The 71,465-nt window shown below is 41.0% G+C and overlaps 3 protein-coding genes across 6 annotated transcripts in view; 2 read left to right on the top strand and 1 right to left on the bottom strand.

Moving 5' to 3' along the window:
- Positions 1-14,882, bottom strand: part of LOC107397307 (alpha-(1,3)-fucosyltransferase 7) — an 18,477-nt gene extending 3,595 nt beyond the window's left edge. Inside the window, exon 1 of the mRNA XM_015977261.3 lies at positions 14,747-14,882. The gene's annotated coding sequence lies outside the window, so the exon portion shown is untranslated. The remainder of the gene's footprint in view (positions 1-14,746) is intronic.
- A 13,734-nt stretch (positions 14,883-28,616) lies between these two features.
- Positions 28,617-34,107, top strand: clic3 (chloride intracellular channel 3). Of its 2 annotated transcripts, XM_015977249.3 has the most exons (7): positions 28,617-28,730; positions 28,851-28,944; positions 29,470-29,579; positions 32,431-32,556; positions 32,638-32,744; positions 32,840-33,015; positions 33,129-34,107. In XM_015977249.3, exons 2-7 carry the CDS (start codon positions 28,909-28,911, stop codon positions 33,291-33,293), a joined length of 720 nt encoding a protein of 239 aa, XP_015832735.1. In that variant the 5' UTR covers positions 28,617-28,730; positions 28,851-28,908; the 3' UTR covers positions 33,294-34,107. The 2 variants fall into 2 exon arrangements, with proteins under 2 accessions (XP_015832735.1, XP_054600219.1); XM_054744244.2 differs by lacking the exon at positions 28,617-28,730 and having other exon boundaries at positions 28,737-28,944.
- A 974-nt stretch (positions 34,108-35,081) lies between these two features.
- On the top strand, positions 35,082-58,694 carry pnpla7a (patatin-like phospholipase domain containing 7a). Of its 3 annotated transcripts, none has more exons than XM_015977237.3 (37): positions 35,082-35,218; positions 35,448-35,522; positions 35,610-35,752; positions 35,838-35,912; positions 36,221-36,308; positions 36,431-36,513; positions 36,792-36,889; positions 36,991-37,131; positions 37,218-37,377; positions 37,760-37,840; positions 38,898-39,026; positions 39,184-39,264; positions 40,130-40,259; positions 40,343-40,414; positions 40,611-40,687; positions 40,813-40,968; positions 41,120-41,197; positions 41,611-41,816; positions 41,953-42,084; positions 42,203-42,326; positions 44,358-44,471; positions 44,603-44,669; positions 44,794-44,943; positions 45,570-45,633; positions 45,814-45,982; positions 48,602-48,784; positions 48,962-49,080; positions 49,169-49,325; positions 49,981-50,097; positions 50,182-50,251; positions 50,369-50,485; positions 50,621-50,769; positions 50,895-51,047; positions 51,140-51,259; positions 53,244-53,328; positions 53,635-53,750; positions 58,378-58,694. In XM_015977237.3, the coding sequence occupies exons 3-37, from the start codon at positions 35,648-35,650 to the stop codon at positions 58,504-58,506; spliced, it is 4,095 nt and encodes a 1,364-aa protein (XP_015832723.3). In that variant the 5' UTR covers positions 35,082-35,218; positions 35,448-35,522; positions 35,610-35,647; the 3' UTR covers positions 58,507-58,694. The 3 variants fall into 3 exon arrangements, with proteins under 3 accessions (XP_015832723.3, XP_015832714.3, XP_070408857.1); XM_015977228.3 differs by having other exon boundaries at positions 35,607-35,752; XM_070552756.1 differs by lacking the exon at positions 53,635-53,750 and having other exon boundaries at positions 35,607-35,752; positions 58,378-58,492.
- Positions 58,695-71,465: the final 12,771 nt, after the last annotated feature.

The following is a 71,465-nucleotide window of genomic DNA, read 5'->3' as shown; positions in this document are numbered from 1 at the left end:
GAAGATGATCAGCAAATACTCATATTTTTTATACAGTGAAACAGACAATGAGGTGTCATCACACAATGGATTGGTGTGAATCGTTTGTTACCAGACTGCTCAGAAAGAATCACAGCACTTTGAATGGGTCTGCAGGTTATTTTATCTCTGAAAAATTACTATAAATGGCGCAAACGCAAAAACAACATGTAAACAATATGTAGTTGTATTGCTTTAATCATTAAAGCAATTTATTATGTTGCTTCAAGTGCTTGACTACAACCACCAACAACTTCACTGTGGAAACATCTTGCCCAAAACATGGTCAGTCTTGAAAAAAAACCCCGACATTCCAAATATTTGGCAGCCACCAATTGTGTAAGTTGCCCCACTTAAAACGATGAGAAAAGCCTGTAATTTTCATCAAAAAATCTAGGAAATCACATAGTATGATGTTTAAAGACTTTATTTTTTATAACAGAGCAGAAAATAAGTATTTGCTCAACAACAAAAGTTCACATATTGATTCTATGAGAACTGGTGCACAGATACTATCATTTAGCCAAGTTTCAGATAAAAACATGAAATCACTCTGACTGTCTTTTCCCGATGTCATTTGCACCAACATGAATGATGAGTTTATTAGCCGCTGGGTGTTGAGCAAGGATTGTTGGCAGTCCGTCTCTCATATCAGCAACTGTCTCCTTGGTAAAGCATTGCGTTCTGGTGTTTCTGCCATTTAAATTCACATTCTTCACATGAAAATCACCCACTATCAGAAGCTCAGCATCAAAGCTTTCATTGTTTTTGTTATGCCCATTCCTGACCCTGTTTTGGGGGGAAGAGGGCTGGCTTTCCAGTTCATCCGGTTCTGGGTTATTCAGCAGTGGCATGGATCTGTTGTGGAGCTGATTGCTTGATTGATGAGACATTCCTCTGGTTTTCATCTTAATCCTCATTTTGCCAGCTCCTTGCTGTTGTGAGCTGTTATGATGTTGAGAAGGTAGCACTGGCCAGTCATTGGCTTCGATGATCTCTTGATGTGAGGCTGTGGTTGAAGCAGGTTGTCCTCTTGCTCCCCAAGGATCTGATTTAGCTTGGCACCAAGAGTATTCCAAGGAGGACTGCTCACAGATTTATCGAGAGGCAGAGAGCCCTCTGATCTCTTTGTTGGAACGTTGTTGCTGTTTATTGGCTGTGTGCCACCATCTGCTTGTCCAGCAGTCTGAGTAGATGAGAGGGTGTCATTGTTTCCAAACAATCCATTTACTTCCAAGTTGACCTCTAGAACTTTTTGTTTCAAGAACTGTGATCTTCTGGAGAAGTATTTTTTGAAAGTAATTTGAGGAATAGAGAGGCATCATGCTGCTGTAAATCTGCTAGGAGGTTTCAGCTGGTCACAGCCACTGTAGATCAAGGTGGAAGCAAGAAATACTGTTGTAGATTTCTCTGTCAATTAAAGAAGATCACAGCGAAGGGGCAACATTGCATTATCATTACCTTTAAATGATACCAATGAACATTTCATCACTAATATTAATTTACATTAAACTAAAGCCTTTATTGACCCAAATCAAAAAATGCAAGAGGAGGATTTTAAAAGGAGGGGCGTAAAAATGTTTAACTTAGAAGTGGTATAGGGACGAGACAGAGTAGTTAAAGTTAGAATATGGAACATTTTAATAAAAATCTATATCACACCTCTAAACCACCACAGGGCATTTAGAGCTGTGCAGAATGAATGTACAGTTTATTCTTTAAAATCTCTATTTAAAAATAAATAAATAAATAATCAATATTTTATTTTGTCGGGTACAACACTGAGTTTATGTTTACATATACCAGCCACTAAATGGCATCGTTGCACTAAAACGTCCGCTCAGCAAGCCGAGGTTGGGACTGTGTAAAATGACGGACTTGACAAGTCAAGCAGCTAATTCTGAGCCCAGAAGATGTTCCAATGGTAAATACTGTTGTAAAATATACTAATTAGTAGAAATTAGTCCTTATCCTGCACAGTTTGTCTCTGAACTTGGCGCTGGAACGCATCAGAACAGTAAACCAACATCCCAACAGCTGGAAAATTAGTCAATGTTTGTTGCAATACCCCATGTGAACACCAGAGTTCACCAGAGTGTCCGTGTTCCATATTCAAACTTTAAATGACTACCCTCTAACTGGAGGGTTGCAGGTTTGGGCTTCACTCCGTCTGTCAGTTCCCTTACCAAAAAGAAGTACACTGAAGTATACTTGAAGTATACTAAAAATGAATATAGTATACTTCCAAGTTTACTTTCAATGTACTTATTAGAAGTATAGTTATCCGAGTACATTTTTTAAATACTACTAAGTATACTTTAATACATACTTACATTAAAGTTTACTTACATTTAGACTATACTTGTACTTGACTCTATCAGAAGTATATTTCACCAAGTAATGTATAAGTATACTTAATATATATATATATATATATATATATATATACTTATATATAATATATAAGTATAAATATATATATATATATACTTATATATATATATTATATATAAGTATATATATAATATATATATATATATAAGTATATATATATATATATACTTATATATATAATATATAAGTATATATGTATATATATATAAGTATATATATATATATATATATATATATATATATATATATATATATATATATATATATATATATATATATATATACATACAGTTGTGGTCAGAAGTTTACATACACTTGTAAAAAATATAATATAATGGCTCTACTGAGTGTCCCGTTATTTCTAAAACTCTGATTTTTCTCTGATAGAGTGATTGGAACAGATACTTCTTTGTCACAAAAAACATTCATGAAGTTCGGTTCTTTAATGTCTTTATTATATATATATATATATATATATATATATATATATATATATATATATATATATATAGAGAGAGAGAGAGAGAGAGAGAGAGAGAGAGAGATATATATAGATATATATATAGATAGATAGATGTATATAGAGATATATATAGATATATATATTTGGAACTTTTTATTTTTGAATTATAACAACAACATTTACATGGAGATGCATTTGAGTTTCTTCTTCCCTTCTCCAGGGCAGTGTTTCCCTGAACAAAGTTCGAATTTCCTTGTGGCCATGAGATCTATCCAACTTAACCAAGTCACCAATCAGTACATATAGTTCTGACAAGCTTTCTCTGTATTCATCGTATCTGCTCTCTTCTACATTCTACATTTTACTTTGATCTAGCTAAATAACTCACCCAAAAGACAAAAAAACATAAATAAAAAAAATAAAAATTAATAATAATAATTTTCACATGAGAGTACTATCTTTCTAACATTTGTTTTATTGGTTCCCAAATTTTTTAAATTTCCCTAGTCCCAGTCATAGTCTTGCATTAATTTGTTCCATTTTGTAGACCTGTCTAACTGTCTCTCCACTGTGCCACCCTTGGGGGTTCTGTGTCCAGCCATAAAACTGTAATACACTTCTTGGCAGTCATAAACAGAATTCTGATTACGTATGTCTCCATTGTGTGTGTATGATTTTTGGTACAGCATTCCCAGTACAAACCATTTTAGCTTAAATTGTAATTTCACCTTCAAGGTTCTTTCAATTTCTCCCTAACACCTTCCCAGAATGGTATGAATTTAGGGCAGTCCAAAAGTATATGTGAAAAGTCTCCCACTAGCCCGCATTTTCTCCAACATAAATTTGAAACATTACTATTTAGACATGATAAGTGGAGTTTTAAAGTGTGCATCTTCACCTTCCATTCAAATTCCCTCCAAGACGGACTATTAGTTAGTTTATGGCCTGCTTCAAGTGTTTCCTCCCATTCCTCATCTGTTATCATTATGTTCACTTCCAGTTCCCATTTTTCTTTAATATCTATATTCTTAACAATCAAATCCTGTTGTAAAGCTTTATATATTTTGAAATCAGTCCTTTTTGACATGTCCTTTCTGTTTAACATAATCACTTCCTCCATATTAAGTTTATCCTTGCTTGAAACTTTGCCTTATTTTGAAATAACTACTCTGTCTGTCTGTCCTAAATAACATATTAAGCATGAAATTACGAATTATTGTGAAATTACACGCACAGGAAGTGCTTTTATTTTGTAGCATTTGCTCAGTCAGCTCTCGAAGCTTCTCAGCAGACCGAGAAGAAGAGCGAGGGTCAGAGGAGCATTAACCGTTGGAGGTCGCGCTTTTGTTCTGCATCTGCACTTGACAGTCACTGGTTCTGCACCATTGAGCTAAACGTAAGTAGCCACCATAAAAGTTGCTTAAATGTTTTAAATGTTTTTAAGACGGACATGGTGAGTAATGTTGGCCACGTAGCAAGCTAATATGCTAAGTCATAGCATGAGTTAGCTGTGTTATTAACTTTGAGTGTGACTAAAGTCCGTTTATTTAATGAAATGAGCAGCGCTATCTCATTATTAAAGGTTAGCATTACTTTAGATACTTTTTTATTAGACTTCTAGAGACTTATTCCCTCCATTTTTGTCCCCTCCATCATAATTTTTTAAACGTGATGTTCTGAGAAAAAAATAAAAGCGGGAGCTCAGCGCCACCAAGTCAAACTTAAACGTCCACTTATTAAAAGTAAATGAGCAGTGGTCTCTTGTACAGCGATGACAAAATCAGTCTGTGTTGTAAACTATTTCCCCGTAGCACCCGTGCGATAGCTTTGCAAGCAGCCTGCTTTTTTTAACCGTATAAGAGGATTGTGACCGCAAAAGATGAAGCGGTGCTGTATCTTGATGCTATGTTCCCTCCTTCCCTCCATTTTTGTCCCCTCCATAGTTTTTTTAAATAGTGCTCAGTTGCACATATCTTGAACCGCAGAACGCTGTTACTATTAATTTCACAGTATTTTAGTGTTGTAATTTTGTTCTTACTGTACACTGTTACTCCAGATTCTTAAATGTTATGTTTTTAGCTTTGTGTGGATAAGTCAAATTACACTTGAATCTCCTCACACACACACACACACACACACACACACAATTTAGATGATTAATGATTTAGCTTCATATATATAGTGGAGGACTGCCTAAATTTTGCAGACTAACCCCGGGTTTCCACGGGAGCCGTCAGCAGCACGTTACTGCAGCAGCACGTCTTGCTCGCGTAAGCTGCTGCTTGGCCCTTCCCACGAGACGCGAATCAGCAGGGGAGCAGCTGTCACCGACAGAGCACGAAGTCACACGAGTGACTTCGTCAGTAAACACAACAACAAGCAGGAGAAAACTACAACATGGCTCCAAAATGTTTGTGTTTTTATGTTCTGTCCGTTTTATAATCGCCAATACGGACCTGAAAAACAAAGGAGACCGCTAGCTAGGTGATAACTTCTCACGGGGCCGCACAGTTAGTAACCTTTTTAAAGTAAAGCGACCGGAAGGCAATACGTTCTTTATTCTGAAAATCTCGGGAGCTTCTCTCCATTTCCGCGTCCGATTTCCTGTCTTTCCTTCCCCAAAAATGTCGAACTTGACCCGTTTCAGAGGCGTCGCGCGTAGGAAATAGAACCGGCGCGTAAAGGCCGCGACATGCTGCTCCTGAGACGCGGCCGACTCGCGCTGCTGACGGCTGCCGACGGCTCCAGTGGAAAAGGTTCTGTTGACCACAGCCGTTCCTATCAGCAGCTATGACGTGCTGCTGCAGTAACGTGCTGCTGACGGCTCCCGTGGAAAGCCGGGGTAACGCCGGGGACACACCGGCCGCGGAAGCGCCGCGAAAATGGGGCCGCCTTCATTCGGCGCCCTTGTTAAGCTATTCTATAGACCACATGGGCCGCCGAAGCGCTGCGAATCGCCTCGCGCCGGCGCTCCAGCCCGCGCCGTGCAGCGATCATTTCGGCGTCGGCTCTATTTTTTTCGCGAGCCGCGGGTGAATCGCGTCAATTCTGGCAGGAAGTCAAACCTAGACATAAGAGGCAGGCCGGTAAAGTTAACAAAATAAAGCATTTCAAAATAAAATTCCGCAATAGTCAAATGTGTTCGTAATCAGACACTGCAGAAAAACCACACGAACACACACACACATCGAACTTGTGTGCATGTGTGACCACGTGAAGGGGGGTGTGGTTTTGGGTGTCTTTTCACTGGAGCAAACAGGACAGAGAGGCAGAAAGTCTGAGGCAAGCAGTTAAGATGGATGACTTTAAATTAATTATGGAAGTTGAGAAACACAAGGAGCTGTACGACCCTCGAAAAACATGTTTATTTACGTACCCATTTCGGAAGAAACTGCTAGGATACAGCTGCAGAATTGGAGCGGGTTCCAAGAGATTCAACTGGCAGAAACAACTCATACCATAGGTTCACACACACACACACACACACACACACACACACATGCGCGCGCGCACACACACGTAGAGGAAAATAGCTGAGAAAAGGCAGAGAGGAAATGGAGGACACCAAGTGTTTTAAAAGAAAAACTACAGCTGAGCCGAGGCGCGCCTCGACTGGGGCGCGTCTGATCTGAACTGAGGAGCGGCGAGCAGCGGCCGAATTTCGTGAGCGATTCGCTTCTTGGCGCTTCGCGGCGCTTCCGCGGCCGGTGTGTCCCCGGCCTAACACAGATCTACCTTGTGATTCACAATGTTTTCTCTACTGATTATGCTTCCTGGTGTAGATGTGTAAATGTAGAGCGTCTGCGTTCCTATGAGCTGTCAGCCACACCGGGAAGCCTGTCTATGAATCTGCGGTCAGACTTCAATGATCCAACCCCACTCTCTGCACACAAGATTGATGGCATGCTGCTGTTGACCCCCAAGAGGTTCATACAAGTGAGACCACTTGTGAGTAATTCTCACAATCTGCATTTTTGATGACACATCCTAAATAACATGACTATATATGTATGTATGTATATATGTATACAGATTTGTCTTTTAAAACTGGTGAATATACAATTTACAGGTAATGCCTTTATGCTATGAGTATTAGAGCCACTGATGGAAAAAAAAATATAGAATTCTGAGAAAATAAGTCATAAATCTGAGTTTAATCTCAGAGTTCTGACTGGTACCTAAAACAAAAAAAAAGGGGGAAATTGGGGAAGATTATGAGGGGGGATCAGAATTCTGACTTAAATCTTAAAATTCAGGCTTTTTTTGTTTGTTTTGATTTTTTTAACAAAAACAATTCCTAAATAGTTTTTTGTTTGTTTGGTTTTAGGTTCATGAAAAAAGTCAGAATTCTGACTTTAATCCCAGAATTTTGAAATTATCTGACTTTTTTTTTCTCATTTCTTTTCTTTTTCTTCAGTGACTCTAATACTCTTAGGCAATAAGGCAGTATTAGGGCCACTGAAGGAAACAATTGAATACTGAGATAAATGTCAGAATTCTGACTTTATTTATTTTCAGAATTTTTTCTTCTTCAGTGGCCCTAATACCCCTCCGTATAATGTAATGTTAAACACTTCAAATTAACTTTTGAATTCAGCAGTTTATCATTGGATTTAGATGCAGATATCACTGTCTTGGAAAATTGGTCAGAGCAATTTGGCATTGAGTTTGATTAGTAAACTTGACAGTATTTACACTCTTAATCTTCTTAGGAATTACATGATGTCCACACAAGGCGTACCACTGTTCTCCATGCCCTTCCTGTCTATCTACGTGAGGAAACCTCTGGATTTTTGAGGACATGTGTGGTAAGTCCCAGTATTGTAAATTTGAACAAATCATTCTATTTATTTATGCATAAAGACAACACAAGGACATTTTGGAAAAAGTGCCATTGTTTCAACTACAAACCTTTGGCAAGATGTTTAAGCCTGCCACACACGAGAGCAATCAGCTGAGCAAATGGCCTCGAAGGACTGTTTGCTCAGCAGATACCTCGCCATGTGCGCCTGATTTTCACCGAGTTTTCTGCCTCACGAGACGCTGAGGTGAATATCTGACCAGTTAGATATTTTCTGCCTCACAGGGGTAAAAACTCGCTGTGTGTGCACTACTGAGCTGCTGGCTAAGCTGAAATATTCTAGTGGCCAATCAAAGCACTTTCTCCGCTCACATGACCCCAAGATGTATTCAGATACAGCCCCTTACCTTGTCTGCGTGTCTGAAAAATAAACAAAACGGTACCTTGTGGATCGATGGGCCCACTGTTTCCATTACCCTTTCGGAAGGATTCTGGGTCTTCCAGGTGCATCTCTTGGAGTAAACTGGCATAAACTCCTTGCCTGGTCCATCTTTCCAGCTACTGTACCCATATTTTCCTAACCTTCAAATGCCGGTGGCGGCGACGTTTCAACAAAAAAGGATAGGCATTTCCTCCGTTTCCAGCTCTGTCTCTGTGTTGTTTCTTTTCTGACATGCAGACAGGGGGCTGCCATCTTGGGGTCATGTGAGCGGAGAACATGCTTTGGTTGGCCACTAGAATATTTCAGCTCAACCAGCAGCTCGGTAATGCGCACACGGCGAGTTTTTACCCCTGTGAGGCGGAAAGTATCTTAACTGGTCAGATATTCACCTCAGTGTCTCGTGAGGCGGAAAACTGTGAAAATCAGGCGCCTATGGCGAGGTATCTGCTGAGCAAGCGGTCATTCGAGACCGTTTGCTCAGCAGATGGCACTCAGGCAGGCTTTAAGGCACTGAGAAAAATCAACAGTCACTGCAAAGAATTCAAGTAGCTTTCATTAGCATAACGCTGGCACACACGGAAGCCATCTCACTTTATTCGTAAATGAGAGCACAAAGCAACAGAATGAACGGCGGTAGGGCTGGGCGATATGGCCTAAAATCAATATCACCATATATTGAAGATCTCACCTGGATAACGATAAGTAGACGATAACTACAGGAATGCGTAGCAACAATATTTGTCCACTAGATGGGGCTGTCTCGTGTATTACAATGACTAAAATTTTACATGACTCAAGGTGCTACAGCTTCTTAAAGGGACATAAATGTGGCCAACTTACACATCTTTTCATTTTTTTATTATCAAATTTATTGACATGGGAAAAATTATCTGGATGAGAGACAAGAACTTGGATAACGATAAATCTTTGATATGTTGCCCAGCCCTAAACAGGAGTCTATCAGACTGCATTTATTGTTATTTACATGACAATCTACTGAAATAAAAATGTCCACAGTCAGAGTTTCAGTTCAGATGTGATTAGTGTATGATCTCCCTTTCATTTTTGTAAGGATGATACCAATGAGCCGGACCTCAGGGATGCAGCAGTTGTCCTCCTGACAACCATCACAGATGATGCCGAGAGTCCGGTTACGTACGACCCAGTGAGAATCTGTTATCCTCGAGGGTGATGTGATTGTCAACCTCTCCAGCCTTCCTGATGCCTTCCTGGTAATGTTCGGCCTCATCTATGCCTTACATCTAGATTATCCGAAGGGACTGACCAACACATTTGAGTTCACGCAGAAAATCTTACTTGGTCTTGATGAGTCTAAACTGTCACCCAAGCTGCAGAGTCAAAAATGACCTGATGTTACATGTGTAACTCAAAATCTGAAAGAGTGGTGGATTCAGATGGCTCACTCTGTTAGAGCATTGTCCACATCCACAATGTAATTTACTATTTGTCTGCTCTTTAATTGTTGATGTTAAAGTAACACACCACCATTTGGGCAAATATGTTCATTTTCCACTTCTCCTTGAGTTAACCCCCCCACTGTCCTAATGGGTGTGACCCCCGCGAGGAAAGTTGACCATTGAGCAGGGTTGATGGTTCATCCCTTGGGTCCACGTGGCAGGGGTGAGGAGTGAACACCACCTCACTCCTGCCACGTGGACCTCAAGGGATAAACCATCAACCCTGCTCAATGGTCAACTTTCCTCGCGGGGTCACCCATAAAGACAATGGGAGGAACAGTTGAGTTTTACCTTTTCTCTGTTCGTCCAGCCGTTCTGAGTCTGGCAACTCCATTTGTGGCTTTAGTTTAGCGTGAATAATTGAATCGGATTAGCCCATAGGCTAATCCGATTCAATACTCAACTAGTTTTATGCCAAATGGCATAAAGTACTCACTGACTTACTTGATAGTGGTTAGTGTAATTCATATTTTGTCAATGTTGAATCGATGTGCATCCTGATGTTGCTTTAAACCACCTACTCAAAGAAAGACTACACACTGCTGTTGTCCAGTTTTCAAAAGTGTGCGTTTGTAATTGTTTCTTTCAAATTTTGTTTTATTTTCTGTTTGAGTTGGCTTAATCAGTAACTTTAATTTGATCATAATTTGAAAATATATTTAATATAAACTCCAAATATTTAAGTTTATTTATGGTCTGATATACTCAAATATCTGAGTTTATAAACTCAGAAAATATGAGGCAACTGATTGCCTTACATTTTTTGAGTTCTGCCTACTTATTCGGGTTTACAGTGTACGAACTGTAAAGATTTTGTGGTGTCAGAGTTCACCGAACAGTTCAAGTGTTCATTTATTTGCTTTGTGTGTTCACAGGGCATGCTCAGTTGAAGTTTCCATCTCTGCGCGTTCAAGATGTAAGAAAAATAACACGAAAGAAATGCAACAATGAAAACTTCAAAAAGGCATCAACAACCAAGCAAGTGGATCCATAAAATGGACTGATTTTTTAAAGGCATTTTTAAAAAGTCTTTCAAAATGGACAGAATTAACGCGTCATGTTCAGAACAGTTTGCGTTCTCATCTTTGATTAATCCTGGTAAACAGGTCTGTTTTTGTTCTGTTCTAATTCTCTGTTTAATAAATTTAAACAAAATGACTTAGCTATTTTATTTAAAAAAAATTTCTCTGCATAAAGACGAAGTATCAGTAAATAGTGGAAATTAAGTGTATTGGTAGTAAGCAAATAGCAGATGTTAAATGTTACTTGCAGTATGTGTTTATAGAAAAAATAGAGATACTTAAATGTACTAAAAGAATATTACGTCAAGTTTACTGTAAAGTGTACTTTCAAAACTGTAAGTATACTCAATTATATAAGAAGTACACTACAAGTAAACATACATTATTACTTTAAGTATAATTTTAAGTATACTTTCAAAGAGAAAAGTATACTCAATTATTTCAGAAGTGCACTACAAGTAAACTTATAATGTTACTTAAAGTTTATTTTTAAGTATACTTTCAAGGGCAAAAGTTTACTCAATTTTATTAGAAGTAAACTTATACTGTTACTTTTAAGTATACTTTCAATGAGAAAAGTATACTCAACTATATCAGGAGTACACTACAAGTAAACTTATATTGTTACTTTTAAGTATACTTCCAAGGAGAAAAGTATACTCAATTATATCAGAAGTACACTACAAGTAAACTTATAAGTATACTTTCAAGGAGAAAAGTATACTCAACTATATCAGGAGTACACTACAAGTAAACTTATATTGTTACTTTTAAGTATACTTCCAAGGAGAAAAGTATACTCAATTATATCAGAAGTACACTACAAGTAAACTTATATTATTACTTTAAGTATAATTTTAAGTATACATTCAAAGAGAAAAGTATACTCAATTATTTCAGAAGTACACTACAAGTAAACTTATAATGTTACTTAAAGTTTATTTTTAAGTATACTTTCAAGGGCAAAAGTTTACTCAATTTTATTAGAAGTAAACTTATACTGTTACTTTTAAGTATACTTTCAATGAGAAAAGTATACTCAACTATATCAGGAGTACACTACAAGTAAACTTATATTGTTACTTTTAAGTATACTTCCAAGGAAAAAAGTATACTCAATTATATCAGAAGTACACTACAAGTAAACTTATAAGTATACTTTCAAGGAGAAAAGTATACTCAACTATATCAGGAGTACACTACAAGTAAACTTATATTGTTACTTTTAAGTATACTTCCAAGGAGAAAAGTATACTCATTTATATCAGAAGTACACTCCAAGTAAACTTATAAGTATACTTTCAAGGAGAAAAGTATACTCAATTATATCTGAAGTACACTCCAAGTACACTTGTGAGGTTACTTTAAGTATACTTTCAAAGAGAAAAGTATACTCAATTATATCAGAAGTACACTACAAATAAACTTAAATTATTACTTTGAAGTATACTTGTAGTATACTTCAAGTATACTTTTAGCGGCCCAATTTAGTCCCAAGGAGTATACTTCTAAGTAAACTTTAAGAACAAGTATGCAAATAAACTTCTGTACACTTAAGTATACTTGAAATTAAATACTTAAAGTATACTTCTTTTTCGTAAGGGTTGGGTCCTTGGGCAAGACACTTCACCCTCCTTGTCTGGTGGTGGTCGAAGGGGCTGGTGGTGTCTCGCCTCTGTCAGTGTGCAGCTTTGGCAACAATGTAACTCATCACCACCAGCGTGCGTATGTGTGTGTGAATGGGTGAATAACTGGTGCCTTGGGAGTGTCTCTTGAAGGCACTACATGAATGAAAGCCATTTGCCTTTTTAGTAGGTTATGATCTTCAATTCACAAGCAAATAACCGTACATATGTGCTTTGGTCTGCAAAAGGAAACAGGAGAACCCCACAAATACATGTGGAGAACCATGCACCTCTGACCTTGCTGCAAAGCAACGGTGTAACCACCTGTGCCACCATACAGCCTGGTGCAATTGAAACAGGAGGAGCAAGCTGCAAGGTTTCACTTTGTGTAAAAGGAGGAGAAGAAGCCTTTGCTCTACCAGGACCGATAAGGAACTCACACAGGATGTGAGACATAAATCAACTGAGCAAAACCAAGATTTAACATTAAACCTTTAGTGGCGGTTTTAACGGAAAAATAACACCCTAAAAGTAGTGTGAAAATAGAGACAGTATGGTGTGCAGAGGCCAACCACAGCTATGGTGTAGATTCTGGCACCAATGCATCTCTTAACTTTGTTACATGCAGGGATCTGTGCAGAACTGCAGGAAGTCAATGAACCACCTTGACATGCTTTGCTGTCCAGGATTTGTTTTTGCAGCTCTGCCTCCTTTCACCTACTTCTACTGTACAGCAACCAAACAAAATCAAACGCACTGAGGTTTGAGCAGCAGATTCTCAATTGTAAAGGAGTTGCTTCTCTCGCTGGCAGCATTAACTTGATATCAACACTGAAGTATAATGTTTTGATGGAAAATAGTTTAACTGAGTATTTGGGTTGTACATAAAACGCACTCCAGTGCAGCAAGATCTTCTCTAACGCCTGCTAATTTCACCGCAATGCACTGAGAGGAAACACACACACAGAATACAGTTATCAGTTATTTATGAGTGCAACAAACAAGAAACACATAAGTGCTAGTAAAGCTTTAATAATGAGAACTGTTGTTTTCCATGAATTCATTAGCTGTTGCACCAATTTGTCTCAGAGTTGTGAAAATATGCATTTCCTGGTAGATTGAAAGTGAAAATGCTGAGTGTGTGAAAAATGTGCTTAAACACAGTCATGAAAGAGCTTACAACTGAACTGTAAAACAGACCACTCCATTTTAAACCCAATTCTGATTGTTTCAGCTGGTTTTAGGCATCTTTGGTACTGAAAACATGTCTTTCTTATTGATGTGGTTCTGCTGCAGATGACCCATGCACCTACTACAAAAATCTATTTAATTATACAAGTTACTCATGTTTACAACATTCTTAGTCAAGAGAGACACGTGGGAAGGTCTGGGTGAAGTCACATGTTGCTCCTGAGCCAAAGGTTGCATACCCATGCTCTGTCCCACATCTGTGTGTCATGTACATGTGTGCGTTTTTTGCAGTCCTAGCAGACGTGTCATGCTGTCATCATGCGGCCCCCCAAAGTGAAAGACATATCTAATGGATGACAGATTTTGAGTCTAATTTTACTTTAGCTTACTTTATTGACAATAAACCAGTTACAAGAGTCTGGATGCAAAAGGGTCACTCCAGGTAAGCTCGTTAAAGCTTTTTATCGGGAACCCAGTTGCTCATGGGTATGCGTCTATATTGGCCAGACGTCTAGACCTATTTGGAACAATAGCAAACACATGCATTTCATACATTAAACATTGTTGATGTAAAAAAGTATACTCTGTTTCCCTTCTTTGTCTTTCTAAACTGAAGTTTATTTATTTTGAATGATATATTTATTCAGCTGATTTGTGGAAGTTTTCCCAGTAATAAACTAATTTATTTTTCTGATCTTAACCTTTTGTATCTGCATAATTTTTTGGTGATCCAGCCACTGAATCAGGTGTGTTGGAGCAGGGAAACACATAAAACATGTAGGAAAGCAGGCCTGGAGGACCAGGAATGGACTCCACTGGTTTAAACTATAGAAGATCTAAAATGCACTTAAAGACATAATTATTTTCCTTTCATGTGTTAATTACTTTGATTTAGATAGTTTAGAAAAATAACCAAAAACCATCAGATGCATGAACTTTAAGCAGAGATCCTGCATGGGAATCATTTTGTTTGGAAAATCAGAAGACATTTGTGTCGTTCCAACCTCTCATTTCAGCCTGTTTCTGGGTTCTGCAAACTTTGAGCAAGTTTCTAGAAGTTTTTTACCGTACCCTAAAAAAGCATTCTTACAACATCATGACAAATACTGAACAGGATGTGGTGAAAGATTTTTCCTAATGTGCTAAGTCTTGCAGACAAAATTGCTCGAGTAACAAATCAACCGGCTCCACGCTTGAAAAGACTTTTACTTTCTCACTAGAAATGGATTTCCAAAAAGTGCAAACATAACTGCTGAGAAGTCGAACCACAGTAACCAGGAACACACAAAAACCAGAAACTTCCTCCACTAACCTGCACATGAGGAGACTCGTCAATGTTCTGTCGTCAGCAGACTCCAAAACCACCTAATGGTTCATTCTTATAAAAGAGACAATGGTCTTCAAGGGGAAAAGTCTCCAACCCCCGAAAAGAATCGGAGGTGTGGTTCTCTCATAGAAGGCTGGATATCAGAGCTCATCTTAACATTTAAGTACTCCCAGCTGGTAAACATCCTCATCGGATTCCTGCTTCTCATGGGGATCAAGATAATTGAATTTGTCGACTTGCTCCAACTCAACAGCATTCTTTACTAAAACCTCAGAGCACAAAGTGTTTTCTGCATGTGAGGAGAAAGAGGAAGTGTTGAATATAATCTTAGCAAAACTGGCTTCACATTTGAGTGTGTCAGAGCAAAAGCTACACAAAGTTCCTTTTTTATATCAAAAGTAATGAAAGGTTCTAATGGATTTGCAAAAATGGAGAATGAAAATAGAAAAATAAAATGGATAAATTGGAGCCAGGCCTGGGGTTGGGGCCCGTGAGCGAGCGCCTGGTGGCCGGGCTTTCGCCCATGGGGCCCGGCCGGGCCCAGCCCGAACCGGATACATTGGCTCGTCCAACTGTGGACCCACCACCCGCAGGAGGAACATGAAGGGTCCGGTGCAATGCGAATCGGGTGGCAGACCAAGGCGGGAGCCTTGGCGGTCCAATCCCCGGACAAGAAAACTAGTCTTTGGGACATGGAACGTCACCTCGCTGGCGGGGAAGGAGCCGGAGCTTGTGGCAGAGGTTGAGCGGTACCGGCTAGATATAGTCGGACTCACCTCGACACATTGCATTGGCTCTGGAACCCGAGACCTGGAGAGGGGTTGGACACTCTACTTTGCTGGAGTTGCTCCGGGTGAGAGGCGGAGGGCTGGGGTTGGCTTTTTGTTAGCCCCAAGACTCTCTGCCTGTGTGTTGGGGTTTACCCCGGGGGACGAGAGGGTAGCTTCCCTGCGCCTTCGGGTCGGGGAATGGGTCCTGACTGTTGTTTGTGCTTATGGGCCAAATATCACTTCAGAGTACCCACCCTTTTTGGAGTCCCTGGGACGAGTGCTAGATAGTGCTCCATCAGGGGACTCCATTGTCCTGCTGGGGGACTTCAATGCTCACATGGGCAATGACAGCTTGACCTGGAGGGGTGTGATTGGGAGGAACGGCCCGCCTGATCTGAACTCAAGTGGTGTTTCGTTATTGGACTTGTGTGCAAGCTACAGTTTGGCCATAACGAACACCATGTTCGAACATAAGGATGCCCATCGGTACACTTGGTACCAGGGCAGCCTAGGTCGCAGGTCGATGATAGACTTTGTAGTCTTATCATCCGACCTGCGGCCGTATGTTTTGGACACCCGAGTGAAGAGAGGAGCAGTGCTGTCAACTGATCACCACCTGGTGGTGAGTTGGATCAGATGGCAGCGGAAGATGCCGCGTAGACCTGGCAGACCCAAACGCATAGTGAGGGTCTGCTGGGAACGCCTGGCAGAAGAACCTGTCAAGACGGTCTTCAACTCCCACCTCCGGCAGAGCTTTGACCACGTCCCGAGAGCAGTGGGGGACATTGAGTCCGAGTGGGCCTTGTTCCACTCTGCGATTGTCGAGGCGGCTGTTGCTAGCTGTGGTCGTAAGGTGGCCGGTGCCAGTCGTGGTGGCAACCCCGTACCCGCTGGTGGACACCAGAGGTTCGGGGAGCCGTCAGGCTGAAGAAGGAGGCCTACAGGGCGTGGCTGGTCTGTGGGTCTCCGGAGGCAGCAGACAGGTACCGGATAGCCAAGCGGGGTGCAGCAGTGGCAGTTGCCGAGGCAAAATCTCGGGCGTGGGAGGAGTTTGGTGAGGCCATGGAGAAAGACTATCGATCGGCTCCAAAGAGGTTCTGGCAAACTGTCCGGCGCCTCAGGAGAGGAAGGCAGCAACTCGCTCACACTGTTTACAGTGGGGATGGGGAGCTGCTGACGTCAACTGAGGCTATAGTCGGACGGTGGAAGGAATACTTTGAGGAGCTCCTCAATCCCACCAATGCGCATTCCGAGGAGGAACCAGAGCTGGGAGGCCTGGGGATGGACTGTCCAATCTCGGGGGCAGAAGTTGCTGAGGTAGTCAAACAACTACACAGCGGCGGAGCCCCGGGGGCGGATGAGGTTCGTCCTGGGTATCTCAAGGCTATGGATGTTGTAGGGCTGTCATGGTTGACATGTCTCTACAACATTGCGTGGTCATCGGGGGCAGTTCCTAGGGAGTGGCAGACCGGGGTGGTGGTCCCCATCTTTAAGAAGGGTGACCTGAGGGTGTGTTCCAACTATAGGGGGATCACACTCCTCAGCCTCCCTGGAAAGGTCTACTCCAAGGTACTGGAGAGGAGGGTCCGATCGATAGTTGAATCTCAGATAGAGGAGGAGCAATGTGGTTTTCGTCCTGGCCGTGGAACTGTGGACCAGCTCTATACCCTTGCAAGGGTGATGGAGGGGGCATGGGAGTTTGCCCAACCAATCCACATGTGCTTTGTGGATTTGGAGAAGGCTTATGACCGTGTCCCCAGGGGCACCCTGTGGGGGATGCTCCAGGAGTATGGGGTGGGTGGCTTTCTGTTAAGGGCCATTCAGTCCCTTTACCAGAGGAGCATGAGTTTGGTCCGCATAGCCGGTAGTAAGTCGGACCTGTTCCCAGTGAGGGTTGGACTCCGACAGGGCTGCCCTTTGTCACCGGTTCTGTTCATCACTTTTATGGACAGAATTTCTAGACGCAGCCGTGGTGTTGAGTGTGTCGAGTTTGGTGGCAGGAGAATCTCGTCTCTGCTTTTTGCGGATGATGTGGTCCTCCTAGCTTCATCCAGCTCTGACCTTCAGCTCTTGCTGGGTAGGTTCGCGGCCGAGTGTGAAGCGGCTGGGATGAGGATCAGCACCTCCAAATCTCCAAATCTGAGACCATGGTTCTCGACCGGAAAAGGGTGGCTTGCCACCTCCGGGTCGGGGGAGAGGTCCTACCTCAAGTGGAGGAGTTTAAGTATCTCGGGGTCTTGTTCACGAGTGAGGGTAGGAGGGATCGGGAGATCGACAGGCGGATTGGTTCGGCGTCTGCAGTGATGCGGACGCTGAGCCGATCTGTTGTGGGGAAGAGGGAGCTGAGCCAGAAAGCCAGGCTCTCGATTTACCGGTCGATCTACGTCCCAATCCTCACCTATGGTCATGAGCTTTGGGTAATGACCGAAAGAACGAGATCGCGGATACAAGCGGCCGAAATGAGTTTCCTCCGTAGGGTGGCCGGGCTCAGCCTTAGAGATAGGGTGAGGAGCTCGGACATTCAGGAGGGACTCAGAGTAGAACCGCTGCTCCTCCGGATCGAAAGGAGCCAGTTGAGGTGGTTTGGGCATCTGGTCAGGATGCCTCCTGGACGCCTCCCCGGGGAGGTGTTTCGGGCATGTCCTGCCGGCAGAAGGCCCCCGGGTCGACCCAGGACACGTTGGAGAGGTTACATCTCCAATCTGTTCCGGGAACGCCTTGGGGTCCTGCCGGAGGAGCTGGTGGACAAGGCCGGGGAGAGGACGGCCTGGAGCTCCCTAGTTGGGATGCTGCCCCCGCGACCCGGACCCGGATAAGCAGAGGAAGACGAGAGACGAGGGATAAATTGTGTCATGTTTTGGGGACATTGACCAAAGACAGAATCAGCAACACAAAGTGAAATAAAAACAAAATGCTTATTTTAAACTGAGGGAGCAACATCAAAGGAGGTGATGCTGGAAATGGACCGCTGATCCAGGAGGGTCTGCAAGCAGACACAAATTAGTGTTTGGCTGATGCAGAGAGAGGACAGGTGAGAGCTGGTCTGGCTTACGGTTAGGCAGAGCATAGTGAGTTCGGGAGGGGGGTGGGACAGGTCAGGTCTGGAGGTGGTGGACAAGCCAGCGAGGTAATCCTGGGGTTCCTTGGGGAGAACAGACTCGAGTGTGGAACTCGGGAGGTTGGGTCTGGATGGGAGCAGGTGAGTGGTGGAGAGTGGGTCAGTCAGGAGGAGAGAGCAAGGTCAAGGGGTGAGGTCTGTGGTTATTGCTGGGGAGGCAAAGTGTGAAGCAGGGATCCTGAAGGTAAAATGAGAGACAAACAAATGGTTTTAATTGTTTACCTGCTCCAACACACCTGATTCCTTGATGAATCACCTGTTCAGCAGCTCATCAGGCTCTGCAGCAGCCTGGTAGATTCAAACCAAGTGTGTTTAAGGAGATAAAACAATTAAAGCCTGCTGGATAGTGGCCCTCAAGGACCAGGATTGCCCATGTGATGCCCCCACGGTCCCGCTTTGCCGCCCCCGTCATAACCGACTGAAAAGCCTTACTTGCTCCCCTCCGCCCCATCCTCCACCACAACTGAGGTCGAAGCAAAGCTGGACCGCCGTCTTACCGGGCACGTACAGGCCATCGGCCGACGACCCGAACTTCCCCCGAGCCTAAACTGAACTGACAGCCACAACCAAACACACCTGTCCAAAACAAGACTCAGGCCTAGTCCACACGTAGCAGTTTTTTTTAAATGAATATCCGCCCCTCCAAAAACTTGCATCCACACCACCTCGTTAAAAAAAAAACTCTGTCCACACGCACCCAGATAAATACGTTGGTAAGGACATGCCAGACCTGTAGGCGGCAGTACTTCCCCCAAATTGTATCCTGTCAGCGTCGTCTGTAGTCTTCCACAAGGAGCAGTAATTCCGCTTGCAAAAACAAACAAGCAAAAAGCGCTTGGACAATTGATAAAGTGAGCGCAGCTCTGAGTGCATCCATGCTGTCGGCTAGTGTAAACACAGGTCGCACACGTGATGTCAGCATTTTTTGTCGTGGAAAGTGACGTTGCGGACCTTAAAACTCCGGTTTTGTCTGTCCACACGCAGACACCCAAAGCGGAGAGAACACAGATCTTCACTTTGGCCGGAGTTTTTAAAAAGATCCGTTTTCGTGTGAAAAAACTCCGTTTTCGTGTGGATGACAGGCCAAAACGTAGAAAAATATCTACGTTTTGGCAGATCCCCGGCTACGTGTGGACAGGGCCTCACAAAAACTGCCCTGAAGAGGTGCTGGTGTCTCACTCCTCGTTTACCCTGGCTGGTTGACGGGAAGATTAGCCACAGCTGCCCGCTCCACAGCACCGCCCACCCACAATTAAGCACTCTCACAGCAGTTAGGAGAAGGCCACTCACCTCAGATCGTGACAAATTGAGGCAAAGGTTTTGTGAGAGATTAGATGCATGTGATTGACTTTATATATGCTGAATAAAATGAGACTAAGATGAATTTTGTCCTTTTTACCTAAGATTATTTTAATTACTGACAGTTAATTCTTGTTAGCACCATGGAACAGCTGTCCATCTACATCTTTCAAAACTGAAAATGCATTTTCTGAAATAAAATAAAATCAGATGTTCTCTCTCAGTTTTAACCAAAGATTTTTTATTCTACTTTCAGCAAGTGTGTCATAAATAAACTCAATCCAGATTATTCAAACCTGATCAATGAGGAGAGAAAGAAACATGCTGCTGTGGAAAATATTTTAGATTAAAATAGCATTTTATCTTCATTCTTGGAAGAAACATAACAAACTACATCCATTTGATCAGAAAAGTTTTATTTTTAGTTAGCTGAATTATTTTAACATTGGTCTTTTCAGCGGTTTGAACTTTTTTGGACTGTAAATAAACTCAATTAAATTGTTGCTGCAATTAAGACAGAAAATGTCCAGAACAGTTTTAATCTCGAGTTTACTCCTGAACAACTTTCATCATAACATCAACTTACACCATTGCTCTCTCACCACCAGGGGGGGACATTTTTCTTCAGAGGTCAGAAGGTCTGATGTTTATTTCCTACTTCTTATTCTTATAAACCAGCCAAATTTGACAAAACTGAAGAGATGATGTTGTGATGGGCCTGAAACACCTTCTGCCTTAAATTTGAATCTAATTACATTTTACAGACACAGTGCAGTTCTTACAGTTAATCTCTGGAAATTTCCATGGAAATCTGTTGAAAATGAATTAAATGATACCCAGTTGTTGACAAATATAGGTGGCTTTGTAACATATAACAACAAAAGTTGGGTCTGAAATAGATGGGAATGGGTCTAAGGCCCAATCCCAATACTCACACTGCCCCCTGCGGTCTTCAGTTGCACGTGCCAGAGGTGCAAGTGCGTAGGGTGCCCCGATTCTCAAGTGCAGAAGTTGACCACTCCCCAATTGCACCCTTAATTTGGACTTCACTCAAGTCTGCAGCAGTGCGGACCTCGGGCAAGGGTATTACCCACAAGTAGGGCTTGGCGATTTATCGACATTTTTAAAATATCAATATAATTTTCAAACAAGATACAGGGTGACTTTAAATCTTTATATCGATATAACTGTTCAAACTGCTATGATAGCAATTAGGCGCTATGTTCGCGATTAGCCACTGTGCTAGCGACATGTTGCTTCGTCTCCAAGTGGCTATTACATGTATTCTCACAAGTTTGCTCAATCTGAGAGCCTCTGGGTAAATGTGCTGCTCTAAACTTTGCATTTGGCGTCCTGGTTTTTAATTATTTGGGGACGTTTAATTCCAACCGAGTTCTGTTTATCCATCCTGCTTGTGCGGAGCCGGAGAGACGAGCCAAACCCCTCCCTCCCTTGTGTAATCAGGAAACATCTACTGATAGCCAGAGTGGCCAAATGACCTCAAACGTATTGTAAGGGTTTGAATAGTAAACTATAGAGTTAACGTTTTATTTTGAACTCTAGCTCAATGGGTGAGAAATGTTGTTCCGGTTCCGTTTTTTTAACTCTCTGGTTTGCTATGCTAGTAAATACTCCGTTACGAGCGATTCTGTTGAAAAAGTGAAGAGTTTGTAAGGCGTGGGTTACGGCGACAGTAGCCTGAAAATAATAATCATGAAAGAGCAACCAGAGACTCTGAGTCATTACAGTATAATCGTCGCTGATTTGAGTCAATACTGTTAGACTCCAGCCATGTTTGCCCTAATAACTAGTAACTCCACGGTGCATGACCCATGTGGTCTTCAGTAGATGCAATTACATTATCATAAATTTAGCTTAACATGATAGATTTTATTTCTCTGGACAAGAAACAAACAATATGTATAATTAAAAAGTGCCTGGGACATTTGATACGCCTCTAGCTCTCAACTGTGTGTGTGTGTGTTTGTGTGTGTTTGTGTGTGTGTGTGTGTGTGTGTGTGTGTGTGTGTGTGTGTGTGTGTGTGTGTGTGTGTGTGTGTGTGTGTGTTAGCAGACAGCTGTACCAGTGTTTCTAAAGCTCAGACTGGTAGAGAATAGGCACTAAGGTTAAAGTTTAACAAGAATTAATACATTTTTATGCATTTAATCTACAGATTTATTTTTATAGTTTCTCAAGACAGCTTGAAGTGAGTTAACTTGTAAATATTTTACAGGAGCAAAAGTATTGAGATATAAGTTTTGGTCTATATCGTCCAGTCCTGCCCACAAGTCATTGCTGCAGGAGAAAAGGCTCAAATTCCTTTTCTGAAAATATGCACTTTCTAATGAAATTAGTTTATTTTAGGACGATTAGTTGATGCTCTAAAACCTATAGGCAAAGCAGCAATACATGTAAATTTATTTCAAATAACTGCTTGACTGACTGTTTATAAAGTTGTTAATAATGTCATGTTCTGTGTTCCTCTGTCCCCAGCCTCCCTCAGGTTCTCTTCTTATGTCCCATGATTATTCCCTCCTGCCTTGTTCTTTCCCCATTTAGTTTACTGAATGCACCTGCCTTCCCTCCAGATCTCACTCACACCTGTCACCTGTTCCCCTGATCACCTTCCTGTGTGTTTAAAAGCCCTGTCTTGTCCCTCACCGTTTGTCGGTCCATCGTTGTTCTTTTCCCTCCCGAGTTTTGCCCGAGTCAGTGCTCAGTTCTGAGCTTCTGTTTTTGTTTTTGGATCGCTCGATCAAGTCTCCTCCTTTTAATAAAGGATTTACTTATTTACATCTGCTCCTGTCTACTGTGTTCTGCGTTTTGGGGTCCTAACCTCCTGCTCAGCTTGACAAATAAAGGTTTTTGAAAAAGGTATCACAGCGACCAGCATCCCGGGCTGCGTTACGATCGATGACGCCATGCTCCCTGTCTCAATTCTGCAATTATTTACACACTTGTGTAACACACTCGAAGCCTTACAGGTGCTGGCCAGTAAATTAGAATATCATCAAAAGGTTGAAAATATTTCAGTAATTCCATTCAAAACGTGAAACTTGTACATTATATTCATGCAATGCACACAGACCAATGTATTTCCGATGTTTATTACGTTTAATTTTGATATTTATAGGTGACAACCAATGAAAACATCAAATCTGGTATCTCAGAAAATTAGAATATTCTAAAGGCCAATGAAAAAATGTTTGTTTCTCTAATGTTGGCCAACTGAAAAGAATGAACATGAAAAGAATGTGCATGTATAGCACTCAATACTTAGTCGGGGCTCCTTTTGCCTCAATAACTGCAGTAATGCGGCGTGGCATGGACTCGATCAGTCTGTGGCACTGCTCAGGTGTTATGAGAGCCCAGGTTGCTCTGATAGTCGTCTTCAGCTCCTCTGCATTGTTGGGTCTAGCGTATTGCATCCTCCGCTTCACAATACCCCATAGATTTTCTATGGGGTTAAGGTCAGGCGAGTTTGCTGGCCAATCAAGGACAGGGATACCATGGTCCTTGAACCAGGTGCTGGTGGTTTTGGCACTGTGTGCAGGTGCCAAGTCCTGTTGAAAGGTGAAGTCTGCATCCCCATAAAGTTGGTCAGCAGCAGGAAGCATGAAGTGCTCTAAAACTTCCTGGTAGACGGCTGCATTGACCCTGGACCTCAGGAAACAGAGTGGGCCAACACCGGCAGATGACATGGCACCCCACACCATCACTGACGGTGGAAACTTTACACTGGACCTCATGCAACGTGGATTCTGTGCTTCTCCGCTCTTCCTCCAGACTCTGGGTCCTTGATTTCCAAAGGAAATGCAGATCTTGCTTTCATCAGAAAACATAACTTTGGACCACTCAGCATCAGTCCAGTCCTTTTTGTCCTTGGCCCAGGCGAGACGCTTCTTGCGCTGTTTCTTGTTCAGGAGTGGCTTGACACACGGAATGCGACACCTGAATCCCATGTCTTTCATGAGTCTCCTCGTGGTGGTTCTTGAAGCGCTGACTCCAGCTGCAGTCCACTCTTTGTGGATCTCCCCCACATTTTTGAATGGGTTTGTCGTCACAATTCTCTGCAGGGTGCGGTTATCCCTAGAGCTTGTACACTTTTTTCTACCACATTTTTTCCGTCCCTTCGCCTGTCTGTTAATGTGCTTGGACACAGAGCTCTGCGAACAGCCAGCTTCTTTAGCAATCACCTTTTGTGTCTTGCCCTCCTTGTGCAAGGTGTCAATGATTGTCTTTTGGACAGCTGTTAAGTCAGAAGTCTTCCCCATGATTGTGGTGCCTTCAAAACAAGACTGAGGGACCTTTTAAAGGCCTTTGCAGGTGTTTTGAGTAAATCAGCTGATTAGAGTGGCAGCAGGTGTCTTCTATATTCAGCCTTTTCAGAATATTCTAATTTTTTGAGATACCAAATTTGGAGTTTTCATTAGTTGTCACTTATGAATATCAAATTTAAATGTAATGAACATTGGAAATACATTGGTCTGTGTGCATTGCATGAATATAATGTACAAGTTTCACGTTTTGAATGGAATTACTGAAATATTTTCAACCTTTTGATGATATTCTAATTTACTGGCCAGCACCTGTATAGCGCACTCTCTCCAAGTGCACTTTGCTGAAGTTTGCAGGGCGCAGTGTGAGTATTGAGATTGGGCCTAAGTCTCTGGGCGACACCATATTAGACGCCATGTTTCCTTCTTGCAATGATTTAGGTATGTACTGCCCCCTATCGCCAGGGAAAATATACATTGTCACTTTAATTGTTAAAAACTAAAACGGAGAAAACGCTAATCTCAATTTATATAAACTTCTAAATAGCTGTTGTTCTTGCTGATGAGCACGTGTCCAGCTGGATGATTCGCAGAGTGCCTTGTTTGTTTGTTTTTTTAGCAATCTCTTTCAGAGAACTTTAGACACCAAATCAGAATTTTGGTGACATTTCAGGAAATAATTATAATTTTTTAAAATAATTCTTGAGTAAACTAAAACAAAATTATGTAATAAAACATTTGTTGTGAATATCTGGTGACTGTGAAATGCAGCGTCTGGGTCAGAGATTAATCTTAGGAATTACAATCAAAACTTTATTACTTTCAAAATAACCCAAGCAATGATGTCATACAACATGCATGCAGGTGACACGGCAGACTTGGTGAGCAATGTGGACATCTTGGAGTTAATGCCTGGAGGATAGCTCCCTCTCATGTCCATTAATATGCAATCAAAGGAAGAAATTGATTAAGTATCTTTCTCTCAATTACTTTAGCAGTTTTCTTTCATCTCAAATGCATCCTCAGTTTGTGCTGATGTCTCAGTCAGATCAACAAGATTAATGCTGAAAAATTACACATTACAACAGAAGAGGAAACATGCTGAAAAAAGATCTCCAGCACGCATAACCAACATGGAAATGTAGAGCATTTAGCTACAAAGCTTACTTTCAAATACCTTGTTTCTAACTCATGCTCTTTCACACCTTATATGTTTTTACTCTTTATAAAATCAGATTTCAATGAAAAAAGTCTTTCATGTAGTGTCCAAATGGACATTTTTAGAAATTTCATAAAACAAACATTTTTTAATAATAATTTTTATTTTTTAGCCTGTTGTTTTTCAAAAATCATTGTTGGTCTTTCATGTAAAAAAAGTAGAAAACCATACTCCTTCAAAAGCTGCTAACAAGTACTGAATACAGAATCTTTCTGTAGCTTTCAAATAGACTTGAGTTTATTTTTTCCTGCTATAGAAAGTCTGGTTTGTTCTCTGAGAATGAAAACAGGAAGTTCTGCTTTGTTCTGCAGGATGCAAAGGTACTTTAGTTCATTCGAAGGGGAACACCTTTGTATAAAATCTTACTAATAAAAATAAAAAAGTTTAACTTTCATCTAGCTGCAGAGTCTGTGGCTGTGACTTGTGGATTCCAGAGCACCAAGTCAGAGATGAGTGATGTAGACACAGTCACACCCTTGTGGAGATTTTTTAGCCTGATGACATCGTCCTGAATCTGTCAACTTTCTGGTTTTGGATCTGCTTCTTGCTCTTTTCACTTTGAAGTCATTTTTTCTGCATGACGCATCTTTTACAGGCTTTTTCCTCCTTCTGCACCCCGTTCTACAAATACCTGCAACACAACTTCATACTTTCTAGCTAGTTATAAATGGCGATCAGTATCCTTTCTAAAAGAATGAGGGGGTAACACAATCTCTACATGACCAAATCAAGCTCAGACGAAGACAGAGAACTGGGACATGAGCCAAAGCAAAGCTGACAAGACAAAGAGAAATGGATGAGTTTTGTTATTTTTGGGGCAAATTCTGTAATGCTTGTTTTGCTAAATTCTGACTAAACATCCCAGCAATACCAAAGCCACATTCTTAAACCAGGACTTTTGTAAAAAACCATTTTTAGATGAGTTTTGAAAGTTATGCACAAATAATATCTTATATTTGTATGTGTCGGAGAAACCTCTTCACCATGTCCTCAAGTTCTGCAGAACCCTCTTAATCATCCACCGACCTAAATCTGGTGTGATTGAGCAGAGAAACATCTAAAACATACTGAACTGTGACCCTGGAGGTCCAGAGTTGGACATTACTGATACAGGTGGCAGAACCTTGAAAACCCTATGAATTTAAAGGTTCACTGAGAAACAAATACTTGTTCTTTCTGAAATACGAGTGGTCACTCTGAATTTCACATGAATGCGGAAGTCTTCAGCCTCTATTTCTTGTATTAGCTGCCAAAGGAAAATAAGTGGGGAAACGCTTGGGTCAGAAAAAGCCAGTCGCAATTTTTATCTTGAGAGGAGCTATATAAAAGATTGTTTTCTTTCTTTCTTTTCTATGTAACAGGGAAGTATTTGCGTTCATGGACTTGCTCATCTTGACTGGCGACTGCGGAAGGATGTGTTGGTTTAACAGCCAAGAGAGGACAGTGAGCATCTCAGCTAGTTTAACCTATCCATTAGCTTTAGCATCTTCACGACATAGCAGAACACATTTAGGCGCAAACTAGCTGTCAAAATATAACACCAAGGCTGCAGTGGAGGAGTTGTATTGCTGTTAACCAGTTAGAGGCAAGATGATAAAACCAGTCAGATTTAAAGCTGCAATAGCAAATCTGCAAACAAGCTAGGTTTTTGAACACTAACGGGGTCACAGAACAGTCACCCCTCCCCTCGGGTGTCTGCCCTGAGATGCTTCTGGTGGAACCGAAAACCCACAATACCAGAGGAAACAAGAGAGCGCTAAACACCAGTCGCTGTTTTCTAGGTCCAAACATCTTTTGATGGTCCAGTAGTTGCTTTTGGTTTGAACTGTGTTATTGGTCAACACATTCTCACTCCCAGCGCGTCAAATACAAACGCTTGGTCAGCCACCCTGCGCATCAGACCCCTGACGCCAAAAGTGCCCTTTTTGTCACTTATTTGCGAAAAGGGGTTTTTCCCTTTTCTGACTGCAGATCCCAATGCAGCGTAAAACTGACGCGATGGGATGTCCGCTGATGCGGCAGCGAACCAGCTCATTTGACCGCACCTAAACCTTAACATTTTACTATTTATAACCTTTCCCTCACCCTCTTCCTAACCTTAACCCTCTTGCTACCTAAAGCGTTACTCTCACTGTAATCAAGCATTTGTTTCCCATGCATTCTGACTGTGAATTTTCGTATTTGCAACCCAAGGGGAACGTTAGAACATACCATCTGGCAAGGGGGAGGTTACAAATACCCTTTACTTTTAACCTCCACCTTGGTAGTTGAAATCTCCCCCTCGTGTTGCCTCGGTCCAAACCCGACCAATGACGAGGCGGCTCCCGCCGTTCACTTCATAGAGCCGGCTTTTAGAGCGACCAACACATCACTAACATGTTCGCTAGCAAGATGGATAAGGTTAGGATAGGGGTGAGGGGAAGGTTAAATAACAAGAGGATAAGGTTAGGGTGAGGTGCAATGAGCTGGTTCGGTGCCGCATCAGCGGACATCCCATCGTGTCAGTTTTACGCTGCATTGGGATCTGCAGTCAGAAAAGGGAAAAACCCCTATTCGCACATAAGTGACGAAAAAGGGCACTTTTGGCATCAGGGGTCTGACGCGGAGGGTGGCTGACCAAGCGTTTGTTTTTGACATGCTGGGAGTGAAAATGTGTTGTATTGGTGGACATTTTTAGACCAATGTGTTAAAATCGTCTCAATATATTTATAACTTTACTATTTTAGAATGTCATTAAGAGGCATAAAAAAGTGTTTTAAGCTAAACTGTTTTCCAGCGCATCATTGAACCAGAATTGTCAGGGATCCGTTCCTTGGGCTTCCTGCTGTGTTCCTTGGCCTGTTTTCAGCAGTTTTCTGTCAAACAACCAGCAAATGTAACCAGATTACATTTCATTTACACAACATGATCAATGTCAAGGTGGAGATTGATGCAAACTGAAACATCCAATATCTGTAGCCTACTCACTAATGCTTCTAGCTTATTTTGATCTTATTTTGATTGAGAAGAACTGTGAAAGAGCAAACCAGAGCCGGCCTGGGACAGATCAAAGTTCTCTCAATGAAAAAGGCAGATGTCTTGCATAGATTGTGCTGGAAGGCTGCAGTCCTAGATCCAGATTTGCAGGTCTGACCAGTAAAACTGGAGGGAGGTGTCGGCTGCTACTTCAGACCTCTGAGGTGTGGTGAGACACAAACAAAACAGACAAACAAGTAGAGACGAGGAGTAAAATGACTCAGTCATAAGGTGGTATTCTTGTTGTCTGGACAGACGATCCCCATCAGTGTGAGTACAGCCTTTAACACCACACCTCATGACCAGTTTTGCCAGTGTGGTGAAAAGTATGTAAGACTTGTGAAGGGGTTATTACAGCTTTATTATCAAAGTGTTTTCAATTTTAAACAGACACAAACACTGGGTGAACGCTGCAAAGACAGGCGCGATCAGACAGAAGGAAAGAAAGATGGCCGAGACTCCAAAAATTGAGCTCTTTGTTAAGGTAAGACTGAAAATGATGATTTTCTAACTGAACTGTAAAATAAAAAGCACTTGTGTACCTGTGTACAAGTAATTGTTAGATTTATTTTGAATTATAGCAGCAAACCCTAATGGTGGTCAGAAATGCTGCAATCTTTTTACTAAAATTGATCTAAATCAGTACTTTTTATTCACAAGATTTAGAGCTTTTGTAAGGCAAATGTCAAAATGAACCAATGTTTCTTCTTTGGGTTTAGTTGCCACTTGTTGTTTTTCTCCAATTTTTTGGATTCAGACGAAGGTAACCATTGCAATTAAATTTATCTAACGATGATTCAGTGCAGCTTGAACTGTCCAAATGAAATAAGCATTTAAAGCTGCTTTAAACAAGCAGAGTGGGGAAGGCTTGGTAGGAAAACCTGTGTGGACATCCTATTTGTTCAGACTCTTAACAGACCTGAACCAGCGTTGCTATGTGCTGTACAACATACCTCAGTGCTTTAAGTGTTTATTTCTGCTCATAATTAGTTTGTTCTTAAATTTTCAGGCCAGTGACGATGCTGAAAGCGTTGGGAACTGTCCCTTCTGTCAGAGGCTCTTCATGATTCTTTGGCTGAAAGGGGCCAGCTTTACCCTCACGACTGTCGACATGCGGAGGTGAGAGCCCAACTTCTCAGGAGCTCATCCTTGATCTTGTCTTGGGGTGTCATCGCTTGCTAGATGTTATGTGTGAGAGATTTCTGGTGATGAGCATGAAAAACAGAATGAAGTTTCTCTTTACAGCCTAGAATCGATGTCTGGGAGATAAATGAGTTCCTTTCCAGGAACTTTACAAGCCCTTTCTTCTTTTGTGATTATCTCCAACAGATTTTCTATTATGAGTTTCCTCTTTCCTCAGATGAACTTTCATAAGAATGCATCTTGCTTTATTTTTAAGGTGGGGTTGTGTAGAGCACTTATGTGTAGTCAGTGTCTTACCTGTACTAGACAGCAGTCAAAGAGATGTGATTTTAAAGCCATACTTTGCAACCTTTTCATATTTTAAAATAATTTTCTTGTGCCAGCATGTGATAAAATAACCCTTCACAGCAGGGGCATTCAATCCTGGGCCTGGTGGGCCTGTATCCAGCACGTTTTAGTTTTAACTCTGCTCCTTTTAGTTTTAACCCTGCTCCAACACACCTGATTTCAGTCAGCAGGCAAGTAACAGGCTTCTGCAGAGCCTGATAAGCTGCTGCACAGGTGATTCGACTACTGAATCAAGTGTGTTGGAGCAGAGAAACCACTAAAATGTACTTGATATCGGCCCTCCTGGACCAGAATTGAATACCCCTGGTTTACAGGGATAATAAAAGGCCATCCAGCCTCTATCGTCCCTATGTAGGAAACAAAAAGAGCTTATACCTGGCACTGCAGTCTGGTTCTAACACGTTTCCTGCATGTTTTAGCGGATTTGTTTAATTTAGTGATGAATCACTCCTGTAGACACTGATGAATGCAGGGGAGACATTTCAGCAGTTTAGATTAAGGTGCTAAAAAGACGAACGCACAGCAAGGAGATACCTTTGGCTTTTGGTTCTACTGCACGGACACTAGGAGGTGCTAAAAGCAAGCCAAAACAGCCTAGTTTAAACACTGAATGTGCTACTACTAGTTTACCTGTTGAATTAATTATAGATTCACTAGGATAAATGCAATAAAGTTGATCTCTTACTAAATGGAATATTTACTAAGAAATCACAATGTAACCATAGAATTACTACTTGGTCTACATGTTGTGTAAGTGTGTGTGGGTGGGTGTTGGTGTGTGAGTGTGTGTGTGTGGGTGGGTGGGGGGAGGGGGGTTGGTTTGTGTGTGTGTGTGTGTCTGCTCCGTCTTCTCGATCCTCTGAGTCGTGGCATATGGCTGCTTATACTGAGCCATCCTCTGGAGGTTTCTTCCTGTTAAAAGGGAGTTTTACTCTCCACTGTCGCTAAATGCTTGCTTAGTATGAGGATTGCTGTAAAGTCACTGACACTACTCAGTGACTTGATGCAATTTGCTGGGTTCCTTATATAGGAAACGTTTGTCTGATCGGCTTCATGAACTGACCTCGATTGGAATGTTTACTGTGTGAAGTGCCTTGAGACGACTTGTCCTGATTTGGCGCTATATAAATAAACTTGAATTGAATTGTGTGCCTTTAAAGAATCAGGGGGGATTTCTAATGGTCCAGTTAAGATGACTCAACAATAGACCAATGCAGAAGCATATTTTCATCTAACCCTAAAATTTCTAAACTGTGTGCAAAACTGGTTTTAGATATTTTTTCACTATTTTACATAAAACAATTATCTTAGCAAATGTGCAAAATTACAGCAGATTTGTGCCAAATACAAGCACATTTTACCACTGATTAGTTAAATCTGCATGCAGGTGTTTAATCTCTATAATCCACTCTTTTTAATCTGGTTTATGCAGATGTGATCTGATGTATGGCATCGTCACATTCTCATTTCTGTAAATTTGCTAACCTTTCTCTTCACGGAATAAGTAAAGAATCAGAAAATCAACCAAAAACTGTAAATTTATATTCATAATAAGAACGAACCTGAGTGAGGAGGCCTCTTTTAAATCTGTCCTCAAAGGCTGATGTTATCCTTATGTGGGTTAGATTTAGACTTAGATTGAGATTTTTAAAGTCAGCACACACAAACAAATTTCTTTTAATAGACTTCATGAAGAAATAAATAATTAAATAATAAATACTTATAAAAAAATAAATAAATAATAAAATATTTGCCTGAAAATGAAAAAGTGTTAATTCCTTTGAGATTTGAAATGTCCTTAGCAGCTGTTTTCAGCCGTTTGTCACCAGATGTTTGTTTTCAACAAATAATCAAATGGAGACGGGAGATGCTGATTTACTCCCAGAAACGTGGTTTTGCCTCATGTTCTGGCTGGTTGTTGGAACACGTTTTCTAGCACCATCTTGATACTGTTGAGGTATTATCCAAACATACCAAAGAATTAGCTCTAGTCTTGGCACTAGAGCTAATTTGTTCCCACACTACCTCCACCTGTTTTATCAGTGATGCAGTATGCTTCAAATGAGATCTCTTCAGGCATTGTTTGTGCTATTTTAGTTCAGTTTATCAGTTTTTTTCATCTTTTGAAGAATGTTATTTGAGATAGCTTTGTAAGCCCTCTTGTTCTAGAGGCTCAGGAATTCCACCTTTTGGTGTTTTTATTTATTTTTTCCCCTTTTGTCTCTTATAGAAAATGTCTTTATCATAAACCTGGAGTAGATCCACTTATGGCACCAATGTTTATACAAAAACATCCACTGAAACAGTTTTGTGCCACCAGAGGATGCTGTCCTGTGACTTTTTGATTCAGCCTTCAGAGCAAATATGTTTATTGTTTTGTCCACAGTGATATAGTTTTAAAGTAAAAAATGAATCAATATATATTTTTTTAAACTTTTTTACTCTATTGATACATTTTCATTGTTTTTTTTATCTGAAGGGCACCTGAGGTGCTGAAAGAATTGGCTCCTGGATCTCAACCTCCTTTCCTCCTCTACAATGATGAAGTCAAAACAGACACCAACAAGATCGAGGAGTTCCTGGAGGAGACCCTAGCCCCACCAAAGTAAGTAAGGTGCATCTACGTGTTCATTCATGACTCCGAGCGTTCAGTCACATTTTCCATGTGCTTGTTTACCAAACACAGATTCCCCAAATTGTGCTGCAAATACAAGAAATCCAATGAAGCAGGAGAAGACATCTTCAGAAAATTTTCAGCGTATATTAAGAACCCGAATCCCGGGTTGAATGACAGTGAGGCAACGTCCAAAGATTGATGAAACTTCTGCTGTATAAACGTTGATCCCAAAGGCTGTGTGGTATTATTTACACATGTCTGGTGTCTCTAGTGCTCGAGAAGAAATTTCTGACCACTCTGATAAAGCTCAACATGTACCTTGAGACGCCGCTACCTTATGAGCAGCAGAAGGACCCAAACATCACTAAGTCTTCACGCCTCTACCTGGATGGAGATTCCCTCACTCTGGCAGACTGCAACCTGTTGCCCAAACTCAACATTGTGAAGGTGAACAGAGTTCAGAAGTCTCTTGACTTTAAAGGCATGAAGTACAGAAAAGGTGTATATATTGAAGAAATTGCATTTATTCTCCCAGTGTAATAAAACCCCTTTCCTCTCAGGTGGTGTGTAAGGAGTATCGCAACTTTGATATCCCTACACAGCTGAAAGGTCTGACACAATACCTGGAGAATGCCTACAAACGCGACGAGTTTCGTCACACCTGCCCAAAGAATGAAGAGATCCTCATTGCCTACAAAACTGTGGCCAAATACCTGACCAAATAGAGCAGGTGTGGGAGGTGAAGCAGTGTGTGTGTGTGGAAAAATCGAAAAATGCAGTTCAGAAGATCTGAACGGCAGCAAGAACCTCAAACCTCAACATGATATTTTAAATTTACTCTAAATACTCAAGTGTGGTTGCTTATAATGTTTGCAGTTGCATTTTTCTTTATGTGTTTTGTACAGTTCTTATAATTATACTATTTTAGAGTCATTTTTATTAACTTTAAAGTGTAGGAATGCAGTTTTTGTATTTTGTCTCATTGTGTATGTCTGTTTTATGGCCAAACATCATGGTTTACAGTTATGAATAGCTTTAGCAAGGATCAATATTTTATGTTCATTAATATATATATACGGTTAGCTAATTATATAACTATATATAATTATATAATTGTATGTATTAATATTTCAGAGCTAACTCAGTGTGGTTTTCCTTCACTGTAAAAAATACTTAACTGAATGAAAAAGAGTAAAAAAAATGTAACATTCGATACTGAAGGGTCCATTGTGAGAAAAAGTCCATTTTGTTGACATATCTTATTGGACAAATATTGAACAGGGTGTACAATTTAAACATAGAATTTTGTGTTTTTAACAACTGCATGACAAAATGTGTAATTTAATTGCAGGGTAATAAGAAATAATTGCCAGAGAAATGGGTGTATCTTAAAAGGTGTATATGTGTGACACAAGCAGCAAACTTTCTCACAAAGGACAAATTCACACACATACACATGCACACACACACAAAATACACATTTAAGTTCAACCTCTGTAAAATAATAAATAAGATAATAAATACTTTCATGTGAACACACTCAAGTGAATCATTAGATAATGTTGTTAAAGTTCAAGTTGAGTCAATTCCTGTTATTTCATAGTTAAGTTTGTCATCAAGATTATTATAAGTTGTTCAAGTCATGTGAGACTTCTGTCAGCAACGTTAGCCTACACTAACGCAAATCCCTGTCCCTTTTAAATAAGGGGACAATAAGGGGACAATCCCTGTCCCCTTATTGTAATAGGGACAGGGATTGTGTTATCACTGATGTTGCCTCCATGTTGATGGCCTCCGAGTCCTTACTTGTTGCTTGTTACTACAGACAACAGCGCACTCACCATTGATTGATCATGTTATGCAACCATGGTAAATCGTTGCTGTGTTATGATGTTTACACTTGTAAGGCCATGATGTTGTCTAAGCACATCCCAAAGTGAAACGTATAATCACGTGATCCCAAGCTCTGTTCCTAACTTTTGGCAATAATTTTAAAGAATAATTTAAATTATTTCACTGAACCGTATGCCTGTTAAAGTATTGCGTAATTAGAATTTAAATAATTCACGTGTTACCAATCACATTAATTAACATGGCTCACTGACTACCAAATTATTTTTCTCAGTTCAGACCTAATGTCTTTTGGGTAGGTAAGTGGTTTGTCATTAAACTTTCTTTAAAATAGTAAATGATAGCTTCAGTTCAACTTTACATTTACCAGAAAAAAAAGAAAAGAAAATGACTGAAATTTAACAATTAAAACTGTACCGCGGTATGTTTTAGATTATTCTTTATTTTCGAAGCTAAACCACAAATGCCTTCAGGGAATAACGCAGTCAGGACATGAGCCGACAGGCGTAAAATATTGTTGTAGACCAAAACAGTCGGTTTTTCAGGCGGTACTGATATTAACAGGTAAACAGACATTACTTCCTGCCTTCACGTGATCTTAAAGCGAGACCAGCGCTGAGCGAGATGTGTCTATCTCGTTTCTGATTGGGTGCAGCTTCAGTCGACACCATGGCAACGGCAGGGAAGGGCGGAGCTGAGCAAGTAACAGCATAAAGAAAACTTTGTTAGCTAGCTGCTAACTTAATTCTTTATTCAGCGATGTAAACAATAGCATCAGGACCGCGGAAATCCTCAGAAAGTAAGCCTTGATGTTTCCGTTTAAGTAGGAATTTAAAACGCTGGAATGTGAAATAGACTTAGGTTATTTATGCTTATTAGCAAGACGGGTAACCACTGTGACTGTCAGACAGCTGCTAGCCTTGTTTATCAATCAGCTAACGTTGAGAGCTTCGTCCCAGCGCTTCCGTCAGATCGACACCCGAGGTTTGTTGAAGGCTGATTCGTTTGTTTGTTTGTATTTTTGCCAGGAAGCTGTCTTCAAATCTAGAATCCTAGCGAGATCACGGGGGAAGCTTCCAAGTGCTGCTAATGCAAAATTCCAGGTTCCTCTTTTTTCGTGCTCTCTTGTCTCTCTCAAATTGCTCTAGATTTCGTCCTAAGAAATTCGTTCGCGCCTTTTATTGCAGCAGTTTTATTGGAATCTTGTAGCGGGTGTTTTTCCTTGGGCATGATGGAGTGCACTGGAGATGATGGAGACCAGTGTCAGTGGCCCAGTTCAGAAAGCACCTCAACTCCTTTTAATGAGGACGCGACAGAACAAACGTGGGATAAGGTAACAAACCCAATGTGAACAGCAACCAGACTGGTACTTTTAGTATTTGGAGCCATGATCTTGGGCTAACCTAAACTATATTTAGATGTTGAAGGCCAGCAGGAGTGTCCTGAAAGAACGACTTCAACAGTTTGTGGAAGAGAGGATGCAAACCACCATGGTAGGGAATTTATTTTCATTCACAGCTTTTATTTTGTTTCCTTGTGTGTTTATTACTATTATGTGTGTGTGTGTGTGTGTGTGTGTGTGTGTGTGTGTCTGTCTGTCTGTTATAATGTGAACATTATTTCTGACATTATTTAAATCCATGAGAAAACAATAAAGAATGAACTGAATTCACTCTGAGAATCTGATTAGAATGGGTATGCATTATTTAACTGGCAGTTTTATAAGGGTAATGTTAATGAGGCTTAAATGTCAGCTGTGACCTCTCATGTGACCCCACTTTTCCTTTTAACTGTTCTGTAGCTCACAGGTGTCCTGATTGGAGCTGGTTTTGCTGTCCTGCTGATTGGGACTGTGGTATTCTTCCTCTACAGGAAATTCAAACGTGCTTGTGAGTCTTCCATTGTCCTCTAAAGCTTCACATTTTAAATTCCATTTTTTTTCCATGTGTGTCTGCACATGCAAATTTGACATCATATAACCTATAGTTTATGTTTTGAATTTTCTGACAAGATGAGCAGCAGCCTAGTGGGCCTCGGTATCGCTTCAGAAAACGAGATAAAGTGCTCTTCTATGGGAGGAAGATCATGAGAAAGGTTTCTGCTATTTACACTTCCGTAACCATGCATGCAGCGAATATTGACAATCATGTGAATTGATTGTTTTTTTTATTTTAAATGAGTAGTCCAATGTATTTAGGCTCCAAAGTATGCAGTATACATTTCTAGTTTTTCATTTTTACAGTACACGCCTGTTGTAAGATTAGACACTTTCTTATTTCAGTAACAAACTGTGGTCTTTAAACTTTGTACATTTTTACTCTAAGTTTTCAGTAATTTAGTCCACACCTCAAATAATATTTTGCTTTCCTAAGGTCCAGACTCTGTCTTCAACCCCTCCGTCTTCTAACTCGGTGTCAAAGCAATCACAACGCATACGCAAAAGAGCCAAAGTTCTGAGCATAGCTCGCAAGTATGCACCATTCACTTTTAGCTTTTACTTATATTATTTTAGTATTTTTCACAATTTTACTACTCATTTTAATTTGCCTTTCGATCATTTTTTTCCAACAGAATTCTGAGGATCCGTAAAGACCCTCCCACCCTGCAGTATAAGGAACCCCCTCCATCTCTGCTGGAAGCAGACCTAACAGAGTTTGACGTGCAGAGCTCACACCTTCCTTCTGAGGTTCTCTACATGTTGAAAAACGTCAGGTAACCAAACGTACAGCTCCCCGCTCATGTCGAGCTTTAGCCTCCTTGATGTTCCAAAGATTCCTCTGTTTTCTGATCTCTTACAGGGTCTTGGGTCATTTTGAAAAGCCTCTGTTTCTGGAACTGTGTCGCCACATGGTGTTTATTGAGCTGCAGGAGGGGGAAGTGCTGTTCAGGCCGGGGGATGATGATGATAGCATTTACGTGGTCCAGGATGGTAGACTCGAACTCTGCATTCAAGAGAATGTAAGTAACTGACAGCTCTATTTATCCTTTCTTCCCCCCAACATAATTTACATAAAACAATTTGTTTGAGATTCACATTTTGTCACACACATTATTTAAAAAATATATGAAATAAAAAGTAAAGATAAACAATAGCTCCATTGTTTATTAATTAGTTTTAATGTAATCTAGTAGTTGGTAAAGTAATGTGTTTAAGAGGACATGATCGATGTCTGCTGCCTTCTAATACAGGAAACATTTGACCAGCAGAGGGCACTACTGTGACATCTTAATCATTCATATTTAGCAGTTTCTTTGAAATGTGATTTTTTAAATTTTATTTATGCAGACATATAAACTGTTTATGAATTCAGAATAATAAAAAAAATCTTTATTTTTAAAGGATGGCACAGAACCAGTTGTAAAGGATGTACTTCCAGGAGACAGCGTCCACAGCCTGCTCAGTATTCTGGACATCATCACTGTGAGCCGCTATTTATTCCCTCATTGCACATCACACTGGGTTCTGTCCTCATTTCTACTCTGATCTGTTGCAATTAAATTAGTCAATCCATTACTGTTGTATGCCTGTGAATCCAACAGGACATTTATTTATTTGATTTAGTGATGTAATGTTTTATTTCATTTTCTGAAGTTATTCATTTATAGCTGCACTTTTTTTTTTTGCTTGGTTCCTTTAATGGACATTTAGAGAAAAGATAATCCTGATCTGAGGGTTCAGCTGTTTGGAACAGAATGTACTTAAGATGATGAACAGTTCCAATTGAATTTAAATGTAACAGCTTAGAAAATCCACAGCACATTTTGGTTACCAATTGGAGTGTGTGTGACTATTTTAAATGTAAATAAACTCGTAAAAGTTATATCTCACTTAGTTTTACAACCTGTTTTTAATGGGGATTTAAGAAAATATTGATATGGCAATATATCGCAATATTTTTTCCAGCGATATTATATCGATATTCAAAAGACGTGTATCAAAAATATCAAAATCGCAATGTATCGTGATATTTTTCCTGTGATATTACATCGATATTCAAAAGCTGTTTAATTTTTGGAAGGATTTACATGCAAACATTTGTGTATTTTCTTTTCTTTTCTTGCGATTCAAACGCTGACCGCTAGTTGGCAGCAGTGTGCAATGGGTTTCGTTTCCACCATTGAAATGTAAATCCCTCTATTATGGTTCAGATAGCTCTTGTTAAACATGTTAAGTATCAGTTTGAACTGTTTATTGAATTTTCCTATAATAATTTCAGTCTAAAAAAATCACTAACATCATCTGGCTGAATGTATTGCAATATATCGTGATATATTATTGTATCATCTCCCCTGTATCGTGATACATATCATATCCCCATAATTTTACCAATACACATCCCTACTGTTTAAAAGCACCACATCTATAGGAATAATAAATTGAGAGAATGAAGAACTGACATTCTTACGTTAAGTAATTACTGGGTCAGGTTTGTGCTGATGCTCAGGGTGAAAACTGATCTGTCCTGATTTAATTTCAGGGGTATCCGGCTCCATATAAGACCGTATCAACACGGGCTGCAACTCGCTCCACCATCTTACGTTTACCTGCTTCTGCCTTTGAGTCCGTTTTTAAGAAATACCCAGAGACTCTTGTGCGAGTCATTCAGGTAACAGATGGCCCAACAGTAAACATAAAAAATGTAAATGAGTTATACTGATTAGCATCTTATTTAAATGCCATTTGAAAACAAAACAATACAAAATTTCTTCTCTTTTTCCTTACATTTGTGTTTTTGTTTTTACTTTCTTGGGTGGGGATTGCAGATAATCATGGTGCGACTCCAGAGAGTGACCTTTTTGGCGTTACATAACTATCTGGGCCTAACCACCGAGCTCTTCAATCCGGTAGGAGGGAAATTAATTGCTGCACACATATTTGTGTTTACATAGTCTTGCCAAGAGGCTCAGTGAATACCTAAGCTTGGCTTTTGATCAAATTATACACACACACACACACACACACACACACACACACACACACACACACACACACACACACACACACTCTCTCAAGCTAATTTTACACATCATTAAGCACAGCATCATAACTTTCCTACAGCTCAGTGAAATATGTATAGATATGATTGTAACCCTTCCATAAAAAGTGACGGCACAAACCTTTAAATCTGTCCTAGTACTATAGTTAAGGATGCATGGAACCAGTGGTTCCCCCAGATAATTTTCATAGGGGTGGCCAGATGGGGCCAGAGAAAATTTTGGGGGTTGCCCACCAGATTGGTTCATGTGGTAACTCTAGGAGAGTTCAGCCAGTGGCGATGCATTGCACGCTCCTTTTATTCTTTTTCATTAAAAAAAACAATATGCACCAGAGATGCTTACCTCAAATTTGAAGAACATAATTTTTTCAGAAAGACATTTGAAACTGTTATTTGGAATGTGATTTTAAAATTTTTTGTAGAATCTTAAGCACTTGATTTAATTCACCTTTTAAATACTATGAATGTATAGTTTGTGTGAACATTAATATGATTCATAAAAAATGTTGGTCTTCTCTGGTGTGGCCAGCAATTTTCTTGGGGTGCCACTGCATGGGACCTTATTATGCACACGCAAGCCTCTGAGCTCTACAAGAAATATTGTCTGTGCAAACAAATCGTTTACAAGTAGCTCGATCAAGATCAAGTGTCCTTAACATTTGCGACTGAAGACTTGACCTTAACTGAGATGCTTTGTGTCACATTATTCACAGGAGAGTCAGGCAGTGCCTTTGTCCAATATAAATGGTGTGATGGCTGAGGCGAATTCTGGAAAGACAGCACGTCGTCTCCATCTTCAGGATGACGTACCTGCCGGGTTCTCAGAGAACATTTCAGAACCAGGTCTAGAAACTTGGTACTCCAATGAATTTTAAATGCAGCTCTGTTTGGAGACTGATCCACTGACTCAGGTTTATATGCAACAGACTGTGCAAAGGAGAGCCCCTCAAACAGCTGCAGGAGGGTACGATCTATCTCCATGCCACCCGAGTGTACAGGTGGGTCACTGTCCAGCACGAATCTGACTAATGCTTGTATTACAACTTGTAAGTGTGTGTGTGTGTGTGTGTGTGTGTGTGTGTGTGTGTGTGTGTGTGTGTGTGTGTGTGTGTGTGTGTGTGTGTGTGTGTGTGTGTGTGTGTGTGTGTGTGTGTGTGTGTGTGTGTGTGTGTGTGTGTGTGTGTGTGTTTACAGGAAATGATCTTAACATGGCCTGTGAACGAGCTCGAGTGATCATAGATGAGGCTCCTGCAAGTCCTGCCACTCAAAAAGTACTTTTTTTTCCCTTTGTCGGTTCTTCACTGACGTGTAGATTTAAAATAACTCAACACCTTCTGTGCCTTATCCTCATGTGATTTATCTCTAGAACTTTAACTTTTTTCTTCTACTTCTGTAGTCTAGTCTGAAAAAAAATGTGACAATGCAGCCCACGCCTTCTGAAGTGTTACACTATACGGACAGTGGGGGGCAGTCTGACGCCATCAGCTTCGGTAAAAGCAGCACGATCCTCCAGGCTGCCAAGAGAGACCTGCAAGTGATCATCCAGCTGCAAGTATTTATAAATCAATACATCTAAATATATTTACAATATGTACTTTTTTCTTTTATTGAGCAATATGTTTTACTGGCATCTTTAATTATGAATGGGTGAGATCTTGTTTATATTCGAGGAAAACCGTTTTTTGTGTGTCTCTTGTTTGCAGGACCCCGGTCTACTCGATGGCAGAGTGACCCTTCATCATGTCAAAGCTGGTTCTGTTGTAGCTCGTCAGGGAGATCAGGTCAGGGAGTCCTTTCATGACGCGAGTTTCTTCTAAATCCATTTCTTTTATTGTCATTTTTATGAAGATTATTGATGACCTTTAGCCTAGTTAGTCAGGAATGAGCCTCTGCTAATGAATTTGTTATTTAGTATTTGATCAATGAACATTCAGGCAAAGCTCATAAGGTTGGCGTTTGTTGCAAATAATGGGCAAAGAGGCAACAAAACTAGATTATTATCAGACCTTTCAGTAGAAAAAGGAGTAATTTGTTCTTGAATTAAAAAAAAGCTTCATTTGTATCTTAGAATATAAATAAAAGGGTATTATTTCATTTAATTTTTTAAAAACTAAACAGTTAATCTCAGAAATCTTTATTTGATCGTGATGAGATTCAGAAAACTGTTTAAACCTGTCCTGTTTCTGTGTTTTAGGAGGTGAGCATCCACTTTGTGATTTCAGGGCTCCTCCATGTTTATCAGCGGATGATTGATCGTGAAGAAGACACGCGCCTGTTTGTGACGCATCCTGGAGAGCTCGTCGGCCAGCTCGCCGTCTTGACCGGAGAGCCCCTCATATTTACTGTGCGAGCCCAGCGAGACTGCAGCTTCCTCTCCATCTCTAAAACGCACTTCTATGAGTGAGTCACATGATCACATGATCACTTGTACCCCACATTCTTTACAAACATCTTTGTATGCAGCCAGAAGTATCCCAGGATGGTTTCAGCTCCCCTTTCTTCACTTTTATTTTCATGTTTGTGTTTAATCCATCAGGATAATGCGAGTCGAGCCAAAAGTAGTTCTGAACGTTGCTCACACCGTGTCCAGGAGGATGTCGTCTTTCATCAGACAGATCGACTTTGCGCTGGACTGGATGGCCGTGGAGGCCGGCAGGGCCGTTTACAGGTGTTCTGCTCCAAGCGTCAGCTCACGTCTGCAGATGAGATCAGCTTTAACCACAAGAGAGGTCAAAGTCAAAAGGGCCACACTTCTGCTGAGATAACCGTTATCTTTACATTTTCAGGCAAGGAGACAAATCAGACAGTACATTTATTGTGCTGAGTGGCCGACTGCGCTCTGTTATCATGAAGGACAATGGCAAGAAAGAGATGATTGGAGAGTACGGACGTGGCGACCTGATTGGAGTGGTAAGGCCCTCGACCGAGACGGGCAATGAATTATATCGAGTGGAAAACGTTCCTCATGAGTATTCGTGTCCGTGCATCAAGATTAATGCTTCAGCGTTTTCTTCAAAGTATGAAATGTGCAAATTTATTAACATTATTCACTAATAGCCATTTATCAGATTGATAGTTCACTCACTGACAATATGTGTAGTTAATTAAAAATACTGCCAGTGTGCTTCTAAAAGGCTTGGCCGTTTATTATCCACACCAATTAGAAAATGAAACCTATTTCAAAAAGTGGGTAATAAAACAGTCATTTATTTCATTCAGATGATTCAAATCAACATTGTTGGTCTTTTCTGTCTGATTAAAAAAAAGTATTTATGTACAAAATTTGTTTTTAATCTTTTTAAAAATAAGTCCTCACATTATTCAAAAAAGTGTTACTCAGGATTTTGAACCTAATCTCATATAATCTGAGCCTGATTTGAATTTCTCTGTGCGTGACACAGAGCTGGAGATGAAGGTGATGAATAATCTTTGAAATTTCGACCACCATGTGATAAAAATACTAATAGTTCTAATCACAGAGCTTTCAATGTCGACATGAATTTGTGATGTCAAAGTTGGATGTGGTGAAGCAAAAACGCTCACTTAATCTAACTTGTATAAAAAAAAGTAAGCATTGTTGATCATAAAATCTAATAATGACCTCGTTAAAACACGGAAAACACACTTGAGGTTGTATCGGGGATCTGACGATCTTTATGACATCAAAAATTTTACTTGCTGCAACTTTTCACCTGCAGTTATCACATGCTGCCTTAGGGAATCAGACTTAAAAAGAAACTCATGCTCAGGTTTACACGTGTGTAACACTTTTGCAAAGTGCTACCTCCTTGATGGAATAAAATCTGAAATGGACACAGCTGCATGTATTTTGACATTTTGGCAGCCTTTGTGAAACACCTCTGGTTGCTGAGACGTGTCTCTGCCTCAGAGCTTCTAATAATAATACCTGGGCTGACGGATGCTATGGTTACGGTTACTTGGAGGAGGAAAGCTGTCACTGCAGCTGTTGTGATATTGGAAATAAGATTGCCATAAGAGGTGTCCAACACTAAGACATATTTAGTCATGCTGTACTGACGTCAGCTCTGAGGGATGAAATGGAAACCTCTCATTTGGAGCTCTTTTTTTTTCTTTCTCCCACTTCCGATCTGTTTCTAAACCCTGCGCTCTGACACTGATGGAGCGTTACAGGTCTCTTAAACAGATTTAGAAAAATGAAAGGTATAACTCCTCAACCAGACACATCAACTCAGTTGGTCTTCAGTAACGTCTCTTTGGCTTATTTAGTTAAAGTAAAGTAGAGGCAATCCTGGTCAGAGCAGGTGGTTTTAAAAACTACACATTATACCATAAGAAGCATCTAACCTAAAGGTATTTTTGGGTTCAGTTTATCTCATTTACTGGGAGGTTGTGTGTTTTAGGGGGAATTACAAAAAGCAATTAGAAAACTTGCTGTACTCCATTCAGTATAACGGTTAAATAATTTTGTAGTGTGAATGGTGCTGGTGCATGGGAAGGGACAGGTGTGTGTGTGTGTGTGTGTGTGTGCGCGCGTGCGCGCGTGCGTGTGTGTGCGTGCTCGCATGCTCGCTCTGTCTTCTCGATCCCCAGTGAGTCGTGGAGGATGGCTGCTTATACTGAGCCAGCATCCTCTGGAGGTTTCTTCCTGTTAAAAGGGAGTTTTCCTCTCCACTCTCGCTACATGCTTGCTTAGTATGAGGATTGCTGTAAAGAGATGCAATCTGCCGAGTTCCTTATATAGGAAACTTTTTGGCTTAATGAACTGAACTGTATTGGAATGTTTACTTGGCGCTAGATAAATAAACTGGATTGAATTTGAATTGAATTATTCCTCCTTAATTACTTGTAGAAAATTGTTGAGCGTTTCTTCATTTCTTGAGTAGATGAGTTTTCATTATGGTTGGTTCCTGGCTGAGTTTTATTTTTACACTGTAATAATTGTTCTGCGTGCTTCTGCAGGTTGAAACCCTGACCCATCAGAACCGAGCCACCACTGTCCACGCTGTGAGAGATTCTGAGTTAGCCAAACTACCCGAGGGAGCGCTCTCCTCCATCAAGAGGAAGTTCCCTCAGGTATTCAGAAATGATGAGAGAATTCTGATCAGCCAGAGAGTCGAGAGAGAGTTTTAACATGCGTGTTAAAATGTTCAAATTCAGGCTTAAAGTTAAACTCAGAACATGAAATAAATGTTTTTACCTTCCAGGTGGTCACCAGGCTCATCCATTTACTTGGTCAGAAGATCCTCCAGCAAGTCAACGTTCCTCTTTCAGGTGTTCTACAACATTTATTTCTGCTTCTATAATTTATATACATTCTGGTTCTTGTTTATCATTGCTCCGCTGCTTAATATAACTGTCAGCATAGATGTTAACGCTCCTGTAAAAATACTTCCAGCTCGTAGTTTGGCACTCCACACTCCAGGAAGCAAGTGGGACGCAGGAAATCAAGCCTCCAACCTGTCGACTGTGACAGTTCTGCCCGTTTCAGAGGAGGTGCCTTTGACCGCCTTCACTCTGGAGCTGCAGCACGCTCTCCTCGCTATAGGTAAACCATAAGTACACTTTTACATCTCAGTTAAAGTGTTCTGATCGTTTTACTCATTTGAAGCCTGTTTCTAGTAAATGGATGGATTCACATACGAATCATCAGAATAAAATGTTATCATTTATGTTTAATTAATGTGATGTAAACACAGCCTTGTTGGAAAGACAAACATAGATACTCAGATATGTTCTTTTAGATGCATCATGTCACCAAAGTGTTTCTACTTTCAGATTTAGCCCAAAAACCACCTTTACTGCCACTTGCCTGAAACCAGTCTAGTTTATCATGTTTCTAAATTTACAACACAGAAATAGAAACATAATCAGATTGGATTACTGGTAATCTTGTGCTGAAAAATAATCCCTGCTCCAGTGTGACTCTTGTACACTTCCCCGCTGTTGAATTAGAGATTTATTTTGTGCCCGTCCTTGTTTGAAGTGAGAAAGAGCTTTTCACCACAGCTCCACAGCTGAACGTGCCCTTGGCTGTATAACACAGGCTAATTAACATTATAAAAGAGTTTTGCTTTTACTGCAGTGACCTTTTGAGGCTTTAGGGACTGATGGCTATTTCAGAAGCAAAAATGTATCAGATGCTAACAGGAAGTGGGGTCTGATCTCGTGCAGGGCCCACGCTTTTGCTGACGAGTGACATTATCAAACAGAGACTTGGAGCTGCAGCATTAGACAGGTATGGCTGATAAAAGGTTAAATAAAAATGCATCATAGCTCTAATCAAAGCTCAGTTTCACTTGATTTGTTCTTTTTTTGTTTTTTGTTTTGTTTGAAATCTCACTTTAGTTGATGTTTGAGCACAACAAGAAGAACTGATTGCCTGTAAGCTTCATTAATGGACTCTCTTCCTCTTTAGTGTTCATGAGTACCGACTGTCCAGCTGGCTGGGCCAACAAGAAGACCTCCATCGCATAGTTCTTTACCAGACTGACTACTCACTGACCCCGTGGACACAGCGGTGCATCCGTCAGGCTGACTGCATCATTATTGTGGGAGTAGGGGAGCAGGACCCCGCTGTCGGGGAGGTGAGGTGAAACGTGTGGGCTGCCACTAGAGCAGAGAGGGCGCTGAAACTGTCAAAGGTCACACTTGGTCGTCTAATCATTTGGATTTCAGTATTTATGGAATTAGGTGTATTTTTTACTGTTTATGAGCACACTAATATGAAATAGTTATAAATGAATGCAAGATAATGATGATGATGAAGAAAATATAAAAATATTAAAATGAATGTTATAATAATGTAAGGTAACAAGGTTTAACTTATTTACTCAAACACCCCCTTATTTATGTAGAATAGCTTAGTTTGATCCCCCACCCCAGGAAGTTCAGTGCATGCTTCAGTAAACTATACGGGGCTCTAACCCTAACCAGTCAGAGATAATAAAGCATGACTCAGTCTTTAATTTACTCAGATAATTGTGCCTTTGACACCAGGAAACCAAATTTTTGTTTTACTTTCTTCCAAACATGTTTCCTACAAGTCCATAAGTAGTTGAACCAGCTCATGTGGTTATTTATCCATCAGTCAGGTTGTCTCACATGCTGGGATAATTATGTTATGATCAAGGGCTAAAGTATAATTAATGGTGGCCTTTCCTGGCGGTATTTCTCATGCTGCTTCAGTCTTTACGGTGCACCGATGTCGCTAATTTAGAAAAAAGCTCTTGAAAAAGTTGCATTTTTTGTGTTGAGAGAGAGATTTGTTTTAGGCTGCAGCAAAGAGAGAACAGCCCTGCTAACAGCAGAATAGCACCGTCACATGAACAAGTGAAACTTTAAAGTGGACACGCTTCGGCAGCAGAAATCAGCGGCAGGTTCCACATTTGCAGACTCATCACACCTGAAAGGCTGAAGGCACAAAAATGTCACAAGGTTCTTGATTCATATAGATTTAAATCATAACAGGCTTACAGGGAACACAATATTTTCATCTAGATAGGCTCAATAAATAGATGAAATGGTAATGTTTCTAATTAGAGATCAACCGATATTGCTTTTTCTGCTGCCGATATCTAGAGGGCATGGTCAGCTGATGGCCGATATGTGCTGCTGATTTGTTTGGGTCAATTTTTGTGACCGAAATCTAAATATTTTTCACTTTATTTGCATGCTAAAAAGTCACTAATAACATCAGTTGATGAACAAAATTTCTGAACCTGAATCATTTTTTGACCTCTGTTAAATCTTAATTTTGTGCACTGCTCAGTGTCAGACATGTAACTAAAGTTAATCGAACAAATCAATTTATTGAGCAAGTATTAAATGTTCAAAACTGGAGTATAAAAAGAAATTAGATAGAAAATATTTGTTAGAGCATTTCTTATGCAGATGTTATTCAGGAACATGAATTTACATTTCTGTTCTACCCGGGGATGTGTCTGTCTTTAAATCAGCTTTACTAAAGAGGGAGATCGGCTGATGCTGGTGTGCTAAAAATGATAAACATTGGTCTACCCCTACTTCTAATCAAGTTTTTAGTAAAGTGGTTTCATCTAAATCTTACATTCAAGAAGCCAGGTTGTGTTTGATGTATTGTTTGTGTGTAATCCAGCCAAGACGCAGGTCTGCTGTGATATGAAGGTCACTCCTACCTTTATGCACTTGAATCATGTCAGATCCATGATTTTAGATAAAGTAATGACCAAACTGGCTTGGAACAGTTTGCATCTGACCCCTTATCATGGACATAAACGAGCTAAAGGTAGATGGACGTTGTGAAGGGAGAGCTGGATGTTAAAGGGCTGGTGTGGCTGATGAAAAAGATATAATTTCCTTTAACTTTGGGACGGAAGAAAAGAGAACCTGTCCCCGTTTAACAGGAAATGGAGGACGAAATGGAAAGATGGATCAGTGTTTAGTTTGGCTACGAGTGAGTCATAACCCTAGATGGATTTTTATCTTTTAGGGCACATGTGAGCAAAACATCCCTATCCTGCTTGTGCATGAAACCCTCCAAAGAAAGCAAGAAAAGAGAGGAAATCCAGAGTTGAGGATTAATTTAGTGTGTGTGTGTGTGTGTGTGTGTGTGTGTGTGTGTGTGTGTGTGTGTGTGTGTGTGTGTGTGTGTGTGTGTGTGTGTGTGTGTGTGTGTGTGTGTGTGTGTGTGTGTGTGTGTGTGTGTGTGTGTGTGTGTGTGTGTGTGTGTGTGTGTGTGTGTGTGTGTGTGTGTGTGTGTGTGTGTGTGTGTGTGTGTGTGTGTGTGTGTGTGTGTGTGTGTGTGTGTGTGTGTGTGTGTGTGTGTGTGTGTGTGTGTGTGTGTGTGTGTGTGTGTGTGTGTGTGTGTGTGTGTGTGTGTGTGTGTGTGTGTGTGTGTGTGTGTGTGTGTGTGTGTGTGTGTGTGTGTGTGTGTGTGTGTGTGTGTGTGTGTGTGTGTGTGTGTGTGTGTGTGTGTGTGTGTGTGTGTGTGTGTGTGTGTGTGTGTGTGTGTGTGTGTGTGTGTGTGTGTGTGTGTGTGTGTGTCAGTGCTTGTTTAAAATCTAATGTCCCCTCTACTCTCCAGGATGCTTCAGTGCTCTTTCCACATCAAGTACTCGGGGTTCTCGTTATTCGATCTGTGCCAGCATTACTCGGGAGAAATGCTGATGAAAGTGGCAAATATAAGATGTTCTCTAACATCTGTGCTCAATGCCTCCCCTCTTTAGCTGGAGCGTATGTTGGAAGGAAGCGCGGTGCGTGCCCAGAAGCAGCTGGTGCTGTTGCACAGAGAAGATGGCCTGCCGCCCCAAGGAACGGTGCACTGGCTCAACATGCGAAGCTGGATCTCCAGACACCTCCACCTCTCCTGTCCCCGAAGGGTCTTCTCTAAAAGGAGCCTTCCTAAGCTGGTCGGGATACAAACGCAGCCAGACATGTCTTTACGTTCCCTCCATGATGTTTCATTTGGAGATGAAAACACTTTATTAAGTCCCAGTTGACTCATCTACTTTTAGGCTGACGGTTTTATTTTGGTATCATTTTTTCTCTTCTACACCACTAAAACTCTCCTGTTTGTTTTCTTTTAGCTGGAACTGTACCAACGTGTCTTTGAAAAGCCAGCAGATCGCCACTCTGACTTTTCCCGTCTGGCTCGCATCCTAACTGGCAACGCCATTGCTCTTATCCTTGGAGGAGGAGGGGCCAGGTACAATTTGACCTATTTTATTGTTTCTCTACCCGCCTGGTCTGGTCCATTCTGTTTCATAATATAAACATATTTTCTTTCGAACCAGAGGTTGCTCCCAAGTGGGAATATTGCGGGCGCTGTGTGAGTCGGGAATCCCAGTGGATCTCATAGGTGGGACCTCAATTGGTTCCCTGATGGGGGCGCTGTATGCAGAGGACCGTAGCCACACCCGCATGAGGATTAGAGCCAGAGAGTGGGCAATGGTGAGAGTAATGATTGATCAGCTGCATTGATAAATATTCGCAAATTTTATCTTCAAAATGCAAATTTTACAGTAACAGATCAACCATCGGGTGTTTTTGTACAAATGGCTATGAATGGTTGCATCAGGATGTTTTTGCTGGAAGACACGGTAATGATTTATAGTGCGTTTAGTGCCAATCACAGCCTTAGGTTATGTGTTAAAAATGCCCAAGTTCATCCTTGTGAAAGCACCATGTGAGCACCTGCTCCCGTGAGTGTTCAGTAGTGAGTGTGAGGAACCACAGGCCTGCCCCCAGAGACCCATGGGTGATGGATGAAACTTTTTTTTAACACTGTGGCTACAGGAGTTTGATCCATGCGTGTTCACATAGTTTCAGATTTATAAAACCTAAAACATATTTAGATTTTTGTGTTTTGAATCTTTCCTGTAAGAACTTCGCAACAAGAGCAGCTGTTTCATACAAGACTGTGGTCTTTACAAAAGTTGGATTAAAATGGAACAACTTAATAGAGATTCTCTTAAAGATTGAATCTCATCAGTAAGGAATCACAGATCGTTTGTAAATTCAGTCCAGTCATTTTTAAATTTAAAATTCAACTTTGAGGAATTGAATTTATTTCTGAAACTTGTTGATGTTTGGCTTTCTTCCCCAGGAAATGACCTCAAAGTTCAGGAAGGCTCTGGATTTCACATACCCATGGGCCTCTATGTTCACCGGCGCTGCCTTCAACTCCAGCATCAGTAATGTGTTTAAAAGCAAACAGATTGAGGTGAGACTGAGGAACAAGAAACAGGAAGTGGCAGTTTTAGTAGATGATCACCTTAATGAGCATGTTCTGTTATCTGGTTTTTAGGACCTTTGGATCACCTACTTCAATATTACCACTGACATCACCGCATCAGCAATGAGAGTACATACAGATGGTAAAGATTCTCTTTTATATTATATTCCCAAAGAAAAGGTTGAGACCTTTTTGTGTTTTATATTTTCTGTGGTGCGTTTTTAGATAACTTTAACAAACATCCTATTTGCTGTTTGAGGTTCTCTGTGGCGGTATGTGCGTGCCAGCATGTCTCTGTCAGGTTATCTTCCTCCTCTCTGTGACCCCAAAGATGGCCACCTACTGATGGATGGTGGCTACATCAACAACCTGCCTGGTCTGTTTAATCCAGTCCAAATGGGTCGTGTAACCTTAGCACCCTTTCATCGATCTTTTCCTGACATCTGCAGTTGACTCATTTCTATATGCTTCCTTGTTACCTTTCATGTGTTGGTCCTTTGGACTCTCCCAGCTGATGTGGCGCGCTCCATGGGGGCCAAAGTGGTGATTGCTATTGACGTGGGCAGCAGGGATGAAACCAACCTCACTAATTATGGCGACTCGCTCTCAGGCTGGTGGGTGCTATGGAAACGCTTCAACCCCCTGGCTGAGAAAGTGAAGGTGATGAATTGATTAATAAGACACAAGAAACTGTGGAAATGTTTAAAAAGGAAATCAGGCTTGTGAATAACAATGGGGGTATTTTTAGAGCCGAGTTTTACTGATGCGCAAGTTGATTGGAACAGGTGCTGAACATGGCCGAGATCCAGTCTCGGCTGGCCTACGTGTGCTGCGTGAGGCATCTGGAGTCGGTGAAGAACAGCGACTACTGCGAGTACATCAGGCCCCCGATCGACAGATACCGCACTCTGGAGTTTGACAAGTTTGATGAGATAGCTGTGAGCTTTACCCAGATCCATTATTGCTCATGCTTTTATTGTTGGATGGCTTTTTAGGATAAAACACTGATGGACTCGCCTGTGTCTTCCAGGAAGTGGGATACCAGCACGGCAAGACAGTGTTTGATGTGTGGAGTCGCAGTGGTGTAGTGGAGCAGATGCTGAAAGACAGACACCAAGAGGACTTCCACAACATCCAACGAAAGGGCAATGTAAGCATGAGTGGTGTGAGTCATCAACATGTGGGAATCCTGAGGGGGTGTTTTTATTCTGAACAAGCAAAGGTTGAATCTTTGTGCCAAAACAAGCAGAATTAGCCCTAAATTTACTAAAACTACCTTCTTAAAATTGGTAAAATTTATCTCTTTTTTTTTTTTAGCAATCCTCGACTTTCTCCATTCTAAATGTGGGCAGCATTTAAACAGAACGTATGCTTTTACTTAAACCTTGATAGATACAGGAAGCCATGAGGTACAAAACATCTAACGCCATGTTTTTGGCAGGGTGGGACAATTTCATTACCGGTGCATCACAGATAAACAGATTAGTTTTAAGCCGTTGTTACAAAACTATGCCGTCAATTTGCTGCAACGCCATCTCGGCCGATTTTGTTCAAAAAGCAAAACTTATGGCTTGTGTTTACTTTCGTTTTCAATGCAGTTGCCAGCCGTAGCTCGGCAGTAACTCTCTACGCCATCACGACACCTCCTATTGCCCCAAGGTGCAATCGCTGTTTATATGACAGACAATTACTGCAATATTACTACCAAGCAAGGCGGAACGAATGCTGCAAAATTTGCACATCGCCATGGCGTGTTTATAAGGCAAGGCAGCTTTATTTATAGAGCACATTTCAAACACAGAAGCAATTCAATGTGCTTTACAATCAAGACACGGTGTGTCTTGTAAAAAGGGCTAGAGATGCACCTTCACTAATTTCAGGAGGTATACAGAGACAACAGGATGAGTATGATGGACCAGGATGGAGGAGGATTGAGGAGATAAGGTCAGGAGGAAAAGTAAGAAGAAATGAGGCACAGTGAGCAGAGGGAAGGTGAAGAAGCAGAGGAGAGAAGGTAATAATCCTGTAATCTTATAATAAACTCGGCACACTGACACACTCCAAAAGCATAGAGGCAACGTCTTGGTGCCTCAGCCAATCAGAGAGCTTGTTTGGGGAAGAAGTGTAAAAGAAGGAAGAGGAGCATCACCTCCTGGTGTGTTGAAGCATCCAAGGCTACTTCTATACTAATCCCAATCCTGAGCTTTACTATAGATTTTTCTAAAGAAATATGTTGCCATGGAAACTCTCAATGCCAACTAAAAGTCTCATATTGGAGCTGTTCATTTTTATGCAGACGTTTTTTTTTCTCTTCCTGCAGATTTAAACTGGATGTTCTTAAAAAGACGTATAAGCCCATAGTCTAACTTACTATTTATGCACACATTTAAAGTTTAGTTGTTTTATTTTATGTGTGTTTCATAATTTAAACTGCTTTATGCGTTGAACGCATGCTGATGGAACTAACAAATTGTAAATGAAAAAAAAAAGTTAATATTAATTTAAAGTTATATTTGGGTGTGTTGAGTGTCATTCATACCTCATACCTCTCAGAAATGGAATCACTTGCATTAGATTTGTCTCTAAGCAATGGTAAAGAAAAACATTGTTGATAAGCAAAAGTCAAGATGAAGAAAAATGACGTTTACATTCAAACTGAGCTATAAAAGATAAAGGGAATAAAAGCAAAATCAATGATGTAAAGAATCATGACAACGTCCTGAAGCAAAAAGCAACAAATGCACCCAAAAAAGAAACGAGGACGAAGCTTATTATTATTGTTGTTGCAGATCTGAACAGTGATGCTGTCTCCTGACTAACTCCCATTTTCTTTAAGACAATAGTTGTCCCACACAGAAATGTAATGATGTCTTATTTTCAGAAGCTTCTGTAGGATGTAGCTCTCAGGAGAAATGGCGCACGTCTTCAGCTAAACAAATAGACACTGTTGGTCAAGATGGTGGTGGTGGTTGTGTGGGGGGTGGGGTGGGGGTGGGGGTGGGGGGCTGTAATTAGGGAAAGATCTGAAAAGAAATGAAGGTGGAAGAGGCAAAAATAAAGAAATTATGTCAACAATAGCTTCCTGTGGCTTGTTTTTATTTACCTTTTATGAGCTGAATCTGTGTGTCTTCCAGGTATTGACATGCCCCAATGCCTCCTTCACTGACCTTGCAGAAATTGTGTCCCGCATCGAGCCCGTCAAACCTGCCTTGATGGATGGTAAAACTACTGACACATATTTCAGTCCTGTCACTTTCAGCCACACTCATTATCCTCCCTAAAACGTGCTGGCAGTGTGTCTGGGAGATGCAGTGTTAACTTTTCTCCGTGTTTCTCGTGCTTGCTCAGTTTCTTCCTGTTTTATTCTACGAGGATATATGATGTATCTTTTTTCCTGCGTACCTGTTCAGATGTCTTCTCTGAAACCTTTTCTGTTTTGTTACATTTAACTGTTTGGTTTGCTCCTTTTTTCCCCACATTTTCCTTCTCCTTCACCCACAATCCTCCACGGTTTCCCTTCATCAGAGGAGTCAGACTATCACACTGACTATGAGGAGGAGGCATTGGAGAGTGCCCTTTCTGACACGGAGGTGTACGGTCACTACGGAGAGCACACTGAAGGGGAGGAAACGGCTGACACGGTGTGGACTACTTCCTGCTCAGGGGGAGAGGAGAGGTTCTTTTACTAAGTGAAAACCTGCTTCAACTTTGCACAGTTTTATAATAATTCAGCACATTTTGGGTAGAATTTGTCACTTTTTAATTGAAGGAACCTTTTTGTAATATTTTATAAACTCCCACCTGGAAATCAAGTAAATCTTTAGCAGCAGTGTTCTTGTTAAAAGTGTTACTTAATGTACTTGTATGATGGCGTTATTGACCAAACATTAGTACCTTTTTAGGTCAAGTTCCTAGAAAATCAAATGGGATGTTTAGGCCTTTGACTAATTTAAGATTTTGGGCATTAAGAGTATTTTAGTTGTAGGATTCTGCTGAAAGTTGGTTGGAAATTTAATTTTAGCCCTTTAAGTTAATCTCTTTATTTTACTGAAACTTGCTCTAAGCTCCACTAAGATTCCCCCCCCCCCCAAGAATCTAAATAAAATTGAAATGATTATCTTATGCTAAATGGTAAATGGCCTGTAATTATACAGCTCCTTCCAGGGTTCTACAGCCCCCAATGTACTATACAACACAGTCATTCATGGTCTTACATTAATATAATTTTATTATTATGGGGGAAAAATGACTTTTAAGGGTTCTACAACCCCCCAAGGCACTTCACAGCACATTCATTCACCCATTCACATGCAATTATACCCTTTATTATTCATTTACATTAGATTATAATTCCTATCGGTTAAAATAAAAATAAAAAAACATTATTTTTCAGTTTTTTTTCTTGATGTGAAAGGGTTAATCAGAGCGTTTCTTGTATTTTCCCACATATTAGAAACTATAATCACTCTGTGAACTGTTTCAGGGCAATTTTCATTTTTTCCTCTCCAATCCAATTTTATTTCTGTAGCACATTTAAAATCTGCATGGCAGCTGACCAAAGTGCTGAACAGATGAACAAAAAGAATACAATACAAATCAGAAATTAAAAACACAGCTAAACCAAATAAAACAACCAATGGCCAAATGCTTGAGTAAAACAATGCTATTTCAGTGCAGCGCTCTCACATTGGTATAAAATGATGGCTGTGAAAGTTTCTGAATGGGTGGTAATTCTAGTAATTTCAGAGAAAATGTTGGGAAAGTAAAAGTAAATTGCTGACTGGTGTACAAAGATGAGGTGCGGGCTAATTTTGGAATCAGACCAAAGATAAAAGTGATCAATAAAACTGTGAGATGTGTTCTTAATTAAATTCAGTTCAAAAATACTTTATTAATCCCAGAGGGAAATTGATTGCTGTAATAGCTCAGAATAATAATAATAATAATAATCAAGGCGTCAAAGAGTTATTGTATATTACAATGACTGTTGGCAGGAAGGATCTCCAGTAGCGGTCAGTGTTGCAGCAAAACTGAAGAAGCCTCTGACTGAAGACACTCTTCCGTTGTCGGACAGTCTTGTGAAGAGAATGCTTAGGGTTGTCCATAATTTTCTTCATTCTCTGGAGAATCCTTCTTTGCATCATCTCCTCCAGTGGTTCCACAGTCGTCCCCAGAACAGAACCAGCCTTTTTTATTAGGCTGTTGAGCCTTTCCAGGTCCCTGCTTCTGATGCTACTACGCCAACAGACGATGGCTGAAGAGATTACACTCTCAACAACAGACTTGTAGAAGATCTGCAGCATCTTGCTACAGACATTGAAGGGCCTAAGCATCCTCAAGAAGTGCAGTCTGCTGTGTCCCTTCTTGTAAACTGCTTCGCTGTTCTTTCTCCAGTTCAGTCTGTTGTCCAGGTGAACTCCAAGGTATTTGTATTCCTCAACCACCTCCACTTCTTCTCCCATGATGGAAACAGTGTTTGACTTCACCCTGTTTCTTCTGAAGTCTAAAATCATCTCCTTTGTTTTGTTCACGTTCAAGGTCAGATGATTGTTTCCACACCATGCTACAAAGCGCTCCACCAGCTCTCTGTACTCCGCTTCCTGTCCATCTCTGATAGACCCGACAACTGTAGAGTCATCTGAGTATTTCTGTAGATGACAGGTCTGATTTGTACTGGAAGTCTGAGGTGTACAGGGTGAAAAGGAATTCAATTAAATTCAATTCAAAAATACTTTATTAATCCCAGAGGGAAATTGATTAATGGTGAGAGTACAGTCCCATGTGGTGCTCCATTGTTACTGATCACCTGGCTTGATGTGCAGTTCTTCAGCCTCACAAATTGTGGTCTGTTTGTCAGGTAGTCTTTGATCCAGGCAATAGTTGAGCCCCCCACCTGTGTCTTCTGGAGTTTCTGGCAAAGTACATCAGGCTGGATTGTGTTAAATGCACTGGAGAAATCAAAGAACATGACCCTCACAGTGCTGCCTGCTTTGTCCAGATGACAGTGGATTGGTTGAAGCAGCTGGACGATGGCATCTTCAACTCCAACTCTATGGTGATAAGCAAACTGCAGCGGGTCCTGATATGCCCTAGTTTGCTTATTCAGGTGGACCAACAGGAGTCTCTCCAGGACCTTCATGATGTGGGATGTCAGGGCAACCGGTTTTTAGTTGTCACTGACTGATGGGCGAGTTTTCTTTGGAACTGGAACAAGGCAGGATGTCTTCCACAGGACTGGAACCTTCTCCTGGGCCAGGCTGAGGTTGAAGAGGTGCTGCAGAATCCCACAGAGCTGCTCTGCATGGGCCTTCAGTACTCTGGGGCTGACACCATCTGGACCTGCAGCCTTGTTCCTGTTCAGTCCCTCCAGCTGCCTCTTCACCTGACTTCTAGAGACAGATAGGTGGGAGGGGGAGGTAAATGGGGCAGCAGCATCTCCTGACTTGGTTGAAGGCAGATTTATAGGACCAGAAGAGCCCATAACTGTGTTAGAGGACAAAAGAGCTGGCGGGTGACATGAAAATGTTGGATTAGAGGAGGATGGGATGTCTGATTGGCTGGGGACAGGCGAGGAGGATGCTGGGTTTGTTCCTGAACTGAACCTATTGAAGAACTTGTTCAGTTCATTGGCTGTGTCCAGGCTGCCATCTGTGCAATCCTTCCTCTGCTTGAAGCCTGTGATCTTCTTCATCCCTGACCAGACATCTCTGATATTGTTCCTCTGTAGTTTGTTCTCCAGCTTCTTCCTGTATGTCTCCTTGCTGTCCCTGATCTTGATCTTCAGTTGCTTCTGTATACTCAATGATTCCCTGTCTCCCTCCTTGAAGGCTCTTTTTTTCTCATTTAGCAGATTCTTCAGTTCACTTGTGATCCAGGGTTTGTTATTAGCGAAGCCTCTCACTGTTCTGGTGGGTATGACGTTGTCTACACAGAAGTTTATATAGTCAGTGACCCATCCAGTCATGGCATTGATGTCCTCTTCATATCCTTGGCAGAGAGTCATCCAATCTATGGTCTCAAAACAACCCTGCAGGGCTTCTTCAGCGTCCTGTGAATATTTTCTCACAGTTCTTCTTGTAAAAACAAGATTGTGATCTGATTGTCCCAGAGGAGGTCTTGTTTAGGACATGTATGCATTCTTTACATTTGCATAACACAAATCCAATGTCTTGTTTTCTCTGGTGGAGCAGCTGACAAACTGTTGAAATGTTGGAAGTGTGGCAGCGAGTGAGGCATGATTAAAATCACCAGATATAGCCACAAATGCATTGGGGTGCTGGGTTTGTAGCTTAGTGACAACAGAACTGATGGCATCACATGCATTTTCAGCAATGGCTGAAGGTGGAAAATAAACGGTTGCCAAGACAACACTGGTGAACTCTCTTGGCAAATAATATGGGCAACAACTTACTGCCAAGAGTTCAACATCTGGGCTGCTGAGACGACATTTCACTGAAACATGACCTGGATGGCACCATCTGTTGTTGATGAGCGCTGCCACTCCACCTCCTTTTCTTTTCCCGCTCCTCTTCAGATCTCTGTCTGCTCGTACAGTCAGGAATCCTGGCAGAGAGACGCTGGAATTGGGGATATGGTCCTGCAGCCACGTCTCAGTGAAACACATAACACTGCACTGCCGATACTCTGGCTGAGTCCTTGAAAGGGCTTGGAGTTCATCCATCTTGTTGGCCAGTGATCTCACATTGCCCATTATGATCGATGGAAGAGATGGTTTGAATTTCCTCTTTCGCTGTCTCCGTTTTGCTCCCGCTCTGCATCCACACTTCTTGCGTTTTAGCTCATTTGGGATTTGTGGCTTCAGTTGAGGTATTATTTAAGCCTTTCCAATGTTAATCAGCTGCTCCTGATTGTAAACCAGTTTATTGCCATGGTTACACATCATAAAAAATGCTCAAAAAGTGAAAAAATAGCTGTAAAAATCCTCTAAGCTTCACAGCACCAGAAACAGAAAAGTAAAAGGTCCAAAAAAATACAGTTTTTCTTAAGACGCTAGAAGAAAAAATGTCCAAAAAAGGCTAAACTTACATGTAGTTAACAGAGCTACTTCAACATGCAGCCACCCAGAGCAGTGCGAGAATGGAATGGATTAATGAATTATAAAACCCTCAATGACATTTTCACAATGAAAAATTCTCTTTTATTGTTGTCAAGAGCTGATAAAGTTTAAGCCATTTTTAAATCTTAAAAAGAAAAAAAAAACATTTTGGTATAAAATCCCAATACTGTTTCTTTAAACTTTCATTTCAGGATGACGAGCTGGAGGCACACACCGGTTTCGTTACTTCACCAAACAGCAGCCACCCTCAACCTGCCTTTGACCATCCACCGGAGGAGCTGACAAACCAGCAGTCCCCTTCCAAACAGTCCATTAAGTAAGGAGCGGTCTAACGAACTCCGCCTGAACACAGTTACTCCTGCTCTTCTGTGCCACGTTTGCACCGTCAAGCCTGTCCTGGACGACTCTTGTAGTGTGATCACCATTCTGACCTCTGTGACCTGATCCTGTTAGCTGCCAGGCTGACAAAACTTCCTAAAGCACAAAACTAACAATACATCCAGGAATCGTGTTTGTATTCTGTCAGGGAAGCTTTAACTTCTCATATTGAGAAAGGTGAGACAATGTCTTAAAGCTTTATGTGAATAACACTCCATTTAAGACGACTTTCATAATTAAACCTGCAATTTCTCAGAACCTATAACCACATTTATAGAAAGGACCAGATGATCTCCTGCTTGTTCTGTGGCTTAAGCCAAAGATTTAGATCAGTGTGAGCACGCACACACACACACACACACACACACACACACACCTCTCTGAGGAATCTGTTACAGTCTAAAAGGATGATCATTTTAAGTGAGTGTATGACAATACACAAGTTTAGTAAATCAGTCTAAACTGTAAACACAAGTCTCAATGATCTCACAAAATAATGCTACTGTTATTTCCTACACTATTATACTAAAAATCTTCCAATGAAATTATTTAAAATTTGGAAAAATGACACCCGATTATTTGCATGAGCAGATTTCATTGGGGAAAAAGTAATGGCTGATTATTTTGTTAACTGGCATTTGGTGTGTGTGTGTGTGTGTGTGTGTGTGTGTGTGTGTGTGTGTGTGTGTGTGTGTGTGTGTGTGTGTGTGTGTGTGTGTGTGTGTGTGTGTGTGTGTGTGTGTGTGTGTGTGTGTGTGTGTGTGTGTGTGTGTGTGTGTGTGTGTGTGTGTGTGTGTGTGTGTGTGTGTGTGTGTGTCTCCGCGCTTGTTAGTTTGTTTGTTTGTGTTTGTTTAATAAGTACTGTTTCATGTTGGTAGCAAACAAATTTTAATAATGAATGTCATTAATTTTCCTGTACCTAACACAGAGGGAGCCACACCAAGATCTCTAAAAAACGTTCTGAAAGCAAATATTACAACTTGCGTTTAATCTGTTAAGCACTCCGGCAACACACACACACACAGATGCACGCACAAAAAAAAATATATATATATAAATAAACATACAGAGACAAACACAGGCAGGCAGTGACAGTTTTGCATAAAATTTAGCACCAGCAGAACAAATGAAAAATAATTTTAGCAACTCGTACATCTTTACAGCAGAGTCAGCTGAGTTTATTAGAAATACATTTTGATCAGTCATATTCTCAAAGTTGTTGCCTTAATGCAGTCCAAAGAGACCAAGCCAGATACGTAAAAAGGAGCACAATTTATTTTCGTGACATTCCTGAAGTAAACGAATAAGCGCAGTCGTCACCAAACACGCTTACCAAACAACACAAACGTATTAATAAGAGCACAGGAACAAGTCAGGGATTCATTTCTTGAAGCTTTAAGCACAATTTAGTTGTACTTTGTGTGCCCGTATGTGTCAATTTCCTTATTGTCAGTACAAAGTTAGGCTGTGCAGCAGAATGGGGCAATGTGACTTCAGTGGTCTCATAAAGCACAGAATAATGTTATTTACTTTTCATTTTATTGTCTAAAGTGGATTTATTTATGTAAACTGAGCATTTCAACTGAGTGCAGTCTTGCGTTTATAGGTCAAAATGCACACAAATATGATTTAGATGATTAAATGCACAAATCATGTTTCAAACGTTCGTGAAAAATCACAGAGTACTGCTAAACTAAAATCACTCGGTCTGTCGGTCTTAAATCCAAACTTTAACATTTCTACTTCAATGACTTTATTTTCCGGCCTCTTGATTTGGTGCCACGTAACTCATTGTGTTTGTGGCGTCGTTCATCCTGGTGCTACAGCGCCTGCAGCCTTAACGTGTGCAGACAGAAAGCGAGAAGCTGTGATAAACACACCAGTGTGGTGTTGGTGAGACGATGTCTGGACACAGAACGTGTGAGCAAACTGGGGATGGGAAAATATTGTTGCCTGTTTTACAAATGAGAAGATGGTGTTTGCTTATGTGTGTGTGTTTTCCTTTTTTCTTTTCTCTAAAGCCGGGGACAAGAAATCGATATCATCTGGCAGGATGAATGTTTCACTACATTATTAAATGGGTCATGGTAATGATTCAAGTGCTGATGTAATGTATGGAACTGTGCCACAAATTGAATACATCAAAGTCTTAGATGACCTGTGTGGAAAAGCAACTATTCATGCACCTGTTCTTGACTATGCTGTATAAAATGTTCACTATTATGCCTCTAATGTCATTTTATCTTCACAGTTTTTGATCAATTGTTACTAGTAAACCACTGTTGGTTCTCGTAATCTGTCTCCATCAGTCTGGCTTTTGTCCTTGGTAGAATTGCTATTTTTTAGAGACCTAGCTGAACATTAGTATCTACGGAATGCTAAAACGATGATTACTATATAATTAGTCATGTGTACTGCAACAGCATTGAGAAATAGAGATAACATGTTGTGTGTAGCTGTTTTCAGTTATATGAGTAAACTACTCTTGTAAAAACAAATTACAGGCATAGCATTCCTTGACAGCTTGCCCATTGTAGCATGGGCACATCTACATACTAGGATTTAACACTGTTCGGTTAGATCCTGAGAAAAGATCGGACACATTAGCATATGAACTTATATTATGCATAAATATCTAGGATATTAATACAATCGATAGAAGTTCATACACTAACTGTCTTGGTCTATATTTTAATCCAAAGATTAATTTTTAATTTAAGATTATTAAATTTTACAGCAAAAGTTTATTAAACAGAAGACTTAATGGATTCTTTGCTGATTCAGTAACCAAATATACACCATTCTGTGTTTCATTTCAAAGGAGAGTCAAGTTTAAAAAGTTAAGAATTTATTACTAACACTTTTAAAGATGACAATTTGAAAATGACAATTTGTAACAGCTTGATATTAAAACTTGTTATTAAAAGCTTTACCTGTGTCTGAATGAAAAGCTAAAATGAAATGCGAGGTTTGGATGCGTGGATGATATCTCAGAAGATTTCTTTCAGAGAGAGAAACGTGTTCTGGGTGAAAAATATTGTTTTGCAGCTAACTTATGGTTTTTCAGAGAGAGAGAGCAGCATCAGACGCCATCTGTCAGGAAGTGCCTACCTCACCCAGTTCAGGAGACCCTCTGTGGATCTGAGATGTCAGGTGGAGATGGTTTACTCCGAGCACGAGGTTGGTAGAAGGACCTTAGTGTGACTCAAATCGGTCCTGAGATGTCTCCGGGTCACGACTGATGAAAGTATTTGTGTCTCAAAATCAATAACTCTGAAGGAGTTTTTGCGTCAGCTGGTTACAGGTGCGTTTATTCGGACCAATTCTATCGGCATGACAACGCTTAGTGAGGATTCGTCCATCTGGAGGCAGGTAACCTGAAAAAAAAAACTCAAAGGATATCACATTTGTTAAAAATTCATCCCACAAACGAGAGAATTTGTAACGGTCCACCAGTTAGTGGAAAAGAATCCGGTCAGAATAGAGTTGTTCCGTAAGCGTTTTGAATCTGGTATTGCGGACCCACAGAGACACGAGTTTGGACGTATCTGTGGGAGCAGGCTCATAAGCGATTTGGTAATCAAACTGTTTGTATCTTGTGTTACGAACCCACAGGGAAACTTGCTTGAATTTACCTGAGGGTTCCGTCCGGAACTGGAGCGAAGCTGATGGTTTAGCTGTTAGATCAGAACCTGATTTTACCTGCTCAAAGTTGGGTGGCAGCTTTACGGAGGCGACTTTGTTGTGATCAGAAATAGTAGTGAACTGGAAATGCGAAAATGATGCTCGCAAAGCAGGAGGAGGCTCCCCACCCCCCTTTTGTTTCTCAAACTTATGCCGTGTCTGTGAGACAGGAGAAGCATAACAAACAGTTCTTAAGCTCTTAAAAGCCCTATTACCAAGAAGATGCACATTGTCACCCGAATCGTGCTGAAAGAGTAGGCGTTCAGATGTCCAAAGACCTGGAGGTGTTGGACTTGGAGGTTCTGAAAAGTAGTGATCCAAGGATGGTTGTGTCACGGTTGTCAAAGCAAACCTAGCCATGTTTAGAATCAGATACAGACATGACGCTAGCTTTAGGAACATGTTCTGTCCTGAAAACTGAAGCCAAGAATACTTTATTCCCAAGAATGATGGAGGTTCCCACACAGAATCAGAAAAACCCGGTTCAACCAGAGTAGTTACAGACTGACTAGAACTCCGCCCCGTAGAAGGTGCAGCACCTAACTCTGGGTCGGAGGTCAAAGTTGTCAGCTGAATTGGTGGAAGGTCAGTGTCGATTTCTGCAATGACCCGCCCGCTCGGAGGAGGCGTTCCCCCGAACTGGTTGAAGTCCGCAATGGAAAACTCAGTGCCACTCGGCACCCCCCTTTTGTCAGGAGGGGCCCCGAGCAGAGCATCACTGCACGCACCTACACCTCCCGGGCCGGGTGGCCTTCCCGAGCCTGTGAGAGAGGTGTGCGCAGCAACCACCGAGCCACCTTCAACATCGCCACTGACTACTTGACTACTGGAACCCGCAGGGTTTTCTGCGTCGTCGTGGTCACCTATAAGAGAAATCACAGGAAAGAGAGCACAGAGGCCAGAGACTAAGTCACACCCCTGTGAAAGGAGAAAAGAATTGGCCACCGTATTAGCAGAGGTCACAAACTGAAAAGTGACAAGGTCATTCACATAAAGGTCAAGATGTCCGGGCACAAACCCCTTAAATGGCATGGTAGCTCCGTCCGGAGACCACAAGTGTTTCACGGCGGCTGACGTTTCCATCACGCCCCGATAAAGAAGCTGGCTTGTGCATGAGGCGGACTGACGAGTAAAGCAGACCTCTGACTGAAGCGGTGGACCACAGCCTGAAGATTTCACACCCATGCTGGAGAGATGGTCAGCCTCTAACATGGATGACAGAGAAGAAGCATCAGGAACCAAAGGGTTAAGCACAACCTGTTTGTCAGAGAGGTCAACCATAGGCTCAAGAGATTTATTCAGCTTAAAAGTAGCAGAGAAAGTGTTGTTTATTTCAAACCTTGATATCGATGGTGGGTTTTTGACCCCCTGGAAGAAATAAAAGTAAAGAAAAAGCGTTATGACTGTAAACAGCATGTTGCATGAATTCACGTCATGAATTGCAGACCAGAACCACCTCCGACCCAGTGCAGCTGGCACCGAACCGCTGCCACTAGTCCCCACTGCGCCCGACCGGCGGCACCCGCCTAAAACGGGCCCGTTCGGGCGGCGGAGGGACCAGCGTGGCTCGGCCGGTAACCAGACTCCTGCGTCTTGGCATGTTCTGGAAGCAGAACGTCAGAGAACCTTACATCAGGTGTAACAGTGCAAGAAAGATTTTGTCGTGTCTCGTCCATCTCCCATTAAGTTCAGAGCAACTCGCGTTCTTACCTTCTGAGTCGACGTAAAACTCCGGGCAGATTCCTTAATTTGTCTCACACAAACAAGGACTGTCCGTAGCTTACTTAACTTGATGACACAGGGTAAAACAAGGAGCTGTTGATAGAGAAATGAATACACACAACTTCACAAGATGGAAGAAAAAGGCATGGATCCGAGCAACAGGGCTGCGAAAGCCGACCCGTTCACCGGTCCAAAATAAAAACTAAAAAATAATAAACCTTACGCTGCCGTGTTGGTATCAGACGGACAAACGTAGCAAACTGTAGATTCTACACACCGTAGTGAATTACAAGAATCACCGCCGATGCGGGTTTTGTGAGGACACAGACTGACTGTGAAAGAAATGGTTTGACAATTTAACGGGACGCGTTCCCTTTTTGTCCAACTGTGGCGCGCTAGCTTAGCTCTCCGGCTAGGCCTAGCGTTCTTCGTCTGTAGCGACCAGACTTAAATTTTCCCGATTAACAAGCAGGCATCTCGCTCCGCTTGTAAAAACGGCCTTTTAAAGCGTACGCAATCTGAATGCAGTAACGCGTGACGGCCATGCTTCGCCTTACGACGTTTACCGAGCGATCCAAGCTACGGTAGGTGTCACCGAGCATTCCGTTTAGATTCGGCTGTGATCAGTCGCCAATGCAATGGAAATATTTTCCACAATAGCGCGTCCACAGTGTCAACACACTGAGACGAAAGGTGTCCGAGAATTTAGTTTCGGTTCGGAGAATTTAGTTTTAACGTTAGGACTGAGGATAAGCTGCTCACGGTAGCTCACCCAGCAAGCTCAGAGTGGAAATGTCGCATTCCGACCTGAAGAGGTTAGAGACGCGGCGGCGCGTCAAAATGGACAGAATTTAGTCAAAAGCACAACTCACACGTTCGCTCCGACGGCGAAGATGGGATAAATCAAAGTTAGGTCTGTAATTTGCGGTCAATTTGAGATCGGAGATCTTCCCCGTCAAGTTTCCACCAGGACGTCTCCCGGAAGAGTGACTTCAGCGGAATAAATTCCGGTGTTTTTCAAAATAAGACATCAAAGTGAAACAGAGAAAAGCGCTGTTTGTAGCTTTTAGATGTTAGAAATCAGATAAATCGCAGATATAGAAGTCTGGATACGCTCGCCATTAATGTAGCGTTGTGGTTTTATGCTCTTTTATGAAAGAGGAACCATGCTACGTATTAATTTGGAATATTAATTTTTAATATTCAATAACCAAATTTTATATTGTTCAGAAGACTCAAAGGTTGTTTTCATCGATAAACTGCCGATAATATCTGAGTGTCTGTGTTTCAGTTCAATGAGGAAACCAGTTTGAAGGATTACAAGTTTTAATTCTTCAAATTAAACTAATGATTTTGAAAATTGACAAACAGGAAATAACAATCACATTGGCAACTTTTTGGGACAATCTTTTAACAGTTTATATGCTGTTCTTGCTCAAATAGACCTTCTGGTGAATTTATGAAGATTGAGAATGTTGTGAGCTGTGAGAGTGATATGAGGTGAGATGGATGCGTGTGTGCATCTGATTTTGCTTCAAGAAGAAACAGGTGTCTGAGTGAAAAGTGATGGTTTGAATAAACTTAGGTTTAGTTGGAAAAGATGCATCCAAACGCTAAACACCGTGTTCTGTCTCACCGAATTCTTGTGGACCCTCTTTCGGATCCGGGCCGTGGAGGATGTTGTGATTCATCCAGATGACACCGGCGGCTGACAGGAGACGTAGGTGTCGAACGGAACCGGTCCAGAGTTGCCCTCGGTACACGTTGATGGTAAAGCGTTTTGTCGACGCGCTTTCTTAAGTTAATTCACTCAGAAATCAAAAGACTCTGTAATGAGTCTGCGTTAGAAGTTGCGATTCAGCTATTCTGCCTGGCTTGGCAGAAACAGCGTGAAAGGGGGGAAGAACGAGCCAGCCGGCTCTGCCCCCCCCTTAGGTTTTCAGGTCCACTCTCTTCCGTAGTCCAACACGAACTGATCATAAGACCGAAACTTACCAAAAACCTTTCTCTTCTCAAAGCAAACGTGCGTCATCAAATGTGTCTGGAGTTTACTGTGAGCAGGTGTGTGTGGGTGTGTGTGAATGTTTGTGCTTGAGTGTGTGTGAAGGTCAGTAACAAACATTCTCAACATTATTTAAGAATGGATTCATTAAACCATTATAATTACCCCAAAGCATAATAGTCATTCATTTGATTAAACACATTTATAATGAGCAAAATGATAATGGTTACTTTAACATTAAAATCAAGAAAAGGAAGTTTAAACTTTATGTTTTGACTTGGTCTGGGTACAACTCATGTAAACACATCTTCTGGTAGACTGCAGGTGGCTGATGTTATGGTTTCCTCCCAGACTCGCTGGCGTTCAGGTCTTAATCTGTGGGTGAAAGTTCTCAGCGACCCATCTTTGACCCAGCTGAGTCCAGCACCACCTTTGTGACAGAAAACCCATATTTCCTCACGTTACAATCAATAACTCTGAAGGAGTTTTTGCGTCAGCTGGTTACAGGTGCGTTTATTCGGACCAATTCTATCGGCATGACAACGCTTAGTGAGGATTCAGGCGTCCGTCCCTCGTCCTCTGGTTGGTTCAAGAACTGAACTTGAGCTGCGGAGATTTGGTTTTAACAAAACCTCAGAACACGCCCTCTCAGCGTCAGAAAGCTTTTTGTTATGGAGCAAAGACATGTGAGAGCAAGTTAACTTTTACCCTGGATTCAGTCCTGCATGAGGTGTGCACGTGCCAATGACCTTCTGGTCACTGATCACACATTACTGATTATCATAATAATTATTATTAACCCAAAGAATAATAAGTCATTTCAGTAATTAAATACATTTATACTGAACCATGATGATTATTTATGATTATTATATGACTGTAATAAACAGTGAAAACAGTTTATTAAAATTATTATTTTAAAATCTTGAAGTGTCCTTCATCATGGGACGGATCAGCAGACAGATAAAGATGGTGTTTAGCAAACTTCACGGCTCCTGATGGATAATCTGTGGAACAAAAGTTACATCTTGACCCAGCAGGGGAAGTGTGACCTTTGGGTCACAAATATGAGGCCATTCATGTCGCTACACCATCTTTATTCTGCGTTTTATCATGTTTTTGCTGGGTCAGTCATTATTCTTAATCCATGTTTTACTTCTTTCATCATGCTTTATATTATTTTTATTTAATGTACTGTGTACTAGTTTTTTAATGTGCTGTGTCCAGCGCTTTGGGCTCCCATAGAGGGTTGTGGAAGGCGCTTTATAAATAAAGCCTTGATTGAATGGTTGATTGATTGATTGATTGATCTCCAACATGTCACTCTAGTTCAAACAAAGATCTTAAAGACACAATGTGTATTTTTACCTTTAATCTCTGGAAATATCCATCAAAATGTTAAAAAAGAATAAAATGATGTCCAGTTTTTGAAAAATATTGGCAGCTTTGTAACATAACCATAAAAATCGGGTCTAAAGTACATTAGGCGCAGGTATAGTGTTTTGGGGGGATGCTTAGACGCCATGTTTCCTTCTGGCCGGCTCGGTCCTGCACCTGTCGATGTCACACTGGATGATTGATTGTATTTACGACATTCTGAAGTTAGGTTGCCACGTTCAAAAATATTTAGGGAGTAAAAAACACGAACTTAAGAACTGCTAAACTCTTTCCAAAACATGTGAAAGAACAGAATTGAATTATTTTAGGTTTTGCGTGAAAATAAGTCCAGGACTACAAATGTACATCACCAAATTGATGTCATCGAACTAGATATGGAGAAATGCTGAGGAAAAATGGCTGCAAGTTCAACAAACTTCAAATCCTTCCACCAGGAGCAAAGAATCACCATAAATCTGGCCATGCGGTTGTTGATACTACCATCACCACTGAGAGAAACTTTTTCTAGAGCAACAAAAACTGTGACCCACATACCTGTTTAGTTCCATTTTGCTCCGATTTTCACAACAAGCCGATGAAAAGAAACAAGAGCTGATGAAACCAAAGACAGGAGGGAGAAGATTTAGAATATGGATGGACACATAAAAGAAGATAAGCTGAAATCTGAAAAAAATATCTGTGTTTGTCGAAGGTCAGAATTTTCTCCGGTCTCCATTTCCTTTTTTTCATACATGCATCGCTACGTAGCCTGTCACAGTCATTTGGTCCAAATGGGGCCACTGTCTGCATGCACTGCAGCTCCGTAGTTCACTGTCAACCTTGACTTTTCTGTCAGAACTCTAATTTCCAGGAATTCTGTACTCATTCACCCCATTTTCTGCCCTCTACTTTCCTCCCTGTGATGGATCGATTTAGACGAGTGCCTCTTACTCCGCTCTCCTCTTTCAGACCCTCCTGTGACCTAAATCCCCCATTTTCTCCTCATTAATTAGCAGTGGACAGTCTGTCTTCCCAGGGGACAGTAGGAGACTGAAAAAGCTCATTATAGAACACATCAATACAGCTGGATTAACAGTATATTCTTTCTATTTGTGGAGTAAACAGTTCCACCTACACAACAGTTATTACCCATCACTGAAAGGTGAACACTGATGTTCTTGCCTGTGTCCATCTGTAGTGTTAGCTCGATTTTCCATCAACCACTGAGCAGAGTTAGAGAAAACTATCATAAAGAAAATTTAATACATCAGATTTACCTAAAACTGGTTAACTTTTAGTCATTCTAATTTAAGATGGCCACCACAGCTAAGTAGCATTAGCAAACAGAAAAATGATTACTCTGGCACTTTTACAGATAGCAAAAATGTTGTGTGGGTGTTGTGTTAGCTGTAAGTCATGCTTAACATGCTCAGAGTGCTGACAGATTGCACAAAGTTTCATTTTTTTAAACAAACCACAAAAACTCTTGTATTACTTATTTGATTAAAGGTCTTTTTGAAATAAGGTCAGTGTGAGTTGCATTTGCATGCTGAATGTGAAGAGAAAGAGAGAAGAGCAAAGAAAGACAATGGAAGATTCACATTGTTAGCTAATCAGAGATGATAGGGAACCTAATCTCCTCCCTTCCGGTTGGCTCATGGGTCTCCGGAAGAACTAAAAAATAAATGCAAGTCAATGGGGCTAAAAGACTAACTCCTTTGGACATTCATGTACAAATGTCTAAAATAAAATAAAAACTAAAAACACTATGAAAGGGGCAGTTACATCAGACTCAAGGGACAAGTGAGACACAACTTGCTCCAGCTCCTGTGTAACTGTAACTTTTGTAGCACAAAGTGATTTATACTTAAAGGTGTGGTTCACTTGCATAATCAATACATTTGCAGTGGTTTCTGGTAAGAATGAATGCCTTGCAAACCTTACTCTGGGAAAAAAAAAAAAAAAGCCCAGAAACGCTTGGATCAGCACCTATGACTGTAAAAAAATCCTGGACAAACCCCACCCATAGATTTCTGTGGGACCTATTTGAAACCAAATGGGTGGTTCCAATCAACACCATCTTGGACACCATGATCAGCGTAGCCCACCATTGTCAGCTTGTTATGGCAAGTCAAAGGGCTAAACAATGCATACATTCTAATGTACTTTTAGAACGCACACATTTTTAATCCATTTAGCTTGCCACAGTCAGTGTGCTGAGGAGCTAAGAGCAGCTCGAAGTGCGTATGGGTCACAGGCCCGCAGCAGAGGAGCAGGAAGATTTCCAGGTCTGGAAACATTGTCTCTGTCAGAGAGGGCAAACCCAGAGACATTTGATCACACAAAATTAGGTGATCTGCTCAGGTTTATTTGGCGCGGAAGTGTTCGGAAAACAATTTTAACCCTTTTTTTAACCCTCTGGAGGCAGGCGTTGCAGATTTGCAACAGTTAAAACCTACCTACCTGGTTACTCCACATACGTATTTCATGAGCATGTTTTAACTCAGAAGTACCCCTGAAGGACTTAGTTGTTTGTCCTTTTATCAGAACGTATTTTGAGCCTGAGAAGGTTAATAACTCTGTCAACAAAAAATGTCTAATGCGACCGTTGAATGTAGGTATTGTTTTTGTACCTGCATGTATGACTTATATCGATGATAATAACTTGCCCATCCAAAAATTTAAACCTGGCGCTCCATCTGCCACAACCATACACATAAGCGGCAGGAATTGAATCAATAGAAATGCATGAGAATGTTTATTATTTTTAATGTAATTTTTTTAAATAAAATGTTTTTCTGAGAATCAGATGCTGACATCAAAAGAGCCATATCTGACTCGTGAGCCATAGTTTCCTGACCCCTGTATTAACGTGAGCATAGACATGAATACGTAGATGCCTCGGGTGCTGGGGAGCATAACAGTGTCTCGCCGCTGTAGCGCCATGAATGTCCTGTTTTTGACCTAAAGGTCATGATCTGCTGCGTCTGCTCGAGCAGAGACATAAAGTCTCTGACAGGTTAATCTACATGAGATAGTGGCCAAGGTCTTTCATGCGCTCTGCTCATCTGAACAGCTTCATCTTTGTTACCAAGACGAAGACGAAGAACTATTTTGATAAATACATAATCAACAAGTTTGTTAATTCTGTGAAATGACAATGTTATTACTTGATTTTATAATCCTGTGATCAGTAGTATTTTACAAGTTATAATCTTGGACATTTGCACTAGACACTAATGACACGTAATGCTAAAGCCACACGACACATTTCCTTTTGTCTGATCCAATCAGAAACTTTGCATTCTGGCTAGGCGTGGTTTTCTGTGGTGTTTGTATAAACCCTCTTTTGCATGTAAAATTCTGATTCGCCAGTAAACCAAAATATGACAATTATAAAAACTATCCCACGCCACCTTTTCTTTAGTTCAAAGCGTTCTAGAGAAGTCTCGGACAGGCCATCCGAACACCTCTTCAGCCATAAAGAACTGCAGACAAGCTGGATAAAATCTGTTGCAAGTTACAACTGACCGCAACGGTTCCTTCAGAATAAAAACTGAACCCCACGACCCCGTCGTGCCCTGGAAGCATTCCAAGACTAGTTTGGTCGGCACCGCTGCTTTTCTACCGGCTTCGGTACCAAGGAGGGCCCTTCAGGACCTCGGCATCCTGGATCTAACGGAGGCTTCCCCTGGGTACGTAGACCGACAGATGGCGTTTCATGTGTGTTATACATCTCCTACTAAAGTTTAGAGTGAAACATTCACTCCCACTCAGAACTAACTGCTTCTCCGGATCCGCTGGTTCTGAATAACATTCCACACACACACCATCATCATTCATCACGTCTCACTCCACCTTAGTCCATCAGTACACAGAGTGTTAAAGTTAGTCTTGTTTAAATTGTGTAGAAATAAATTTCTTAACTATTTCAAACCTGACTCTCTCTCTTTCCTTGGAGTTAATACAAAGTGTCGCTTAATCCCTGCAATAAAAAGTTCCGATCTTTTGGTTAAAATATTCAAAGATCCATCAGATATGATATTTCATATTTCTATGGAATCTCACATTTTATGGTTCATAATTAAGATGACGACCCATTCTTTACACCACCAT

This window comes from Nothobranchius furzeri, chromosome 6 (genome assembly GCF_043380555.1).
Source record: "Nothobranchius furzeri strain GRZ-AD chromosome 6, NfurGRZ-RIMD1, whole genome shotgun sequence".
NCBI classification, from domain to species: domain Eukaryota; kingdom Metazoa; phylum Chordata; class Actinopteri; order Cyprinodontiformes; family Nothobranchiidae; genus Nothobranchius; species Nothobranchius furzeri.
This window is presented reverse-complemented; position numbering and strand designations above follow the sequence as displayed.

Bases quoted from the DNA above. Each gene is read 5' to 3' on its own strand.
- clic3 (XM_015977249.3), top strand. From the start codon at position 28,909: ATGGCCGAGACTCCAAAAATTGAGCTCTTTGTTAAG. The intron at 32,745-32,839 runs GTGAGGCAACGT...TGGTGTCTCTAG, and splicing joins GAATCCCGGGTTGAATGACA to TGCTCGAGAAGAAATTTCTG. The intron at 33,016-33,128 runs GTGAACAGAGTT...CTTTCCTCTCAG, and splicing joins CCAAACTCAACATTGTGAAG to GTGGTGTGTAAGGAGTATCG.
- pnpla7a (XM_015977237.3), top strand. From the start codon at position 35,648: ATGATGGAGTGCACTGGAGATGATGGAGACCAGTGTCAGTGGCCCAGT. The intron at 41,817-41,952 runs GTGAGTCACATG...TTAATCCATCAG, and splicing joins TCTAAAACGCACTTCTATGA to GATAATGCGAGTCGAGCCAA. The intron at 53,329-53,634 runs GTAAAACTACTG...TCCCTTCATCAG, and splicing joins CAAACCTGCCTTGATGGATG to AGGAGTCAGACTATCACACT.